Source organism: Vigna unguiculata, chromosome 6 (assembly GCF_037176805.1).
Source record: "Vigna unguiculata cultivar grain cowpea cultivar isolate G323 ecotype 2 chromosome 6, ASM3717680v1, whole genome shotgun sequence".
Classification (NCBI taxonomy): domain Eukaryota; kingdom Viridiplantae; phylum Streptophyta; class Magnoliopsida; order Fabales; family Fabaceae; genus Vigna; species Vigna unguiculata.
Window position 1 is genome coordinate 39,506,766 of NC_140797.1, and position 66,414 is coordinate 39,573,179.

General features: G+C 32.8%; 6 protein-coding genes across 10 annotated transcripts; 1 reads left to right on the plus strand and 5 right to left on the minus strand.

The window, feature by feature from the left end:
- The first annotated feature begins 20,609 nt into the window (after positions 1-20,609).
- On the plus strand, positions 20,610-39,836 carry LOC114186872 (myosin-11-like). 2 transcript variants are annotated; one of them, XM_085674580.1, is made up of 38 exons: positions 20,610-20,931; positions 21,468-21,596; positions 23,163-23,306; positions 23,396-23,541; positions 23,621-23,777; positions 23,914-23,972; positions 28,726-28,885; positions 28,960-29,109; positions 29,214-29,350; positions 29,444-29,590; positions 29,692-29,793; positions 30,121-30,178; positions 30,264-30,365; positions 30,842-30,879; positions 31,062-31,188; positions 31,270-31,440; positions 31,602-31,733; positions 31,867-31,976; positions 32,092-32,152; positions 32,403-32,580; positions 32,744-32,949; positions 33,030-33,149; positions 33,757-33,855; positions 33,945-34,166; positions 35,747-35,886; positions 36,219-36,330; positions 36,406-36,450; positions 36,544-36,798; positions 36,889-37,044; positions 37,133-37,333; positions 37,443-37,586; positions 38,314-38,384; positions 38,470-38,569; positions 38,655-38,711; positions 38,797-38,853; positions 38,928-39,008; positions 39,114-39,196; positions 39,346-39,836. In XM_085674580.1, the coding sequence occupies exons 1-38, from the start codon at positions 20,929-20,931 to the stop codon at positions 39,491-39,493; spliced, it is 4,608 nt and encodes a 1,535-aa protein (XP_085530706.1). In that variant the 5' UTR covers positions 20,610-20,928; the 3' UTR covers positions 39,494-39,836. The 2 variants fall into 2 exon arrangements, with proteins under 2 accessions (XP_085530706.1, XP_027930723.2); XM_028074922.2 differs by lacking the exon at positions 20,610-20,931 and having other exon boundaries at positions 21,441-21,596; positions 39,358-39,836.
- Positions 39,837-41,178: 1,342 nt separating this feature from the next.
- LOC114189257 (F-box protein At5g03970-like) lies at positions 41,179-43,347 on the minus strand. Of its 3 annotated transcripts, none has more exons than XM_028077984.2 (2): positions 43,198-43,347; positions 41,179-42,644 (listed from the first exon to the last, which is right to left on the minus strand). In XM_028077984.2, the coding sequence occupies exon 2, from the start codon at positions 42,621-42,623 to the stop codon at positions 41,415-41,417; it is 1,209 nt and encodes a 402-aa protein (XP_027933785.1). In that variant the 5' UTR covers positions 42,624-42,644; positions 43,198-43,347; the 3' UTR covers positions 41,179-41,414. The 3 variants fall into 3 exon arrangements, with proteins under 3 accessions (XP_027933785.1, XP_027933786.1, XP_085530540.1); XM_028077985.2 differs by having other exon boundaries at positions 41,179-42,658; positions 43,198-43,320; XM_085674414.1 differs by lacking the exon at positions 43,198-43,347 and adding an exon at positions 42,859-43,179.
- A 1,838-nt stretch (positions 43,348-45,185) lies between these two features.
- PGSIP6 (plant glycogenin-like starch initiation protein 6) lies at positions 45,186-49,562 on the minus strand. The gene is made up of 10 exons (XM_028077443.2): positions 49,069-49,562; positions 48,820-48,940; positions 48,226-48,411; positions 47,915-48,078; positions 46,987-47,094; positions 46,710-46,847; positions 46,483-46,617; positions 45,894-46,179; positions 45,666-45,789; positions 45,186-45,528 (listed from the first exon to the last, which is right to left on the minus strand). Exons 1-10 carry the CDS (start codon positions 49,318-49,320, stop codon positions 45,387-45,389), a joined length of 1,656 nt encoding a protein of 551 aa, XP_027933244.1. The 5' UTR covers positions 49,321-49,562; the 3' UTR covers positions 45,186-45,386.
- Positions 49,563-50,393: 831 nt separating this feature from the next.
- Positions 50,394-53,350, minus strand: LOC114187498 (Profilin family protein). Of its 2 annotated transcripts, none has more exons than XM_085675148.1 (6): positions 53,204-53,350; positions 53,000-53,073; positions 52,791-52,860; positions 51,302-51,411; positions 50,838-50,952; positions 50,394-50,758 (listed from the first exon to the last, which is right to left on the minus strand). In XM_085675148.1, the coding sequence occupies exons 2-6, from the start codon at positions 53,061-53,063 to the stop codon at positions 50,695-50,697; spliced, it is 423 nt and encodes a 140-aa protein (XP_085531274.1). In that variant the 5' UTR covers positions 53,064-53,073; positions 53,204-53,350; the 3' UTR covers positions 50,394-50,694. The 2 variants fall into 2 exon arrangements, with proteins under 2 accessions (XP_085531274.1, XP_027931559.1); XM_028075758.2 differs by having other exon boundaries at positions 50,394-50,750; positions 53,204-53,349.
- Positions 53,351-54,540: 1,190 nt separating this feature from the next.
- On the minus strand, positions 54,541-57,354 carry LOC114186608 (hypothetical protein At1g04090-like). Its single transcript, XM_028074562.2, has 2 exons — positions 56,833-57,354; positions 54,541-56,288 (listed from the first exon to the last, which is right to left on the minus strand). The coding sequence occupies exons 1-2, from the start codon at positions 56,945-56,947 to the stop codon at positions 54,712-54,714; spliced, it is 1,692 nt and encodes a 563-aa protein (XP_027930363.1). The 5' UTR covers positions 56,948-57,354; the 3' UTR covers positions 54,541-54,711.
- Positions 57,355-60,174: 2,820 nt separating this feature from the next.
- Positions 60,175-61,683, minus strand: LOC114188546 (uncharacterized). Its single transcript, XM_028077118.2, has one exon. It carries the CDS (start codon positions 61,608-61,610, stop codon positions 60,360-60,362), a length of 1,251 nt encoding a protein of 416 aa, XP_027932919.1. The 5' UTR covers positions 61,611-61,683; the 3' UTR covers positions 60,175-60,359.
- Positions 61,684-66,414: the final 4,731 nt, after the last annotated feature.

Sequence of the window (66,414 nt, forward strand, 5' to 3'; positions counted from 1 at the left end):
TTTTCTTGTTTGAATAAAATAATTTAATTTCTATTTTATACTTAACTCAAATTTATTTTTGAGTCTAACTTAACATAGTTCGATCTCAAACTCGGCACAACTATCTTAATTTGTGGTTCAATTGACCTTCAATCGACTTGACCTTTAACTTGGGTCGATCTGGCTCAACCTTCGACGCGAGCTAACTCGTCATGACCTTTTGCCCCGCCCACTTGATGTTTGACCTGAGTCAGCCTCACTTGACCTTCGGCCCAGGTGGCCTGCTCGACATTCGACCCACTGACTAACTCAACCTTTGGTCTCACACGGCTCGGTTAGACCTTAGACCCTGGATGACCTAATTCGACCTTCAACTCGGGCCAACTCGACCCTTGCCCGACCTAACTAGTGCTTCAGATCAGGATGGTCCAGGTCGACCTTTAACCCGAACCAACCAACTCGTCTTGACCTTCTGCCCTGCCCAACTAGACTTTTTGGATGTGTTAACGTTGTTTGTCCTAATCAATGAGTAATTTCACAATTTGGAAAATTTTAATTTCTTTTTTTTTAATGAATTTCAAATTATACTACTATAATTATTTAAAATATCTTCTTAAAATTTCTCAATTTTAATTTCTTTTTAATTTTCTCGTCTAAACAAAAAAATTCAAAATTTTCAAATAAATAAATGTTTAACTTCCCAATAACCAAATTCTCAGCCATAAATAATAAAGGATCTAATTGTGTAAATAAAATTTAGAAATATTTATTTTGTGTAATTTTTAAAAATAGATTTCTGGGGAAAAATTCAAACATAGCACGGTTGAGAAACATATTGCACAAACTTTCCAATATGACTGCTCGAAAATATCCGAGTAGATTTTTCTTTTCTATTTTTAGTACATTAATTTTCAGATCTAAATAAACTAAGTCCAGTTCTCTTTCAATATCATTAAATTAGTAATGTTAGGTATTCAATTCAACGTGTTTGAGAACACGTAAGATATTGGTTGAACGGGAGACTTCAAAGTAACTAATTAATAGTTGCTTTTGTTTTATCTTTTAAGCGATCTTGCATTAGAATTGGATATCGAATTCCACACTTTAATTGATTAGGATGAAATAGAAAGAAAACAACATAAATTGAATAGAGGACCAACCATTTCTATAACAAAATATTAAATATTAGTGTCGGTGAAATTTTCATGTTATTATAATTTGAATAGATTTCATGTACAAAATTAATATTTATTAATAAATAAATATTTCTCTTTATCCAAATGTTAAAAGTTAATTTTTTAAGAAAAAAAATGTAAAATTATTTTTAACTTTTTGATAAACAAAAATGTGTTAATGTCGAATTATTGTTGATTTACCAATTGTTTTTATCATGTCAACAATCTTATATTGTGTAAGAGTCGAATTTAAGACGATTTAAATACGTCTTTCTCTTTTCATCTTCTGAAATATCTTTTAAAGATAAAACCGTGACAGTCCAAAACAGATACAATACCTCAGATGCATGGTGATTGACAACAATTCTATCATCGGACTTAGAATCGGAACATTGACATGCACTCTATGAACGATAACGGAACCATCAGTTCCTTAAGCCCTCCATCGAGAATAATCTGTCATTCCTCTTAGATCTAGACTAGAGGACTTATGTTCCTACTGCACCCAATAATCTCACATAACTTAGAAGTTGAGGCTTAAAGCGGTTTAAATACTTCTTTCTCCTTTTATCTTTTGAGACATCTTATAAAGACAAAATCATGATAGAACATTAATAATACCTCATATGCGCATGGTGATTGACAATGATTCTATAAGGTGTCCACTATGAGACTCATAATGAGGTCAAAGATGGTTTAAATACTTTTTTCATCCTCTAAGATACCTTGTAAAAAAAAATCATGATTATACACCTAAAATTAATAAAGTTCATTTAAGTCAGAGACTAAAAGAATCTACTTAATAAATTTTAATCCGATGTAAAATATTATTTTTTTTATTTTTATATTTATTTAAGCTAGTATCGGTGAAGATGATGATACTTTATATGTTATGAATATTTACATTTTCACGAAAATGAATAACAACAATAAATTATTTTTAATTCAAGTACTCAAATTTAAATATTTCAAATTTTCTCGCTTAATTTTTTTATTTCAGTTTCTATATAAATCTTTTCGCACTCACTTTTTTTCAATTACATCTCCTTCATATCCGCACTTATTCCCTTCACCTTCATCCACACATATATTTTTTATCCACATTCATTTTCATTTATTTCTTTTATCCACTACAATTTTTTTCTATTTTTTCTTTTCGTATTTTATTTTGATGAACATGAAAACTCGAGAAACTTTTTTAAAATTAATGTCATTACCATTGGTCAAACTATGAACACTGACACTAAATTAAATATATTTTAAAAGGAAAATACATTAGCATCGACTCAAGTAACTTTAAATTATTTTAGTTAAAAAAATAGAGATGAATTAGTTGATATTAGTTAGAATACATCTTTGAAAACCGATGCCAACAAATTAGTGTCTATAGTTTTAGAGTTGCACACGTGTGATGCAAATCCATTTACTAACTATTAACGTTGAGTTTTGACCGATGCTAAAGGTCTATTTTGTGTTTTGGTAAATACAAAATATATGAACTCACGAAAAGTAATTCTTGCATAACATAAGAACAATAAATAAGAAAAGAATTCTGTAACATTTATTCAAATGCAAGAAGTTTTAAATTGCACTTGATTTTTGACCTGTCCGTTCTACAAGTGCAATATAGATCGTTCTATTCGGATCGCACACATTATAACTATTATAAGGAAACATAATAATCAGTAAAGAATCTCATATTTCCTTCAAAATCGTCCTAATTATTTTTATTTTGATCCCATCATTTGACAGCAAATATGTTATAAACAACATTATCTATATAAGGTTTGATGTACATGTCCAATTTCAAAGAAAAGAAAGATAAGAATGTCAAAGAGTGTACCTGAAAAAAAGATATCGTAGCAATACTTGAAATAGAAAGAATAAAGAAAGAAGACAAAATATACAACTTAGAAAAAATTAAGTCAGAATAGTTTTTACTAATATATATATATTGGTGATGGGAGTGTTAGAAAATAGTTTTATTTTATGATTAATTTTTAAGACAATGTTTTATATTTAATTCATGTTGCTTTTATATGTACAAGTTTTTATGTTTTTATGAATAAAATCCTCTATTTTATTTTTTTTTTTCTTTCTCTCCTCTTACAAAGTAATCTCTAATATTGATATTTATGTTTATATGAAGAATGAATATTGGCATTAACACCAATGATGAGGATCTGTGCCTTGCTGATAGTGCAACAACTCATACAATTCTCAAGAGTAATAAATTGTTCTCTACTTTGGTAATGCGAGAAGTCAATGTTAGTACTATTTCTGGTACTACAAATATAATTGAAGGCTCTGGAAGAGCTACAGTACTTCTGCCAAGAGGTACAAGATTGCATATTAAAAATGCATTTTATTCTCCTAAGTCCAATAGAAACTTATTAAGTTTCAAGGATATTCGTCTAAATGGATATCATATTGAGACAAATAATGAAGGAGATGTTGAATATCTTTATATCACTCAAATTGAGTCAAATAAAAAATGTGTATTGGAGAAATTATCAGCCTTCTCTTATGGCTTGTACTACACATATATTAATGCGATTGAGACGCATGTTATTGTAAGCCAGAAGCTTACAAATAAGAATGAATTTCTTGTTTGGCATGATCGGTTGGGTCATCCTGGATATATCATGATGCGAAAAATAGCTGAAAACTCATGTGGACATCCACTTAAAAGTCAAAAGCTTCTTCAGTCCAATGATTTCTCATGTACTGCATGTTCGCAGGGAAAATTGATAATAAGACCATCACCAGAAAAAAATTAGAAATGAGTCAATCTCATTTTTAGAACGAATACAAGGTGATATTTGTGGTCCAATACACCCACCATGTGGATCATTTAGATATTTCATGGTATTAATTGATGCGTCCACTAGATGGTCACATATTTGTTTACTATCAACTCGAAATCAAGCATTTGCTAAGTTATTAGCACAATTGATCAAGTTAAGAGCCCACTTCCCAGATTATCCAATTAAGAAAATTCGTCTTGATAATGCTGGTGAATTTACATCTCATGCTTTTAATGAGTATTGTATGTCAATTGGAATTGAAGTTGAACATCCAGTAGCACATGTTCATACTCAAAATGGACTTGCAGAATCATTGATAAAACGTCTAAAATTGATTGCACGACCTTTACTTATGAAAGCTAATCTTCCAATGACTACTTGGGGATATGCAATTCTGCATGCTGCAGTATTGATTCGCATCAGACCAACAAGTTATCACAAATACTCTCCTTTACAGTTGGTTTTTGGTCAACAACCAAATATTTCTCATTTAAGAATTTTTGGGTGTGCTGTATATGTCCCAATTTCCCCACCAAAAAGGACTATGATGGGTCCTCAAAGACGTTTGGGAATATATGTTGGATATGATTCTCCATCGATAATAAAATATCTTGAACCATCAACAGGTGACTTATTTACAGCTCGATTTGCTGATAGTCATTTTGATGAATCAATTTTTCCAACGTTAGGGGGAGAAAGAAAGAAACTGGAAAAAGATATTGGTTGGAATGAATTATCATTATCTCATCTTGATCCTCGTACAAAAGAGTGTGAACTAGAAGTTCAACGGATAATTCATTTACAAAAATTGGCCAACCAATTACCAGATGCTTTTACTGACACAAAAAGGGTAACTAAGTCGCATATACCCGCTGCTAATACTCCAATCAGAATTGATATTCCTGTTGGACAATCTAATATAGCAAATGAATCTCAAACACGCCTAAAGCGTGGTAGGCCTTTGGGTTCCAAAGATAAAAATCCTCGTGTGAGAAAAAGGGAAAAAAGGCAAGATGGCCTAATCGAGGGGGTAAAAGTCCCAAAAGATTCTTTTGACATAATCAATGATTCGGTTCCAGAAGAACCTCAGGTACCTGAAATTGTTGAAAATGATGAGATCTCAATAAATTATGTCATGAATCATAAAATATGGAATCGAAATAAAGTCAATATTGACGAGGTTTTTGCATATAATGTAGCAAAGGATGTCATAAGTGACAATGATGATCAAGAACCAATGACAATTGAAGATTGTCGGCAAAGAAATGATTGGCCAAAATGGAAAGATGCAATCCAAGCAGAATTAGATTCGCTTGCTAAACGAAAGGTTTTTGGACCTGTAGTTCGCACACCTGAGGGTGTAAAACCTATTGGGTACAGATGGGTTTTTGTACAAAAACGAAATGAGAATGGTGAAATTGTTAGATACAAAGCACGGTTAGTTGCTCAAGGTTTTTCACAAAGACCTGGTATTGATTTTGAGGAGACATATTCTCCAGTATTGGATGCAACAACATTTAGATATTTAATTAGCCTTGTTGCACAAGAAGGTTTGAATTTGCACCTCATGGATGTTGTTACAGCCTATTTGTATGGCTCTTTGGAAAATGATATTTATATGAAACTCCCTGAAGGATTTAATGTGCCCAACAAAGCAAATTCTAAAAAGGATTATTCAATAAAATTGAATAAGTCCCTTTATGGATTGAAACAATCAGGACGTATGTGGTATAACCGTCTAAGTGAGTACTTATTAAAGGAAGGGTATAAAAATGACCCTATTTGTCCTTGTATTTATATGAAAAGATCCGAGAATGAATTTGCCATAATTGCTGTTTATGTAGATGACATAAACATAGTTGGAACTCCTAATGAGCTCACAAAGGCAATTGATTGTTTAAAGAAAGAATTTGAGATGAAGGATCTTGGAAGGACAAAGTTTTGTTTGGGATTACAAATTGAGTATTTAAACAAAGGTGTTCTTGTACATCAAGAAGCTTATATAACGAAAGTGCTTAAAAAGTTCTATATGGACAAATCACATTCACTATGCACTCCAATGGTGGTGAGGTCATTAGATGTTGATAAAGACCCTTTTAGACCTCAAGAAAAAGATGAAGAACTACTTGGTCCTGAAGTACCATATCTTAGTGCTATAGGAGCACTAATGTATCTTGCTAATTATACTCGACCCGATATAGCATTTGCTGTAAATTTGTTAGCAAGATATAGTTCTTCACCTACAAGAAGACATTGGAATGGAGTAAAACAAATACTCCGTTACCTTAAAGGCACTATGAATATGGGCTTGTTTTACCCAAATGATTCAAAATTAGATCTAATGGGTTATGCAGATGCAGGTTATTTATCAGATCCTCATAATGGTCGATCACAAACAGGATATTTGTTCACATGTGGTGGCACAGCGATTTCATGGCGATCTGTGAAACAAACAATAACAGCAACATCGTCAAATCATGCAGAAATTTTAGCATTACATGAGGCAAGTCGTGAATGTGTTTGGTTAAGGTCTATAATTCAACATGTGCGACAAACTTGTGGTTTATCCTTGGGAAAAATGAAACCAACAACGATATATGAAGACAATAGTGCATGCATTGCTCAATTGAAAGAAGGATATATTAAAGGAGACAGAACAAAACATATTCTTCCAAAATTCTTTTTCACTCATGATCTTCAAAGAAATGGTGATGTAGAGATCCAAAAGATTCGCTCATGTGAAAATCTAGCAGATTTATTTACAAAGTCTTTGCCAAGGAGAACTTTTGAGCAATTGGTTCATAGGATTGGACTCCGCCATCTTAATGATGTAAGTTTACATGAGGGGGAGAAATTAGAAGATGCAAAGAACAATATTATATAGAATGATGTACTCTTTTTCCTTCACTAGGTTTTTATCCCAAAGGGTTTTTCCTAGTAAGGTTTTAACGAGGCACATTCTTTTATCAATGGACACCCAAGGGGGAGTGTTATGAATTAATGGTCGTCCATTGATTTATACAATTACTCATATGATTGATAATCATATTATTCATTACTCTTTATGATGTAATATTTTGTATTTACTATTTGATTTTATATCCTTTCTGGGTTACCATATTGTACCTATAAATAGGACTCGTCCTATCAGTAATGAGACACACATAAAAACAGAAGTTGCTCCCTACTCTCTCATTCTCTATTCTTCCTCTCCTTTGTCTCTCTTATTACCTTTATTTTATAACATGGCTAAATTTTTAACAAAATAGTGATCACATTATTATTTTTCTTCGTTTAAATTGGAGTATGCATTATTGTGAGATTGTCCAGCGATGCTTAAAATGAGCCATGAATGAACTAGACCTAAGAGAGTGTTTACTAAATTTATTGTGTTAAAATTACATTTTATATGACAAAGACCATTATTTAATATTATTTTTTAATTTTAAAAATGTTATTTTTGATACTTTTTAATACGTATTTAGATATTAAAATTTAAAATGAATAGATTCATATATATAATGAGTTCTGCTGAGAAAAAAAAATATTATTATGAGTTCACAAAATTATGAAGACGAACCTGGAATCATATAACTTAGGTTAACAATTATTTACTATAATACTCAACCTGATCAGGTGATTAGAAAGAATACTAAAAACATTTAATAAAAAAAAACTTAAGAAATATGTAATGAGATCAGAAAAGTGTATCATAAAATAATTAAAATTTTGAAATAGAATATGAATTTTCTGAGATAATTTTTTTTATACCTTATTAAAAATAATGAATATGAATTTTAGAACAGACATTATAAAATTCATTAGTAGGATTGATTCTAGTATCATATTAGAATGTTAGAAAATATATATTCTTATACCATGTCAGAAGAAAGTAACTTTAATTTAAATTTATTTTCACTTAAAATTGATTTGATTGTTTTAATTCTTACTTAGGATCTCCAAATAAAATATGCAATAATTCATCATTCACTCTCCTAAGGAATAACACTTTCAATAAGTTAAATCCATATTTTAAAATTGTTTTGGTTTGCTAATTATTTTGAAAGTTATAATCATTAAAATTTCTAGTTTGCAGAGTGCAGTTACAAGGAGAGAGCACACACAACACAATACAACTTCTGAAACGACTCAGTCGTGAAGAAGCACTTCACACAACATCTTCTGAATTTTCTGATTCTTCTTCATAATTCTTCTTCATACACATGCGTTAAACTTTACAAAATAGTGTTTTGGAAAGTAAATTGCAAAGAGCCATGTGGATCGAATACCTGTTACCAAAATGAGAGAGGAACTAAGAAAGGGTTGCTGCCATTGAAGACAGTAGCAATCAGTGTTTGATTATTACTTTACTTCCATACAATAAATACGTATTCATATACGTAATGAATACGTATATCATGCAAGTACACAGGGTGACGGCAGAACCGAGTGTGCAAGTTCTTTCCAGAAGTAATAATCTTCATCGAACTCCATTGATCTGTTGCTGTTGTAAATATGAAACTCGCCACCATCTTCACTTCCACGTACACTTTGCATGACCCTTTCACCAAGCATCATAGTAGAACCGTGTCCAACGTTGTCGGAGTCTTTGCCCGTGAGTTGTTGAACCAGTGATCGAAACTCAGAAGCATCGCAGGCCCTCACCAACACAGGGCTCGATATGTAGGTTATTTTCACTGTTTTCTTCGGAGTTTTATGCATCATCTTTATGCTGCTGCTGCACTCCTTGCTCTGCTGGTAGCAATTCGGATCGTATCTCAGTTTCCCCATCGTATAAATATACGTATATGTATAGGGTGAAGTGTTATGTTATTAACATAATGGTGGCTTTTATAGCCAACAACAATTTGAACTTGGCAATGATGAATAATGAGTGGTGGTGAGGCTTCCCAGAAGGAGGGTTATGTATTATTTAATGTTTGAGGAAAATGACAAAATTGGAAAAATGGTTGAATGAGTGTAGAAAAATGGTAATGTTAGTTACTTACTGCAACTTAGCTACTACGTACGTGTATGGTTGAAGGCTTCTCTTTCGTTTTCATTAGGTCACTCACTCTCTCTATTGTTCTAAAATGACGGCGTGCCATTTTCCTTCGTTTTATTTTATTAAAATTTGTTTGATTTTTTTACTATGTGGTCGTTTTCCAACCCTAGTACTCACTCTACAATATTATAATAATGATCTTGTTTCACGGTCTATGCATATTCCACTCCTTCTAGATTGAGCAAGAACTTTCGTTTCATGTTTTTATAAGATAAACCAGATCAGGTTGGTGCTTTTTTTTTTGTTTTAGTAGCGTGCTAGATGAAATAACATACGTAAGATTTCACACATCCACAAAAAAAGGTGAATGGTTTTAAAATATTTGAACTTGTTTGTTTTGATTAAATTGTTTCGACCAAAAGTGAGTTAAAACAAAGGTCAAGTGATGAAAGGCAAAGCTTTCAATGCATGTATTGATTATTGCATAAAAGCTTTCTTGAGGAACGAGGAAAACTAAGAATGTTCAATGTTCCTCTCTGACCAAGTTACAGGGTGACAGAGATATATGTGGGTCAATTCCTTAACAGGGTTAGCAAATTTTTAAACATTCAATTCATATTTAAGTGTCTTGGGTTAGCTGTGACAAATATTCAAACTCAGTCAAGAACTTGGATAAGGGGTTAATGTATGAAATAATATTTGCTTGTTGTCATTGTGACCAGAATTTGGATTTTTCTGCTGAAATTTCTATGTTATTTTTCTGTTTATATATCTTTAAAATATATTAATAATTACTGATTTTGAAATTTTAAAATATTTAAAAAAAATGAATTAAAATAACAATAAAGTGTATTACGAATTCTTAATTTTCAATTTAAAAAAAGCTCAAAAGTTCGTTGAGAAAATAACATTCTGTTTATTTTATTGATTTTTTTTCTAGAACAAAACGGAAATCATCTCTTAAAAGTAATATTCAAATTATTAAAACTTGAAATTTATGAATTTTATTTTTTTTACATGTTTCTCAATTTTTTTTCATTTATACTCGGTGTAACACTTTTAATATATGTAAGTTACTAACATATTACTTGTCATGAGATATAATAATTCTTAAATCTAATATTTATGGGTCAGGTCTTGTTTTTCATTTATATTACTAAATTTTTCCATTTTTATTCAATGTAAAATTTTCGCTTCTAATTTGGATTTCTAACATATATAATTTTTAGTTTAGCTTGCTTTTAAATTGAGTTATAATATAGTTTTTATCTTGAAAAGCAATGTTTTTGTTAAACTCAATTTGAAAAATGAATTTCATTTAATATATAAATTCTATTCCAAACATATCTTTGATCTTCTGTATCTTAAAATTATTCTGTAAGATTACAGAGAATAAATAAAGACTATTCCACATGGTTATACTGTTTTTACTATTTTGTAAGTAAAGTCAAGAGTCAAGGTTATTGAAGTTCACGGGAGAAAATGTTTCAGTAATATTAAATCATTCAATCATTCAAGCAAAGATGAATAAAAAAGTATTCAAATACAATTAAAGAACATGTTTTTATCAATAAAACCAAAAAATATATAGAATCCTATGACTGTCAGTTGAATATATAGACACAGAGTAGTGTTTGTTGTTTATGTTTCTCCTGTGAATAAACTCTTTCTAAGATGAGATTCATTTGAACTAATTTTGCACTTTGCAAATAGATTAAATATATATTACGTAGATGAATTTAATTGTATTTTGGATTGCTTGATTTAGTGTTCATATATTATTAAAAATTATAAATATTAAGAATAATTGCGTACTAATAATAAATTGTAATTAGTAAATGTATAACATTATATTATATTATATTTATAATGAAAACATTTTACTTTATGTTGTGGTGAATAATAAAATTTAAACTTATAATAAAGCCAAAAGAAAATTCATCCAACTCAATAAAATATGTATACCTATGTCATAACTTCGTATTTTAAAAACAATGTTCATATATTCAATAAAATGTCTCCATATATCTAATAATTGACATATTTATTTTAATATTTTAGATATAGTTATTTCACATCTTTTATTGATATTCATTTTTTTAAAATTTTTAATAAATAATTTTCTAAGTTTAAATGCTATTTAATATTTTTCATATTTACTCTTTGTTAGATTTGAAAGTATTGGTTTAAGGATATAGAGATTTCATGAACATCAATATGATATCTACCTTTTCCTTATACTATTTTTCATGCATTTGTTTGTTAAATTTAGTTACTTTATAGTCTATTAATTATATTGAAGCATTAACTACTTTAATTGACCATTTTAAAAGTGATTTTGAAACTCATTCTGGGCAATTTATCAATGAAAACTTCCCACCTCCGTTATTTGGGTAATGAATTAAATACTATATAACATATGAAGAAAAAAGTAATTTAAAATTTTGGTTGAGTTTTTGGTAGTACTTCTTTGTCATGCTAAACCTTTCAAATATACTATATATTAAAATAGTTTTTAATATATTTTAAAATATCAAAATTGATGTCCATTAATATATTATATTTTGAAAACTTAGTAAACGTTAATACAAAAAATCTCAAAAAAAAAGATTTAATAAAAATATCATTGTCTTAAGTTAAAAGTAACTTTTATTTTATTTGAATTATATTTTATTATTATTGTATTTTATAGGTAATATCATTAAAAGATTCATCACAAAACCATATAAAGTTGCGTTCGTGAATAAACTCTTAATTTTGTTCTCATTGATTATTCCCAAGGAATTACTAGCTTGTGTTTCCATAAAATTGTAATGTTTAGTAATTAAACTAATTGCAATTAAATTATTTTTACTTCTTAAATAATAAGTTTGAATGAAGTAATCAAAATATCTTAAATTTCAATTTTCTTGTTTGAATAAAATAATTTAATTTCTATTTTATACTTAACTCAAATTTATTTTTGAGTCTAACTTAACATAGTTCGATCTCAAACTCGGCACAACTATCTTAATTTGTGGTTCAATTGACCTTCAATCGACTTGACCTTTAACTTGGGTCGATCTGGCTCAACCTTCGACGCGAGCTAACTCGTCATGACCTTTTGCCCCGCCCACTTGATGTTTGACCTGAGTCAGCCTCACTTGACCTTCGGCCCAGGTGGCCTGCTCGACATTCGACCCACTGACTAACTCAACCTTTGGTCTCACACGGCTCGGTTAGACCTTAGACCCTGGATGACCTAATTCGACCTTCAACTCGGGCCAACTCGACCCTTGCCCGACCTAACTAGTGCTTCAGATCAGGATGGTCCAGGTCGACCTTTAACCCGAACCAACCAACTCGTCTTGACCTTCTGCCCTGCCCAACTAGACTTTTTGGATGTGTTAACGTTGTTTGTCCTAATCAATGAGTAATTTCACAATTTGGAAAATTTTAATTTCTTTTTTTTTAATGAATTTCAAATTATACTACTATAATTATTTAAAATATCTTCTTAAAATTTCTCAATTTTAATTTCTTTTTAATTTTCTCGTCTAAACAAAAAAATTCAAAATTTTCAAATAAATAAATGTTTAACTTCCCAATAACCAAATTCTCAGCCATAAATAATAAAGGATCTAATTGTGTAAATAAAATTTAGAAATATTTATTTTGTGTAATTTTTAAAAATAGATTTCTGGGGAAAAATTCAAACATAGCACGGTTGAGAAACATATTGCACAAACTTTCCAATATGACTGCTCGAAAATATCCGAGTAGATTTTTCTTTTCTATTTTTAGTACATTAATTTTCAGATCTAAATAAACTAAGTCCAGTTCTCTTTCAATATCATTAAATTAGTAATGTTAGGTATTCAATTCAACGTGTTTGAGAACACGTAAGATATTGGTTGAACGGGAGACTTCAAAGTAACTAATTAATAGTTGCTTTTGTTTTATCTTTTAAGCGATCTTGCATTAGAATTGGATATCGAATTCCACACTTTAATTGATTAGGATGAAATAGAAAGAAAACAACATAAATTGAATAGAGGACCAACCATTTCTATAACAAAATATTAAATATTAGTGTCGGTGAAATTTTCATGTTATTATAATTTGAATAGATTTCATGTACAAAATTAATATTTATTAATAAATAAATATTTCTCTTTATCCAAATGTTAAAAGTTAATTTTTTAAGAAAAAAAATGTAAAATTATTTTTAACTTTTTGATAAACAAAAATGTGTTAATGTCGAATTATTGTTGATTTACCAATTGTTTTTATCATGTCAACAATCTTATATTGTGTAAGAGTCGAATTTAAGACGATTTAAATACGTCTTTCTCTTTTCATCTTCTGAAATATCTTTTAAAGATAAAACCGTGACAGTCCAAAACAGATACAATACCTCAGATGCATGGTGATTGACAACAATTCTATCATCGGACTTAGAATCGGAACATTGACATGCACTCTATGAACGATAACGGAACCATCAGTTCCTTAAGCCCTCCATCGAGAATAATCTGTCATTCCTCTTAGATCTAGACTAGAGGACTTATGTTCCTACTGCACCCAATAATCTCACATAACTTAGAAGTTGAGGCTTAAAGCGGTTTAAATACTTCTTTCTCCTTTTATCTTTTGAGACATCTTATAAAGACAAAATCATGATAGAACATTAATAATACCTCATATGCGCATGGTGATTGACAATGATTCTATAAGGTGTCCACTATGAGACTCATAATGAGGTCAAAGATGGTTTAAATACTTTTTTCATCCTCTAAGATACCTTGTAAAAAAAAATCATGATTATACACCTAAAATTAATAAAGTTCATTTAAGTCAGAGACTAAAAGAATCTACTTAATAAATTTTAATCCGATGTAAAATATTATTTTTTTTATTTTTATATTTATTTAAGCTAGTATCGGTGAAGATGATGATACTTTATATGTTATGAATATTTACATTTTCACGAAAATGAATAACAACAATAAATTATTTTTAATTCAAGTACTCAAATTTAAATATTTCAAATTTTCTCGCTTAATTTTTTTATTTCAGTTTCTATATAAATCTTTTCGCACTCACTTTTTTTCAATTACATCTCCTTCATATCCGCACTTATTCCCTTCACCTTCATCCACACATATATTTTTTATCCACATTCATTTTCATTTATTTCTTTTATCCACTACAATTTTTTTCTATTTTTTCTTTTCGTATTTTATTTTGATGAACATGAAAACTCGAGAAACTTTTTTAAAATTAATGTCATTACCATTGGTCAAACTATGAACACTGACACTAAATTAAATATATTTTAAAAGGAAAATACATTAGCATCGACTCAAGTAACTTTAAATTATTTTAGTTAAAAAAATAGAGATGAATTAGTTGATATTAGTTAGAATACATCTTTGAAAACCGATGCCAACAAATTAGTGTCTATAGTTTTAGAGTTGCACACGTGTGATGCAAATCCATTTACTAACTATTAACGTTGAGTTTTGACCGATGCTAAAGGTCTATTTTGTGTTTTGGTAAATACAAAATATATGAACTCACGAAAAGTAATTCTTGCATAACATAAGAACAATAAATAAGAAAAGAATTCTGTAACATTTATTCAAATGCAAGAAGTTTTAAATTGCACTTGATTTTTGACCTGTCCGTTCTACAAGTGCAATATAGATCGTTCTATTCGGATCGCACACATTATAACTATTATAAGGAAACATAATAATCAGTAAAGAATCTCATATTTCCTTCAAAATCGTCCTAATTATTTTTATTTTGATCCCATCATTTGACAGCAAATATGTTATAAACAACATTATCTATATAAGGTTTGATGTACATGTCCAATTTCAAAGAAAAGAAAGATAAGAATGTCAAAGAGTGTACCTGAAAAAAAGATATCGTAGCAATACTTGAAATAGAAAGAATAAAGAAAGAAGACAAAATATACAACTTAGAAAAAATTAAGTCAGAATAGTTTTTACTAATATATATATATATATATATATATATATATATATATATATATATATATATATATGATGATGATATTTTTGTGAATTAAAGTTTAACGGGTACGGGTATCCACGGATACAAATACTATGATATTTGTACCTGCCTGTTAACATGCGGAATACCCGTATTTGCGGGTAACATGTATTCATTTTTAATATCCGCTTTCTACTTGTTATAAATTTTATCTGCGTATATCTATGAGTACGAATTTTTTTATGTTATTTTTTATAGACGTATTTAAGATTTATTTTTCTCAGGACTATGTTCCACATAGTATGAATTGATTATAAATTTCGGCAGTCAACAACCGACAATAAGTTACTTTTTTAAGAAAATTAAACGATCCGATATGTAGGTCTTTATTTGGGGGTGATGTTACTGGATCTTGGGATCATGCATGAATAACGTAACAGATAATTAGTCAAAGAAGGTTTTTAGAATGTTTGTACTAATTAAAACAAACTCTTAATCTATGTCTTAAAAGTTGAAAACAACTTGGTTACCAACTTGCTTTAATACTACATTTTTCAATTCAATACATTCATTACGAATTCGTCACTAAAGATATTATTAAAAAGTATCCAATATTATTATTAAACACCCTCAATTGTACATTAATAAATAATAAATGATATTCTACAACTCTAAGGGCCTTTTCAACATGCAAAAGGTTAATACTTTGTTTGTGTGAAGATAACGACTTTATCCACTCTCTTTATCATTACGTAGGGGTGTCAAAACAGGCCAGCCCGGCCTGTTTTGGCCCGGCCCGTTTTTGGCCCGTTTTAAATGGGCCGGACTGGCCCGACAAGGTAAAATGGATTGTTTTTTTGGGTCCGGCCCGCCATCCTTTTCCTGATATGTTCATTTTGTGGCCCAAAATCAAATTTTAAATCTTTTCATTTCAAATTTAGTTGACTACATGCAAATATGCTTACATTAACATACTGCATATGCATTAATACAACAATAGTCCATCATCACAAAGTCCAAACAAATTGAAATGATTAAAACAAAATGTAAATGACGTCTGCCTCTTTCATAGTCATCATGAAGATCACGGTTGCAGTTCCAAAGTGCAAGCTACATAAAAAAAAAAATAGAAGCATTATTTATCACAATGAATATACAAACTATGTTATTACAGTGAATATACTAAGTATCTGTAATTTATATTAACTATGTTACTCACCTTCAATTTTCATCAATATCCAATTCAGTGCCAGGGTTATTAGATGCAGCCTTAGAAGTACTACTCTCAACTATTCCATTGTCATCATCATCATCATCTTAAAAAAATACATGGAATTATTATTGAAAATATTATTGAAAATATTTAAGTCAGAATTAAAAATTCAAAAGTTACCATATTCACGAAATCCATGCATCCAGCTGCTAGTACAAATAATTGCTTTAACATGTTTTGACAATAGACGACTTCTATACTTATTCAAGATCCTTGAACCAATGCTGAAAGCAGATTCAGATGCAACAGTAGTGATTGGAATGCTCAGCAAGTCCCTAGCCATGATTGACAAATCTGAGAAACGTTGACTATTACTCTTCCACCATTCAAGAACATCCATACTTTTAGTAATATCAGCATCCAATGTTGGCTCATCCAAGTATATGTCAAGTTGGTTCTTCCCCGTATTAACAGAAGCTTGAATCTTGCGTTGTTTTAATTCCTAACATAAAAACAATAATCATAGTTTAATCAATAAGTTTATGCATAGTAATTTATGTACTAGAAAGTAATTTATGTACTAGAAAGTAATATGACTTACATGAAGTGCATTGGACTTAATAGAATCAATTGAGGATGATGTTGTTGACATATGCATATCCATATGCTTACTCTTTAGGGGATTGGAAGTGTCATTCTTGGAGCAATATTCAGAGAACAACTTGTACAATTTTTCTTTAATCTTCTCTAACTTTGCTTCCCAAGTTAGAGGATCTATCTTCTCAAAGCAATAGCCCAATGTTTCTTTGATAGCTCAAAGCCAGTGTGAGGTGGTGGGAAGTGGCAAAAGTTCAAAATTTTAGAGCACAATTTCCAATTTGTGTTAACATAATGTGCTGTCAGAACAATATATCCCTCACCAGTTATAGAAGTCCACAAATCGGATGTCAAACAAATCCTATTTCTGATTTTCCTGAACTCCTCCTTTAGAATTTTTTTTTCTTTCATATGTATTTTCATGACATCATTCTTTATTGTATTTCTAGAAACTAAACATGCATCAGGATTGATATAGCTTATCCAAATTCTAAGAGCTTCATACTCAACAAAGTTGAAAGGTAAACCGTGTTGGATAATTAAATTGGCACACAACTGACGGCAAACCATTGGATCTATTCTTCTAGCTTTTAACTTTCCTTGCCCATCCACTATCATTTGCCTAACATCTTCAAATTTAAGTTTAGTACATTTCTCTATGTGACGCTTCAGATGAGATGTGCCACTTTGACTACCAATAACATATTTTTTGTTGCACCCATTACACTTTGCCCTCTCTTTTCCATCATCACCAGCCCCAATCCTTGTAAAATATTTCCATACATCAGAAGTTCTTGACTTTTCAGTTTTCTTACTACTAGAGGATTCTCTAAGTTTTACACTATCATCCATATCCTCTTCAACCGCATCAACATTCTTAGACTCATACTCATTACACACAGTTTCAGTTTCATGATCTTTACTTGGAGGAGGACTACTATTAGACTCATGCTCATCCATGATATTAAATCTGGTTCACTAAATCCTAACAACAAGATGATAAAACAAAAATGAGTATACTGACTCTTCTACAAAGTTACATCAAACTTACAGCAAAATGAGTATACTTACATCAAAATTAGAAATTCCCCCACCGTATAGCATCCAAATGGGGACTGTCTTCTTTTCAACCTTTCGCAAACGTGAAAATTAAGTGGCCAAATCGTTAAGAACCTGTAACATCAGGTCAAACACAGTTTAGTACAACTTATTTAAACAAAGGATTGGGGGAATTTCAGATATCATAACAAAATCCAAATATCAGAACAAAGTTGAAAATTGAAGGATTGGGGGAAAATTGAAGGATGAACAACGAAATTGAAATTGGGGGAAATCATACCAAATTGAAATTGGGGGAAAATTGAAGAGGTTACAAAATCTAGGGTTACGAAATCATGAATTTAGCTTACAAATCGGGAGAAAGAGAACCACAACGGAAATTACAAACAAACCTGTGTTGGCGGTGGTCGTGGCGGTCGGAATCGTCCGCCAATCGCAGTGTTTGACGGTGGCTCTGCGTTCTCCGTGCACGGAGCTGTTTTCTCGCTTCTGGCAGCCACGTGGTGGCCAGCGTCGACGTGGTGATCAAATAGGTCACGTAACTGTTGCTTCCCGGAACAATCGAATTCGAGGTTTCTTGCTCCTTGACGGGGTTCGAAACGGTTATATTCAAATACTCAGAGCTCGAAGACGGAGATCGAGAGACGGAGAGGGAAAGTCACGGCGACGGAGCGTCGACGCCGTTTGTTTCGCCATCAAAGGACGTGAAAACGACTTCAGCATAGGAAGGAGGGTCGAGGTAAGAGGAAGCGTCAAGGGAGTTAGGGTTTGGAAAGTACTGCGGCGGGGAGAGAAGGGGATCGGAGTCTGCCGGGGTGGAGACAATCGGCGGCGAGAGCGGGTGGTGGTGGAGAAGCGACACTGTGTGTGTGTGGCGCAGAGGTGAGAAGAAGAGTCGCGTTGTGGTTTGGTGGTGGGGTGGGGGGTGCGCGCAGTAGGAAAGGGTGGCAAAGGAATAGGAATAACAAAAATGGGTTTGATTTGATGTTTGCACGGGGAATAACAAAAAGGGTGGCAAAGGAATAGGAAAAAATTAAGAAAAGAAGAAAAACGAATTGTGGGTATGTGTGTGCGCAGTGTCCTCCACCTGTTTTTGTCTTACGGGCCGCGGGCTGGCCCGTTTTGACCCGTGGGCTGGCCCGACGGGCCAGCGGGCTTGACGGGTCGGGCTGTCATGGGCTGGCGGGCTGAAATTCGTGGCCTGACCCATACTTTTTCAGCCGGGTTGGCGGGCCGGTCCATCGGGCCGGGCCCATTTTGCCATCTCTATCATTACGAAGACCAAAATTATTTTTCGAGAACGATACATAGTTAATTAAAAATATCTCTATTTTGTATAATATGCATTATAAGATTAAGAACTGAATTATAACATTCAAATCTGAATCTTATAAAATATTATTTTAAATTTTTTTATTAAATTATGTTGATATGATATAAAAAAAATAAAAATATAGATTAGAAGCGTGCGCACACATGTTCCATAACGTATTTTTTCTTATTAGAAGATTTTGTTTGATGCATTTGCACACATCCATCCTCTCCTCAAATTGGTGGTACTCTTAAGTTTTACATGAAAGAAGAAAAATCAGGAAAAATATTTTTATATTCTAAATTTGGGTTTGAGAAGGTATTTTCGAATATGAAAATGTTTTTCCTAATTTTTTCTTCTTATATGTCCAATTCATGAGCTCTACTCCTCTTCTTTACTAATTTGGGGTGAATGTGCTCACATGTATAGAACAAAATCTAACAATAAAGAAAAAAATATGTTTCGAAACGATGAATCCAGAATAGGTCAAGGGGAGGTGTGGTACAAAAGAAAATGTTGTATGTAAAGGAACAGGGAATGAGCTAAGGGTAGAGGTAGAAATGACAACGGGTCAAGTCGGACACGAATAATACTGATCTGCAATCTGATCTGTATAAAAATTTGTCTACTACTCGCTCCGCTACTTGCGCGGATACCCATTTTAAAAATACCTGTGAGTATTTTAAAATCCGCAGATATCCGTGGATACCCGTAAATATTTAAAAAATATATTTTATAAATATTTAAAATTAAATTTAAATAAAATTACAAAAAATAAAATAAAATAAATATAAATATAATTTAATCTAATAAAATACAAATTATTTTTTACGAGTAACAAATATCTATATGTACAATAGTTCCATCCAAACTATTTATAAACTAGTATTAAAAAACCTACTTGTTATTTGCATGTAGCAAATACTTGCGAGTATCTGTTATAAATTTCATCTGTCCATAAACATGAGTACTTATGTGATCCCTAGGTAGAGGGAGAGAGGTGCGGTGAAAATGAGGATTTCAAATTAGAGATGATCTAAACATTGTCTGAAGGATAAAATAGGATATTCAAATTTAGGGGGTGCAGACAGATATGGGTGTAGGAAGCAGTAGCCTCAACTTTAAATACTTCACCTTTTCCCACCTTGTCATTTAATTGATTCATAGAATTGATCATTTTGCAAATACTTTTTATATCATATTGGAGTGAAAATATATATCATAAACATTAATTATATCTTATTTTATAACACTAAATTTCTTTAAATATTAAACTATAACAAAAATATTAATTTTATAAATAAAAGTAAAAAAGTTAAACTGTTTAGATTAAACAAAAACACGTGAAAATGAAAAAAAAATCAGTAGAAAATTAAGACTTTTCCCAATATTAATTGAAATTAAGGAAAATTGTTTTGTAATATTTTGACATTATAGGAATGAAAGTATAGAGAAGAGAAGAGAAGAGAAGGGACCGAGTGCGGTAAAAGTGGGAGAGAGGAGAGTTGAATGCGCGAAAGCAGAGGGAAGAAGAAGAAGGTGGCGAAGTTACAGGAGGAGGTGTTGAACAATGGCGCGTCCTTTCCAACAACCATTCGATCCTCATTCCACTTCTCACTTCGACCTCCACCTCCACCACCTTCACCACCTTCACCTCACGCACTCTTCCATCTTCTCCTTCCTTCTCCTCACGCCTCAACCACGCCATCGCCATTCCCTTCTATACTTCTCTTTATGCGTCCTAAGCTCTCCGACACTCCCCGCTTTGCACCTCAATAATGGTACGTCGCACTCCTTCACCTTAACCTACCTGCATTTCTATTTTCTGCACCATTCCATTACTCTCAATCCTTTCTCAATTTATAATTCGCACAATTAATTCGTTAAAATCTTGCATCACTATAACTGTTTGCTATTTGCTATTTGTCATTCACTTGCTTGTTAGCTTGATATGCTGCTGCTGTTTTGTGCGCAAAACTATATGCTATGTTTCATTTGGATGCTTGTGTTGATGCACCGATAGTTCAATTTCAATTTGTGTTACATTTTCTATTTAACACGTTTTCGTATCCGTTATTATATATTGTAACACTGCGAGGAAGAAGCTTGCATCGATTCAACGTCTTTTTTGGGTTGAATTCAGTAATTGTTCTGGATGTGTATTCGAAGGACGGATAATGTGTAAACATTGCCTCGGATAGTTTAAAAGTTTGCGTCGAAGAACTTTATTGGATTTGTTTGACTCCATCATAGATTGCATGTGTTCTGTGGTGGTTTTTGTATTGATAAGATGATGATTTCTTATCTCCATCTGCAGGGGACTCCAGTGAATATTTCTGTGGGTTCTCATGTCTGGGTTGAAGATCCAGATGTATCTTGGATTGATGGACAGGTATCAAATATCAAGGGAAAGGATGCTGAAATTGATACAACCAATGGAAAGAAGGTTTGTGCTTATTTTGCATTCTTGAATAAGTTCCATAGGTACTAAATAGCCAGACAGTTCACTTCGTTTCTTCTATCACCCCCTAGTTGATATAAAAGAGCGAATAGCAGTGATGAGAATGGTTAACTTCTCTGTTGTGCTCATTCTATGTTAATGGTACTGTCAGTCTGTAGTTGAATTTGCACTACAATTGCATGCAGAAACAAAAAAGAAAGTGAAACCACTAAACCTTAAGGAAGAGATCCAGCAATGAATATTCTTTATTTGTTCTGACCTTCCCATTTTTGTATTTTTTTTTGTCAGCAAGCAAACTCCATGTTTTAGACTTTGTACAAGGAGCACCGATCCTTTAACACGAGGAAAAAGAAAGGAATCCATAAAATTTACAAGAGCTTGCAACAACCTGTAATAACATAGATCCTAGAAAGACAAAATATGCCCTTAGATTCTTCCTTAACTGCCCAATGTCATCTCTCGTTGCACAAAACCTCAAGAACAACATAAGCATACATATATATATAACCACAGTACCTTATGTAGGGATGACAAATGAACCTCTCTTGCAGATATTGTTCGATCTCGTTCCAACTTTGACAAAGAATCTTTGCATTGACGGGTACAAATATGGGTATGAGTAATGTCCGACTTTTTAAATTGGATACGAGAACGGGGACAAGCATGTCCTGGGATATCTTCCCCATCTGTGGAATATCCCTGTCCCCATACTAATACCAGTGCTAGTCCTCACACCCGTTCTTGCTTTAAAATGCCAAAACCTCTTTAATTTATTTGTAATATGAAAAACTTTTAACTTATTTTTGGTCCTTGGTTTCATAACTTATTTTTAAGATACACATTTAATTATTTTTACTCTTTTTTTTAATTATTTGACATTTATCCTATTGTTACTTAATACTCTTATTTGATATTTATATAATTATAATTTCTTTATGGGTATTTGACATTGGAGAAAAGAAAATATGTAATCTCTTAACATTAAATACTGAATGATGTTTCCTTTGTTGTGATTTTTATTTTTTGTAAAAAAGTTATTTAATTAATATTTGGAACAATAAAGAAATTGGTATGGGCACGGGAACAAGTAGACCTATTTCTTGATAGGATGAGATAAAAATTTCATATTTGTTGAGTACGAGGATGATGATGAATTTTTCTTCAAAGATGAAGTTGGGATAGTCAAACCCACACCCACCGAGTCCCATTGCCATCCCTTATATCCTTTGAAGACATGTTCGAGGGTCTGTGGAATGTTGTTAATGTTTAACTTCCTGAAAATATTATAAAAGCTGTTGAGCTTGTAAGCTAAATTATGGCCATGTCTCTTGTTTTCTTATCTTTTTTTCTACTTTGTTTGGGTTATCACCATTTGGGATTCTCTTCTGAAGTTAGACAAATAATTGTTTATTATACTCGTCCATTATTTTTTTATGCATTCCTTTGTGGAGAAATTGTCTTTCTATTGCCTGTTTTTGATTTGTAAAAGGTGCACAATATTGTAGTAAGGCAATGAATCATTACCCATGTTTTTATTTTGATTTTTTCTAGGTGGTCACAAAGTTATCAAAACTATATCCCAAAGATATGGAAGCTCCTGCAGGTGGAGTGGATGATATGACTAAGCTTTCATATTTGCATGAGCCCGGAGTCCTGCAGAACTTAAAAATTAGATATGAATTGAATGAAATATATGTATGTCTCTCTTCCCTTTAATATGATATAATCCAGCACTATTTATTAGTCCAACAAGTTGTTACCTATTTTACTAATTACCGTTGCAGACATATACTGGTAATATTCTGATTGCAATAAATCCATTCCAAAGGCTACCTCATATTTATGATTCCCACATGATGCTACAATACAAGGGAGCACCATTTGGAGAGTTAAGTCCTCATGTATTTGCCATTGCTGATGTTGCATATAGGTAATCTAAACTCTTCTATTTATCTACGTTCGGATTCTTTCACTGACCAAATTTAGACTGATGATTTCATTAATACTAGGGCAATGATTCACGAAGGAAAAAGCAATTCAATTTTGGTCAGTGGGGAAAGTGGAGCTGGTAAAACTGAAACTACAAAAATGCTTATGAGATATCTTGCCTTCTTAGGTGGTAGGGCTGCCACTGAAGGTCGAACTGTTGAGCAACAAGTTCTTGAAGTATGATTGAACAAATTACCCTTTTTTAAGTCTAATAAGTGTTTATCCTTTTATTTCAAGCTATGATATTCTCCCCTTCTTTTTGTCTTAAACTTTGACACATTTAAGACTTCTGTGTTAAATGATCTGAGTGCAGTCAAATCCAGTTCTGGAAGCATTTGGCAATGCTAAAACTGTCAGGAATAACAATTCCAGGCAAGTCTTACAGCTGGGAAGTAAATAAACCCTTGTTTTACTTCTCCGAGAACCCTGATGTATAGATTATTTTTGTTGTGTTTGTGACATGTGGGCAATAACGGATTGTTTGTGTTTCACTCTCCTCCATAACCTGATCTGATATAGTCTCCATTTTGTCTCATTTCAATCCCCCAGTTCTATATAATACTGCCAGAATATAATATGTTAATAACAACAATTAACTTATTTTCTGTTCATCAATTTTTCTTTTCAAATTGAAACATTGACTGCTACGTGATGCGTATTTAAGTTCAACTTCTTGAAACGGGTTTCTTATGTTTAAGTTTTATCAATTTAATAAATCCCTGATCTGTAGGGATATTTTCCTTTGTTTTAGGCATAATAGTGGTTCCTATTTTGTAGGCATAACTGACTATACGTTATGCAGAGTTTGTTTCTGTTTTTGCTATTTAATAGCCTGAGTTTAATGAAATTATCATCCAGTTATTGCACCAATATATTCTATACACTTTCAAATTGGTATCAGAGCTCTACAAGGCCTGATACGCAAGCTGCAGTTTTTGTGAGAACGTGTGAGAACAACAAGATTCAATCATGCAAAGTGAAAAATTGTCCACCAAAATTCCCCACTTCGATGGTCAACACTATGATCATTGGAGTGAGTTAATGGAGAATCTCCTACGTGCCAAGTGGCTTTGGGATCTTGTCAAAATTGGTGTTGAAGAACCAGATGAGGGTGTTGCTCTGACTGACGAACAACTGGAGAACACTAGACTCGATGATCATAAGGTAAAACATTACCTTTTCCGAGCTATTGATCGGACTGTTTTTGAGCAAATCTTAGACAGACGCAAGTCCAAGATTGTGTGGAACTCACTAAAACGAAAGTTTGGAGGTAATGCACGCGTTAAGAAATCCTTGCTCAATGCATTGAGACGGGAGTTCGAGGTGCTTGAAATGGCAGTAGCGAATAAGATGCGCAGCAATGGTGAAACAATGCCCGACTCCAAGGTGGTTGAAAAAATACTCCGCACTTTGACAAATCGTTTCACTTACGTAGTAGTTTCTATTGAAGAATCGCATGACACAGAGACCATGTCTGTTGATGAACTACAAAGCACTTTTGTGGTTCATGAACAAAAATTCAAACGAATTAACCGACATGACGAATGAGTATTAACATCAGAAAGCATTCGTGGTAGAGGTCGAGGTAGAGGTAGAGTGCCCAACCGAAGTCGTGGACGTGGGAGAGGAAGACAATCTTTCTCTAAGGCTACTGTAGAGTGTTTCAAGTGCCACAAATTGGGTCATTTCCAGTATGAATGTCCCCAATGGAATAAGGAAGCCAATTATGCCGAACTAGATGACACTGAAGAGCTGATTTTGATGGCCACTATTGATGAACCAATCAATAAAAAAGTTGCATGGTTCTTGGATTCTGGGTGTTCTAACCACATGTGTGGTGATAAGAGTGCTTTCGTGGAGTTGATTAATGAAGGAAAACACTTTGTCAAATGTGGCAATGATTCTCGCATGACGGTTGTTGGCACAGGAAGTGTCAGATTAGCCTTTAATGGTACAACTTTTCTGATACGAAATGTTTACTATGTCCCTGAACTTCACAAAAATTTGTTGAGTATTGGGCAACTGCAGGAACGAGGGCTTTCCATTCTCATACAAAATGGAAAGTGTAGTATTTATCACCAATCTAAAGGTTTGATTGTTCAAACAAACATGACCTCAAATCGCATGTTCATTCTATTTGATGAAAGCTACACCACACCATCTCCCACTGATGACTGCTTACATATTACCGCTGATATCACTAACCTTTGGCATCAAAGGTTTGGTCATCTACACTACAAAGGCCTGAAGACACTACAAACACTTAATATGGTGCATGGTCTACCCACACTTGACTTCACGGCTATTGCTTGCTCTGATTGTTTCACTGGCAAACAGCATCGCACTCCAATTCCTAAGACAAGCAAATGGCATGCAAGCACCATCTTAGAGCTCATACATGCAGATATTTGTGGACCCATAGAACCCATCTCTAATAGTGGAAAAAGGTATTTCTTTAGCCTTATTGATGACTATAGTCGTAAAGGTTGGGTATATTTGCTAGTTGAGAAATCTGAAGCTTTCGAACATTTCAAGTCATATAAAAACATGGTTGAAAAGGAGGTGGGAGCACCTATCAAGTGTCTTCGAACAGATAAGGAGGGGAGTTTAATTCCCTTGCTTTCAGATCATTCTATGATGAAAATGGTATCAAATGGCAGCTTACCACAACCTATACGCCACAACAAAACAGGAGTAGCTGAACGTAAAAACAGGACCATTATGAATATGGTGCGATGTATGTTATCTACAAGAAGTGTTCCTAAAACTTTTTGGCCTGAAGCTGTCAATTGGGCCGTCTATTTGCTGAATCGTTGTCCCACACATGCGGTCAAAAATGTCACACCACAAGAAGCTTGGAGTGGGATCAAACCTTGTATTAAACACCTTCGGGTTTGGGGATGCTTATCTCACGTTCACATACCAGATGCAACACGAGGTAAACTTGATGATAAAAGTTTTCCTTGTATCATGCTAGGTGTTAGTGATGAATCCAAAGTTTACCAGTTGTTTGATCCTAAAACCAAGAGAATTGTGATTAGCAAAGATGTCATGTTTGAAGAAGAAAAAAGTTGGAACTGAATTGGTGTGGAGTGATGATGAGCTCCGTAGTGATGAAGGTGAACAACAACACAATGATGAAGTTGAAGAAAACACAGAACTCGACGATGATGGTGAAACTGGTGCAATTCTAAGAAGAGAGCGACAGCAACCAACTTGGATGCAAGATTATGTCAGTGGTGCAGGTTTAAGTGAAGAAAAAGGAGAAGAGGCAACAACCTACATGGTCCAAAATGTCACCAATGATGATCCAGTGTTGTTTGAAGATGCAATCAAGCATGAAAAATGGAGAAAAGCCATGGATAGTGAAATCCAATCAATTGAAAAGAATCACACTTGGGAATTGATGGATCTACCGGTTGGAGCAAAAACAATTGGAGTGAAGTGGATTTACAAAACCAAACTGAACGAAATGGGAGAAGTTGATAAATATAAAGCAAGGTTAGTAGCCAAAGGTTATTCACAACAACATGGAATTGATTTCTCTGAAGTTTTTGCACCCGTTATACGATTGGACACAGTACGGTTGATCGTGGCTCTTGCAACATGCAAAGGGTGGGACATTTTTCAACTAGATGTTAAATCTGCCTTCTTGTATGGGGAGTTGAATGAAGACGTGTATGTAGATCAACCAAAGGGATATATGAAAAAGGGTAAGGAGCACATGGTTTAAAAACTACACAAAGCTTTGTATGGTCTAAAACAAGCTCCAAGAGCTTGGTTTAGCCGTATAGAAGCACACTTCTTGTAGAATGGCTTTCAAAAATGTCCCAGTGAACAAACCTTATTCATCAAAAAGGGCGTTGAGAAGAACTTATTAATTGTCAGCATCTACGTTGATGACTTGATATATACCGATAATGATGTGAGTATGATGATTAATTTTAAGAAGTGTATGACACATACTTTTGATATGACAAATTTAGGGAAGATGAGGTTCTTCCTTGGAATTGAAGTCTTACAAAAACCAGAAGGAATATTTTTGTGTCAGCAAAAATATGCCAATGATGTCCTGAAAAAGTTTGCAATGTTTGAAAGCAAACCTGTGAAGAGTCCAATTGTCCCAGGCAGCAAGGTCAACAAAGATGTTAATGGCATACTTGTGGATGACATTTACTTTAAACAAATTGTGGGTAGCTTAATGTACTTAACGGCTACTCGACCAAATATCATGTTCAGTGTAAGCTTAATTAGCAGATACATGTCCAAGCCAACTGAATTACACATGCAAGCTGCCAGGAGAATTTGCGCTACCTAAAAGGGACTACTAGCTATGGAATATTCTATAGAAAGGGAGAGGAAGCAAATCTACTTGCTTTCATAGATTCTGATTATGTAGGTGACGAGGATGATTCTAAGAGTACATCTGGTTATGTATTCTTATTCAGTTCAAGAGCATATCATGAATATCAAAGAAGCAACCAATTGTTACTCTTTCGAGCACAGAGGCAGAATTTGTCGCTGCTGCTAGTTGTGCATGTCAAGCCATATGGACAAAAAGAGTTTTAAGGTTCTTAACTAAATCTCAAAACAGCACCAGAATTATGTGTGATAATAACCATTAAGCTCTCAAAAAATCCTGTTATGCATGGAAGAAGCAAGCATATCAGAGTGCGATTTCATTTCTTGCGGGATCTCGTGAAAGACAAAGAAGTTGAGATGGTGTAGTGTGAAAGTCAGGAACAAGTTGCAGACCTAATGACTAAAGCCTTGAACTTTGAGGCTTTCCATAAACATAGGAAGAATATGGGAATGTTTGACTTTGCTGAAATAAACTGATTGCATACTGCAGTCAGTTTAAGGGAGAGAATGAAATGGGTTTATTATGTTTAAGTTTTATCAGTTTAATAAATCCTTGATCTGTAGGGATATTTTCCTTTGTTTTAGGCATAATAGTGGTTCCTATTTTGTAGGCATAACTGAGTATACATTATGCATCTGTTTTTGCTATTTAATAGCCTGAGTTTAATGAAATTATCATCTAGTTATTGCACCAATATATTCTATACACTTTCACTTCTTACCGATAAATTAGTTTCAAATTCTCCTTTTCTTAATTTTGCAGTCGTTTTGGTAAATTTGTTGAGATCCAATTTGACAAGAGTGGTAGAATCTCGGGAGCAGCCATTCGAACATACCTTCTGGAGAGATCTCGGGTCTGCCAGATTAATGATCCTGAACGCAACTATCACTGCTTTTATTTTCTTTGTGCTGCACCACAGGAGGTTACTTGCTGCATAATCTACTTTTTGAGGAATTTGTTTTAATTATGTAAACTCATTGCAATGTTTGCTAACAGGAAATTGATAAATACAAATTAGGAAGTCCTGCAACGTTTCATTACCTTAACCAGTCAAAATGCTATGACCTGGCTGATATAAGTGATGCTCGCGAGTATCTTGCTACCAGGAGAGCTATGGATATTGTTGGAATAAGCCAAAAGGAGCAGGTATTTCTTTTGCATGAGCATGAATTCAGCTTCTTTTTGGCTAGAAAATACAAAATTTATCCTCGCGGTTCTTACCTCTCTACTTCTTGCCGTTTTTCTGTAAGGAAGCAATTTTCAGAGTTGTTGCTGCGATTCTTCATATTGGGAATATTGAGTTTGCAAAAGGCAAGGATGTTGATTCATCAGTTCCAAAAGATGATAAAGCCAAGTTCCACTTAAAAACAACTGCCGAGCTTCTTATGTATGAATTCCTCTGTATTGCTACTCCCCATACCCATATGATTTTGATCTGCCTTTAAGATGATTATCATCATTGGATTTCCCACTTTATTAGGTGCGATGCTGGTTCCTTGGAAGATGCATTATGTAAGCGTGTCATGATCACCCCTGAGGAAGTTATAAAACGAAGCCTTGATCCCCAAAGTGCAGCAGTCAGCAGAGATGGCTTGGCAAAAACAATTTATTCTAGGCTCTTTGACTGGTAAGATGCTGAAAATGGGAAATGAACGCACAAAATACAGCAAGGTAAAGGATCTAGGATTCTGGTTTTGATATTGGGTTCATTTATGTGGTGGTTAACAGGTTGGTGAACAAGATTAATAATTCAATTGGACAGGACGCCAGTTCTAAATCTTTGATTGGGGTGCTTGATATCTATGGTTTTGAAAGCTTTAAATCTAACAGGTAATATGTAATTCAGAAGAAGAAGCATGCGCATCTATACAAGTACTTCACATTGTTGAAAAGAGAAATGCTAGCAACACTATTATTTATTAAGATTTATTGGAAATCACAACTTTTGGTGGGTTCTACTTTTCATAAAAGGAGTCTCTCTCCAGATTTTGGAGTGGGACCATCTAAGACTGTGATTTTCAATCAATTCAACCCAATAATAAGGAGAGTGTTCGAAAGAGTGTTGCCAACACTCCTCGTAGTGAAAATATTGAAAGCAACTACCTTTGCTTGTTTTCAGTCCTTTGCAACTTATTTTCAGCCTATCATGCTCTGCAGTTTTGAGCAGTTCTGCATTAATTTCACAAATGAGAAGCTGCAGCAACATTTCAATCAGGCAACATCTCAGACCGTGATAAGCACTTATGTTTTCTTATGACCATCTTTTCCCTGCTTAAAATACTTTTTATGATGAATTCCAGCACGTGTTTAAGATGGAGCAAGAAGAATACACGAAGGAGCAGATCAATTGGAGCTACATTGAATTTGTTGACAACCAAGATGTCTTGGACCTTATTGAAAAGGTCCCATCCTTTTTTTTTTCTTCTCACTATGAATTTTTAGTTTGAAAGTAGTCAACTTCTATGTTCCGAAACTTAATGAAATAGAAAGATCTTGCTACTACGCGTTTGATACGCTTATTGTCTTATTAAATCCCATTCCACAATCTATTCTGTGGGACAATGCATTTCCTCTAAATAATGAAATTCTGCTAATCCCAATCGCCATATATCAACTAAAGATTTACATCACAACTGGCAACATTTGTAAAGGAGGAGAAGCAAGAGAAGGGGTGTGAGTAAGAGTGAACATGAACACAAGAGCCCTATTGTGTATCGCATGCAATCTCTTAAATTAACCGCTGTGACTGATTGGTCTTTCACTTGGTTGTAATTTGGGTTATTTTGCAGTCTGCCTAAATTCAATCCCTTTTTCAGGTTATCATTCCAGTTGTCTTTCTTTTTGTACTAATCTCTTACATTGTTTTTCATTTTTACAGAAACCTGGAGGAGTAATTGCACTCCTTGATGAGGCTTGGTAAAATATTTTTTCTCCCCTGAATTTCTTCATTAAAGGATGGAGATTTATACCTTGCTAGTTAAATTGTATCCCTTTCCTTGTGGCGACATGAACCAGCTTTTGTCGTATTGTTTTAAAACGTCTTTGATACAAAGATATTGATAACTCCTTCGTTCTAACTTCCCCCTCTTTTCTTGCAGTATGTTTCCAAAGTCCACACATGAAACATTTTCAAACAAACTTTATCAAACATTTAAGACTCACAAACGCTTTATTAAGCCAAAATTATCTCGAACAGATTTCATTATTTCTCATTATGCTGGCGAGGTATTATTTGATCTCAGCACCAACTTCAGCAAAAAAATGAGAAATCTTTGTATACTCATTTCTACTGTCATAAATTTGCAGGTGCACTACCAGTCTGATCAGTTTTTAGACAAAAACAAAGATTATGTGGTTGCTGAGCATCAAGATTTATTGAGTGCTTCCAATTGTCCATTTGTAGCAGGCCTTTTTCCTCCACTTCCAGAGGAGACATCTAAATCCTCTAAATTTTCTTCAATTGGTTCTCGATTTAAGGTGTCATTCTTTTCTTGGTCTTCATTGTTATACGTATGGATTTAGTCAACAAAAATAAAAGAGCATCATGCATCAACATGTACCCACGTCAGGGCTTACAAATTGAACTGTAATATTTTAATCATGTAGCTAACCGTGCTTTCTTATCCTAAATGGTGCAGCTGCAACTACAGCAATTAATGGAAACACTAAGCTCTACAGAGCCTCATTACGTTAGATGTGTGAAACCAAACAACCTCCTCAAGCCTGCAATTTTTGAGAATTCCAATGTCATGCAGCAACTTCGCTGTGGTGTGAGTATGGTTTGAAAATATAACTTGATATTCCTCCTTTACTTCAATCTGTGTGATGGCTTGTACAAAAGTATGATCCTGGTATAGTCACATTTTCAACCTTTCTTCGGTGGTCTCTAATGCTTGCATACAGGGTGTTTTAGAGGCAATCAGAATCAGTTGTGCTGGCTACCCTACCCGCCGCGCTTTCTTTGAATTTATAAACCGATTTTCCCTTCTTGCTCCAGAGATCACAGAAGCACAGTAAGAACTCTTGTATTTCCATTGTACAAAAGGAGAAGGATTTTGGTCTTTACAACCAACATTTTGGTTCCAAATTTTTTGAGTGCTAAACTGCTGTTTTTTCACCTATGGGCAGTCATGATGAGAAGACTGTTTGCCAAAAGATTTTGGAAAAAGCAGGGCTTAAAGGATATCAGGTACTTCAAAATGTTACACCTTATTATTTCACTCTTCTCATTTTTAAATATCATTGAAGCTTGTATGACCTTAGCAACAACTAGAATTCATGGATATGGTATCATTAATATATAATACCTCTTTTTGACTATAATTAAATAATGCCAACAATGGTATTGTGCATTTACATAACATTTATATATGTATATTGTTATGCTCCACTCGCATTCAATGGCACAAAGTTCATTTGATTAGCTATCAATTGTGTAGATTGGACAAACAAAGGTTTTCCTAAGAGCAGGCCAGATGGCTGAACTAGATGCACGGAGAGCTCAAATGCTTGGTACCGCAGCAAAAACTATTCAACGGCGTATACGAACCCATCAAGCTCGTAAACATTATCTTGCACTACGCAAGAACACTACAATTCTGCAGTCTCTTTGGAGAGGTGAAATATAATAAAAGGCACAACCGAAATAATTTTTTAGGATAGGTTAATATTGTATGGACTTCCCTAAATAGAATGGTGTGCTTCAGTTATCTAGGACATCTTGCTGCTTAATCGGTCTCCGTTCTGTACAGGCTTTTCACATTCATAATATGTTTTGCAGGAAGACTTGCATTCAAATTCTATAACAAATTGAGGAAGGATGCAGCTGCAGTGAAAATTCAGAAGAATATACGTAGATATCAATCTATGAAATCCTATACTAAACTCAAAGCATCAGTACTTTCTGTGCAAACGGCTTTAAGGGCAATTGCTTCCCTCAAGGAGTTCAGATTTAGGAAACAGGCTAAGGCTTCCATCATTATTCAGGTCATAGCTGACTGCTATATGATTAGAAACATTGACAAGGGTTGTCAGTATTAAATATTTAAACTTTTGAAAAATTGCAGGCTCAGTGGCGGTGCCACAAAGCTGCTTCATATTATAAGAAGCTCAAGAAAGTTTCAATTGTCACACAATGCCGATGGAGGGGTCACATGGCCAGGAGAGAACTTAGGAAACTGAAAATGGTAAGTTTCTTATTTTCCATTGCCTTTTTAACCATCCCATCTAAATCCTGAGAAACAGGACAATGAAAGTACAAATGCATCCAACCTATATAATTGAAGTCACAGAAGGAAAAATATAATATCTGATGTTTTGTGTTACAAAAGCAAGTTTCATAATAACAGAAAGGTTTATAGTTTTATACAACGTTCATATATTTGTTTATCATCATTATTATCATGATAAAGGGAAAACAAGATAAAAATTGTCCTCTATACAAAATAGAAATTGGATTTTACCTTCATTTCTTATTATAGGAGCCAAAAATTTCATTTTCATTCTATTTTCTATTTTAACTACTTCTGTTAATCATATCTTTAATATGAAATGTGGTAGACGTAAAATAAATCTTCTACAGAACAGAGGAAAAAATATCCCATCACGTGACACGTACAATCCTTTTTCTTTTTGGTAGTTTTATGAATGATAGAATGAAACCAATTAAGCTGCTCCTATATGACTCGTTTTTTAATGTTAAAGTAGCACAAAGCCACAAACCACACTTTATTATTCCTAATTCTTTGATATCTCTCTTTCTACTCCCTGTTAACATTCCTGTCCATTTTCTAGGCTGCAAGAGAAACCGGTGCACTTAAAGAGGCAAAGGACAAACTTGAAAAAAGAGTGGAGGAACTCACTTGGCGTCTTCAACTAGAGAAAAGTTTAAGGGTGAGATATACACTTTGCAGATACATAAATTTTGGAAGATCAATTTCAGCATAAGACAGCCCTAAAGAAAACTATTTGGAATCCTGTAGAGCAACCTAGAAGAATCCAAAGCACAAGAGATAGCAAAACTGCAGAATTCACTGCAGGAGTTGCAGAACAAAGCTGATGAAACCAATGCATTGCTTATAAAGGAGCGAGAGGCTGCAAAGAAAGCTATTGAAGAAGCACCCCCTGTTGTTCAAGAAACACAGGTTATTGTTGAAGACACCGAGAAGATTGAATCACTAACAGTGGAAATTGAGAATCTAAAGGTAAGAAAAATTGATTTTACAGCACTTAATCTCTGTTTCAACCATGTTTGTATTTCTGCAGAAAATGCTTCTTAGTAATAATTAAATATTGTGTAGACAATATATGCTTCAACACACACTTGTATCATTCGTGGAGTGGTTCATCAATTCTTTTGCCTCTCTTACTACCTTTCATTGGTTGATTTGCACGAATTTCAACAAAGTATAAGGAATGTGCATATTTTAGCTACGGCTAGAAAAAAATTGCAATGGTTTGATTATTCAGTGGGAAGATGCACTAAAACTAACTATACAAAATATCTAGGGTACTTGGAAAGAAAAACAACATTAAAAAGATGGACTGCACATAAGATGCTCTTATTTCCTAGAATGCCCCTAATTCGTAGTGACATTTTATAGACCAACTAGTACACAGCTAAATTATGCATCTCATTAAAGACCTTTGCAGTGCACTTCAGAGTTCAGCGTATTCATTCATATGAGAATGAAAGTAGTTTCACTGGATCTTCAGTATAAAGGGGAGAAACAATATTTGTTCCCATTTGTTAGCTATGACAAACAAAAGGTAAGTTGATATCATTGTGCGATCTATTCAAATAAGTACTTGACATTGACGAAATAGATTCATAATTGATGAACATCAGATGGTTAATGTAAAAAACTAATCATCTTAAAGTTCATAATATGTAAGAAAAGTATTAACTTAAATGTGTGTTTAGACCACTCATGATTCTTTATTTATAATCAATAATGGAACCATTAAGGGAACAAATAAGGAGTCTAGTTCCTGATTTTCATCGATACAATATTTTCGTATATCTTTGCAACACATTCCTTCAAGACCCCTTTGAACTTCAAATGTAGACAATGCAGGCCAACTTCACTTATTGATCGTGGAAGGTTTTATACTGTATTGAAGCCCAATCATCCTAAAAGCTTTGGTTGTTAGAGTCATGTAAATATTTTAATTGACATATTACTAGACCAAGGAATATAAATTTTGGAAGTGTGTGTTTTAGGCCTAACTTGGCTTTGATACTAATAGGTATCAAAAAATACAGAAAAGTAATGAAAGGGAACCCCTTGTATTATTTCTTCAACGAAAAAAAAAAGTAACAAAGACAACGTCGGTCCTATTTCCAAATCCCAACACAAAATACTACCCTTGTACTTCCTATTCTCTCGCCAAAACGTAAAAGTTTCCCTACATTCCCTTCCCCTGCCACGTAAGCAATTCTGTTATCAGGAAAATCAGTGTGTGTGCATGTGGTCCCCATGAAATGGGTTTTCACTTCTTCCTCTCAAACATTTTGAATCTTACTAATATGCCCTTCCAACTTTATGTTCGTATCAGATACCATCCCAGAAATTGTGAGTTTTAAATCTAATTTAATTTTACAAAACTAATTTGTAATGTGAGGTTTGTATTCATTTATATATTATAATTTGGTCATATCTTTAGTTGGTATGCAATCTCCAATAATAAGAATGATTAAATGTTTATGCCTAAGGAGCATACTTTCTTTTTAAGTTCTTCTTTTATAATGGTTATCTCATCTAAATTGGATTTATCTTCTCAGACCTCCCTTGAGTCAGAGAAACAGAAAGCTGATGACTTTGAAATGAAATATAAAGAGTCCCAAGCTTATTGTGAAGAAAAGAGTAAATTATTGGAAGACACAGAGAAGAAGGTTCGTCAGCTACAAGAATCCTTGACCAGGTAATATAAATAATAAAAATTAAACTTAATGTCACCGTTTTCCCATGCTAATCAACAAGGAAAACATTGGATTAGAGTGTACCTAATTCTTTCTGGAGTTTCTTTTTCACGAGAAGTATGATAATATTATTGGTAAAGTGATCAAACATTATTCTTTCTATCTCTCTCTCTTCCTATTTGAGTAAAATTAGTTATTATTAATGTTGTTATTCTATTCGGATAAATTTATAACTGATTTTTTAAAATCTTATCTTGAAAAGTAATATATGGATGGTATGTATCTACACTTAGTTTGGTGAGATGAATGACCAAAATCTCATTTCTTTGATTAGGCTAGAAGAGAAAGTTGCTAATTCAGAATCAGAAAATCAAGTTCTACGTCAACAAGCTGTGTCGATGACACCCAATAAGTTCCTCTCAGGACGCTCTAGATCAGTTATACAGGTACTCTTTGAAATGAATCTCATAAACTTGATAAAATGTAAAAAGCGGGTATGACATTTTCTTGTCTGTTTACAGCGACCAGATGGCGGACATATTGGAACGGAAGCAAAGTCAACTTTGGTAACTATTTTTTTTTTTTAAATCTGTTACTTTTTCTTGGATATGTATATGAGTATTTGACTTATTTTCTTTCTCACTTTATAAACTAATCAGGATATGCATAGCACATCAATGAACCATAGGGAACATCCTGAAGTGGAGGATAAACCACAGAAGTCACTTAATGAGAAACAACAGGAGAATCAAGAGTTACTCATTAGATGCATACAACAAAACCTGGGGTTTTCTGGGAACAGACCAGTTGCTACTTGTATCGTTTACAAATGCCTCTTGCATTGGAGATCATTTGAAGTGGACCGTACTAGCGTTTTTGATCGTCTAATCCAAACAATTGGTCACGCAGTTGAGGTGTAAAATGCTAAACTGGTGTAATAGTTCTCTCCTTTTTTTCCTCCTTTAGCATGTTTATTGTCACTAATAAGTTTTATTTGACATCAGACGCAGGATAATAATGAGGTCTTGGCTTATTGGTTATCCAATGCCTCTACACTTGTCTTGTTACTACAGCGCACACTAAAGGCAAGTGGTGCAGCTGGAATGGCTCCTCAACGTCGTCGATCTTCATCAGGGAGTCTGTTCGGGAGGGTGACACATGTAAATTCAACTACTTATTTAAACGGATTAAGTCCAGTTCAAAACTTTCCATCTTTAGACAACTAAAGTTTTGTGACCTTTGTTTCAGAGTTTCCGTGGAACTCCAGCAGGAGTCACTCTTCCCCTAATCAATGGTAGCATGAGCGGTGTAGATACGTTAAAAGTTGAAGCCAAGTACCCTGCTCTTCTTTTCAAACAGCAGCTTACAGCTTATGTGGAAAAGATATATGGAATGATTCGAGATAACTTGAAGAAAGAAATTTCTCCCTTGCTTGGATTATGCATCCAGGTATAACAATTTCGCCATTACTACCAAGTAAATTTATAAGTCTTTTCCATTCTACATTGCCTTTTAAATTCACTGATTCAATGTGTACCGTTTGGACATGATGAGATAGGCACCTAGAACATCCAGAGCGAGCTTGGTGAAGGGATCATCACGTTCAGTTGCAAACACTGAAGCCCAGAAAGCTTTGATTGCTCACTGGCAGGGGATAGTTAAGAGCCTTGGGAACTTCTTGACTACTTTGAAAGCAAATCATGTTAGTCCAACATCGTTTGACTTTATCCCCTTATCTTCTTTTTTAACCGGTGCTTTCTCACAACAAATTTTGCTAGCAATGGAGTTCTGGCTCTGCGCATAGATAAACGAACGTCATACTAAATACATTATTATAATTTATAATGAAATCATAGGCTTTATAATGAAATACACAATCTCCATTTGTCTCCTAAATTAGTCATTTTGTTTTCTCATTTCCAATAGGCTTAACAATGTTTATTTAATGTAAAATAAGTAAGCTTTAATTTTGATCTCTATAAAATAGTCTTTGATCTTTTTTTTTTTAATTTAAACTTACTATTCTTTATTCCTCATATTGATATTAAGGTAAATAACATTTATTTTAGAGATTTTGCAAAACTTTTCAAAGCTTCGCATGTCAACATTATATCATATGCCAAGGGTCACTTAGATGATCACTTGACTTTTCAATAAACACATAACAACACTAGGGAAAAAAACATTTGTTTTTTTAATTTTACAGTGATATTTTTGTCTTTGAAATGTTATATAAAATGGAGCTAGTATATATCGGAATTGTGCTACATGATTTTGTGATACTCGAGGAGGTAAATGTATTTTATCTATTTCCATCATTTTGTGTTCATTTTTTCTTTGGTGAGCTATTATTATTCATGTATTATTTAGTGTTGTTGGAGTAAAATATGTTTGTTCGGCTTTATCTAACCTCTGCTTCATTTTGGCAGGTTCCCCCATATTTGGTTCGTAAGGTGTTCACTCAAATTTTTTCTTTCATCAACGTCCAACTTTTTAACAGGTTAGTCTTTTCGACTTCCGTTGTATCGGGGTTCTGGAAATCTAATTCTCATTTTTATAATCTCGCTTCTTCATTTTTTTTATAGTCTTCTTCTAAGACGGGAGTGCTGCTCATTTAGTAATGGAGAATATGTGAGATCTGGTTTGAGTGAATTGGAGGATTGGTGCTGTAGCGCCACAGATGAGGTGCATTACTTTACAGTGCTGTTATGCTTTGCAATTCTCTTTTAATACTAACCTCACCCCTCTCCCTTCTCTCTCGGGGATGCAGTACTGTGGTTCGGCATGGGATGAGCTCAGACATATAAGACAGGCTATTGGATTTTTGGTATCTATCTTGCCTGTATCCATCTGCATGGTACTTGTTCTAATGGTCAGATAGTAAATTTTAAAAACTGGTGTTCCCAATTTAGGTCATACATCAGAAACCAAGGAAAACGCTGCAAGAAATAAGTCATGACCTGTGCCCAGTAAGTTAAACCATCTTTCATTTCTACTTTAAAATTCACTTTCCCGAATACCTAATATTCTTCACTACTCACAGGTCCTCAGCATACAGCAGCTATATCGGATAGGCACCATGTACTGGGATGACAAATATGGCACACATAGCGTATCCCCTGATGTATGTCTTCAAACTATCACTCAAACTATGCCTGAAAGCCATGATAACTTCATATCGAAGACGTACACTTATGCTGAGCTTTTGCGTATCTTTGTTTTCTTCCAGGTTATATCCAATATGAGAGTGTTGATGACTGAAGATTCTAATAATGCAGTCAGTAATTCTTTCCTGTTGGATGATGATTCAAGGTAAGAACCATGAAATACAAGTTGTTCAGATTTTCATCTTGTTTTTAAAACTCTTATTAATGTTTTATTTGACTCACATTTAATGTTCCATGAATGACCAATAATTCTCATACTTAGTTTATTTGACATTGTTATTTACCGCGTGTAAGCATATTTTGCAGCATTCCGTTTTCTGTCGATGATTTGGCGAAGTCGAAGGAACTGATAGATGTCTCTGATTTAGACCCCCCACAACTATTACGTGAAAACACTGGCTTTAGTTTTCTCTTGCCACGCCCTGACGGACAGATTTCGTAGCAGAATTCACCCAATGCCACTCACCATTGTCCAGACATTAAATCATTTTTAGTTAGGTTTTATAACGGGGAAACTGATTTTTTTTTCTGCATTGATTTCCACAAAGAATATTGTATTCATTAGAAATTTACCTTTCTTTGAGAAGGGGATGTCATAGTAGACCTAGCTTTTTGGGTGGGAGTCAAAAGGATACAAGTCCTTTTCCCTACAAATTTCCCCGTCCTTTTTCTCCACATTTGTCACTCATTGGTACCTTCTTTTTCATAGGATGATAAGATTTTGTACCTAGAAAGATAGGAATTTCACCAATACCTCTATCAACAAAAGACATTGTTCATGGACATTACGGCTTTACTTGCTTTTTCGGTTTATTTTATTACTTTCGAGTTCTATTTTAACCTGTTACTAAACAAAATGAATTTTGATATATTCTTTTACTAAGGGAAGGGCCCAGATTAGTTCATGACATTACAGGTATCCATGATTTTATTTCATATGATTTTTTAATGTTCGCTTAGACTTTGAAAACTCATTAACTATAACTTTTATGATAAAAAAATGAACGAGTTTGCCAAACTGAGTAATCGATTAATACTTGCAATTTTATAATAATCTAAAGAGGTAACTCTATTTATCTATCTGTCACATCTAACAATATCTTCTTATTCTTATTAAGAATTAGGCCTCTTCCATTTTATTCCCTTTATATTTTTTTTCATTTCTTTACTTAAAAAAAGGCATGAATTAAGAAATGTAATTAATGTTTGAACTTTCTAATATGATAGACATTAGCTATTGTTTCTAATATGTTAAGTTTTAAAGTAAGCATAAATGAGAGCATGATTAAAAAACTAAAATTGAAACTTTCTTAATTATGGTAGAACATGGTATTATAATAAATTGAAAACAAATGGGAGAACATGGTATTATGATAAGTGCTGTAAGTTTGAAAGCTTCCACTAATTCATTAATTATGGTAGATTGTTATGCAATTTGGTCAGCCGTTGACTTAAAGAGTAGAGATAAGAAAAAGTAAAATAAAACAGCATTTAAAGAAACAGCAACTTAAAAAAAAAAAAAAACAGCATTTAAAAACCTTTAAAAACAACATTATCAGTACTGCTATTCAGTTCGACAACGAGTAATATTCGGACACATTTGAAGAATCCCGTTATCTTTAACACAACAGCAATTTAAATAAATAAATAAAAATAGCGTTTGAAAACCTTATATATCTCCTCATCCCCTAGACTTTTTACTACTCAATCATATTCTTTCTTACATTTATATATAATGATAAAAACTTCTATATCTTGTAATTTTTTTTATTTTTTTTTTTCTATTCTTTACACTGCTCCAACTAGATAAAATTACTTATTTTTTACTCTTGCGTTTTTGTCCATCCAAACAAGCTTTCTATTTTACTTTCTTTGTTTACTATAATTTATATCCTTATACTTTACTTCTCTATTTCCCTCTTAAAACAAACAAAGTATTACCTTAAAGTACTCAGATTAAATATTGTTTTATAAAATAGTTTTCAAAACAAAAATAAAATAAAAAAGAAAATCCAAAACAATCTTGCTTTCATACTTAGTTAGCACTAAAGGACCCAAAAATGATTAGGGCTTTTACCCGTATTCATACTAGAAGTTCCACAAGATCCCTAATATGCACCAGAAACATTCCTACAAATTTATATTCATTTCTTCTAGGGAAAGACCTAAAAAACATGAGCAAAAAGGTAATATTTTTCATTGTTTGACAAAACACCAACCTACCGGCATGTACACCACCGAATCTATAAGAGAAGTGAAGGTCCTACTACTATGAGCATATGTGTTAAAAGCAAGACCCTAAAATTCTCTGTTCCATCAAAATAGAAGTAAATAAGTCCCTAAAATTCCCTTGTTTCATGTCATCACGAGGCACAGGATGCGTGTGGCCAAGATGGTAGAAAGTAAGGAACTATTTTGCTAGATTCCCAAGAAATGGAACCTCCTCGACCCTGATAATTAACAATTTCCACCGTTTTGGTCTGTAAATCACACAGCAAAATGTTCCACCCTGATCTTACGAACACAGACGTTGAATTCCGTGGAAGGAATGACAGTAACTGGGTTTCTTTAGAATGTGTGCTCAAAGATGGCATCTGCTTCCACAATACCTTAAAATTTAATCTCCATCTCAGCACCCACTTGTACTTCATCCGAGTACAGTTGCAGTAAACAGATGAATCCTTATCTTCTGGTTCCTTCTCAAGCATCCATATCTCCACACCAAGGTTATTGCTCTGACCATACTGCAAAACCCCATTTGATGACTCCCCAAGAACAGATTCCTCATGCTCACGTGTTAACACAGCTGTTGGTAGTCTAATCAATGCTATATACCTATCTCCAAGACGAGGATCATAAATGGCAAGTTTCCCCCACATTGCAAACCAGTGTACAACCCCTCCAACCACCATAGCTGCGGTTCTCGGGCGCAATGCAAAAGATGTTGAGCACATCAGAGTCGATTGCTTCCATTTTCCAGTGTTTGATGAATAAGTCTCAATTGACACACTGTTGCGTTCCTTAAGCTTGCATTCACACCTTGCTCGGATCACTTTGTAGCATGTGTCACCATCAAGGGATTCCTCAACAATCAATGCCATGCACAGAACTTTATAGAACTGCTGAGGTTCTGGGAGTTGATGCTTTTGCTTGGAGACAGCGTTGTACACATAATATGTCTTTGGATGGAAACCAGAAAGAACAATGCCTTTGCAACTATCAATGAAATACCCGAGACGTTTGAGGATTCCAGAGTGTTTCAAATCATCACCCTCTCTACAAGTGGACAAGAACGGAAGTGCAGGCTCCCAACGAGGGCGACGGTACCCATCTCGAGGTCTTCCAAGATACAAAAAGTTGCATACAAAAAACCCCACAAGTCTGAAACTTTGCCCCCATCGTTTCGTGTAGCCTTGACGAAAAGAAGAACTGCATATTACTCGCAGCCATATTTTTGATACAACAATTAATTTGGTGATGGTTGATGGTGGTATTCGAAGTAGGATCTCATGCAGGATATCATCGCAGTTAAGTGCAGAGCCATTGACATTGATTCTTTTCATCCTCTCCATTCTTGTCAAGCAAGTTATATCCTGCTAAGCACAAACTAACAGCATTTTCAGAAGAAACAAAGAGAAACACAGATATCTGTTAACTGATAATGGGATGCATAAGTTCATTCATTGATTGTATAATGATAAACAAAACAAATCAAATAACACTATGTTCACCACTGGTCTAGATTTTGCAACAAATGTACAAATTAAAACCCATTTCATTCAGGGTTCAAGAAATCAGAGGAAAAACCTGAGGTCAAGTTGTTTATACACCATTTTTATATGAATTGACATCGTTTTTTGTTTCCTGAAAAGGGGTTGAATGTGGCTTTCTCAGTTAAAAGTGAAACGTATTAATGATATTAAACTCGTTTTTCTACTTTTCTGAGGATGATAAGAAGTTACCAACACGACTTGCAGGAGGCCATTTCTTAATCAACAAGAACTAATGAATCCCGATTGCATTTAGTTAAAAAAATTTGAACAAATTAATCCCTTCTGTGAATAAATAAACGGAAACTGAATATCGCAGGATAATTGCATGCAAAGATTGTTTGAATTTAGAAGAAACGGAAATGGATTCACTCACTCATGGAAATTGGGGTTTCAGAGGAGAGTGGTTGCGGTGCATGCTTGCCCTTGTCGATTGATTCGATCGATGAAGCTAAGACAAACGAAGAACATTTTTTGACACAAGAAACGCTTCGACTGCTTGGGCTTTTATTCTTAATGGGTTGGATTAAATTGTGGATCAGGCTCTATCGACAATTTCTTCTGGCATTTATATAAATTTTTATATTTTTTTGATGGGTAATCTAAAATATATTTTTATATTTTGTATTTTAAATGATATAATAAAATATATTTTTTATCTCAAAAAACAGAATTTAAAACATACAAATTATATAATTCAAAATATATGTTTTATTTATTCCAAATTATTCATTGTAAAATATAAAAATCAATGCAAATGCAGGTTAAAATTATAGAGGTGCAAAAAGAAATAACTCATTGGTCAAGACGACTTTCAACCCAAACTTTTCTCATTGTACATACATAGCTATTTTCTCTATTTTTATTTGCCCATTATTTTTTACATTCAGAAACCAAGAAAATCGAAGGGAGTGAAGGTACAAAAGTATATTTTTTCTTTTTCATAGATGAGCAAAATTAAATATATGGATAATAACTCCATTAGACTTAAACATGATGGTGTCTATTATGGAAGAAATATGTGATTTATATTTTAAAAATTAACTTGTAGAGAAACCTTTGTACATAATTTGAATTTGGCTTTATTTTAATGTCAATAGTTTTTGTATAAATTAAAGGGTTAAATATGTTTTTGACTCCTCCCTCAAGTTTCAGTAAAATTTGAAATTTATCTCTTTGAAACTTTTGACCAATTTAGTCTTTCATCTTTCGAAATATATAGATTTAGTTCTTTTAATCAGATTTTGTAATTTAGTCTTTCATCTTTCGAAATATATAGATTAGTTCTTTTAACCAGATTTTGTTAAGTTTATCTGACGTTTCAAACGTATTTCATGATAGTATTTGAATTGTTTACATAGTTTGACCCATTTTCGCTTAAATGCTAACTCAAATATTATCATCAAACGCGTTTGAAACATCATATAAACTATAAACTGAACAAAATTTGATTAAAAGGACAATTTACGCATTTTTAAAGATAAAAGACTAAATTTCAAAAGTTTCAAAAAGACTAATTCTAAATTTTACTGAAACTTGAGGGACAAAAACATATTTAACCATAACTTTAGTTTTTACATTGTGTTAATGTATACTTAATGTTATCAATGAATTGTAAATTTTTATATTTGACTTTTAAAAATTAAAAAGCTAACCCCTTATTCATACATGATAATATTAATATGATTGGTGATAAATGTCATTTTTATGCTTTATCAGTTGCTTATAGCACAATAAAATTTACGTTAAATTTACCGAAGATAAATAAATTCAAACTCGAATCCACACGATTACGTGGGCGATCCACGTATTTATACTCGTCTCTAACTTTTTAATTACATTATATATAATAAATACCTTTTCTCATTTTGTTTTTGTTTTTATGCGTAGATAAAAGTGTATGTCACCATGTTAGTTAAGTGTGTATTAAACATTTTTCTTGATTCACTCGTTTTCCCGTTATAATTTAACAGAATCCTTACCCAATTGGGTAATAGTATATTTCTTTCGACAATAAACATATAATATAAAATATGTTTGAAACACAAAGTCATTGAAATCAAAAAAATTCATTATTAAATTGACAGGCTCTATAAAAAAAACTACATTTAATATAGTCCAACTAAATGCAAAATAAATATAAAATTGTATTATATTTCCGTGCGAAATCTGTTTTTAAAATTTTAATTGTTTAATTAATGTTTCTAATTTAAAAGATTAAAATAATTATCTTCTGATATTAAATTATTTCATTGTAATTAATAATTAAAATTTAATTTTACTTTTATTTTTATTTTAAAAAAACGGACTGATAAGTCACCCAGTCCGTTTTGCCATTGTACCACCCACGTTAACTCAATGAAGTTTAACCACGTAAAACTGTTCGGAGATTCTATTACGTGTGATTTCAATATAAGGTCATCATCTAAAAAAACCAATAATATTACAACAAAACCTCGACAAAATAAAATTACAATGCTAGAAGATAGACAAAAATTCCCTACATACATTTTTCACAAAAACAAGGTTACTTATGTAATTTGAAAAAGGGAATGGGTTATGGAATCAACATGGGAAACACAAGTTGCTGTTTCGAGCAATGTCACGTTCATCAAAGCCTTTAAGAAATGATTGGTTAGCAAGATGTTCAGAAGCATATGTCATGAAAGAAGCCAATATTATGCCACCAACAACCATCAAACCTAACCTGTTGAAAATAAATATGTAAAGGTAAATTCAAGGAAATTTTTCATAATAATTCTGATCTTTTAGTTCCAAAACTACTTCTACATCCACTTCAAAATTAGAAAAAACTTTTTAGATGTATTTTGGAAAACAAGTTACCTTGCAAACAATGCAGTTATTCCAAAAAGACAAGGCAATGATGGAGCTGCAATGGCCAACAAAGCCATGCCTAAACCATAGTACCATGTAGCAACGTCACAAGATGACAACGATCGTTGATGACCTGTAATAAAGAGAGCATATAGGTTCAATAAAAATATTATAGCAGAAAAAAGTATCTCAGTATCTGAATTCAATGAAAAACAGCTTCACTCTTGAAGAACATACGTTTTTCAGAATCATGATCGGATGACCCAGGATCTGACAAGGAGGATGCTACTCGTGATCCCACCATTTTTCCCCACTGATAAATCAAACGGAGATAACCTCCAAATAGTATAAAGAAAATTGTGTATGTCCACTCATACATCAAAAGCAATCCAGTCCATGGCATCACTTGCCGAGGAACAATCAAGAGGGATAATCCCAGAGACACCACTGCAACCATAAAGCAGACACAGACAGAAACACCACCCAAATAAGCAGGAACCTTGTTCTGAGGGCCATTAAAGAGCTGCATGACACCATAGAAATAAATCTTAGTATGTTCAAAACACATATAAATCTAAGCATTAAGTTCAACCAATTAGAGGATAAGCATCCTATCATTCAAAGCCATAACATGATCAGGTCATTTGATGATATGGATAGTCAGTCACATAGACAAAGTTTCCTGGGCCGGAAAGAATGTTGGAGTTGGTGCCAGGGATTTGGGAGGAATCCCCACAGGAAGTTTTTCATCAAATGATTTCATCATGTGAGGTCCTTGAATGGTAAGATCCAAATCCCCACCCAGAAGACAGAAGAGAAAACAAACCTGATGGATTGAATTAGTCGTTGATGTTGAAATACTAGTATAAGAAAGTGGCCCGTTTGATCTAATCTTATAATAAAGGTGTCTAACTTGATCAAATATCGAGCTTCTACAAACTGAACTGAAGTGCCCAGGATTCTACAAATAATACAATGTTATGAGACTTACATAAAGCTGAGGGAGTTTAATGCTAAGAGATTAGACAAGAATATGAATCCATTGTAGCTTACCTTCATAAATGAACGATAGCATAAGAAGAGTAAGGCACATAGAGGTAGCAAAAAGAGAAATTTCACAAGAAAACTGTCTTTAGGATTTTGCCCCTCTCCAGTTCCAGGAAGGGATTCCTCAAGCTGTTCTCTTACATCCTAAAGCAAACCACCAAGATTAGAACACACAAGTCAGTAATCTTCATATAACAAATGTGGTCTTTGTGAATATGACAATGAGAAAATCTTTTATAATACAACATCACAACGAAAAATGATAATTGACTTCCAAAATTACCTGCCACACATCAACTGGTTTCAAAAGCCAAGAAGTCCACCAGTCCCAAGGCTTAAGGGGGCCCAGTGTATAGTGAATCACACGCAGTTCATTTTCGTCTACCATCCACTGGATTGATCAACATGAAAGTTGGAATGTTAGGTAATAGGATTGAAAGATGAAAGGCTCCTTACCATATGAAGATATGGGGGAGGGTCATTGAACATAGTTCTAAAATAGGATTTAAATCTTAACAAGAAACTACTGATTTCTAAATGAAATAATTTCCACACACCTACCACTAGTTTTAAAAATAGGGAGAACATTTCAGAATTTATTGCAAGCAAAAGTTTCTACAAACCACACATGCCTAAAAAGCAAGCTTCAAATACCAGACAATAAGAAAATGCTAAGATGATGACAAACCGATCAACACAGAGTCCTTGATTCATTAATAAGCTCAGATTAACATGTGATGATTCTTACATTGGTTTTCCATTGGGAAAGAGCCTAACGTATGTTTGCCTACAATCAATTAGTTATTACTTCATTGATTGCTTGCATGAGAATTTGTGCTGGTGGAAAAAAAAAAACTGTAAAGCTGCTACATAGCCTACAGTGAATTTTTTATTCTATAGAAGCACTAAATAAATCCTTGGTCAACATTAATAGAGGTCACTTGAATGCTATAATTTATTCCAATGATCACAAAAATTATCTGATGAAAAGACAGCACACATAAAACAAATCACATTTGGACAGGCATCAAAGTGTAGTACTATATCAGACAGGATAATCATTCATTTGTGCAACCAAACCTAGTGCATCTTCCATCTCAACTGAACTCGAATGAGCAGATCCAGCATGATTAAGCTAAAATGGGGAATATATCTCTCATGCCTCACTGACTCTAATTACTCATTACCCCTTGTTACCTATATTTTAGTACCTTATTAGCGAGCATGTAAAGACCGACATCAGCATTGTACAGTGTGGATAGTCGCTCCATTTCAGGAACTGGTCTGGACTTCAACACCTCAGGACTCAAATTCGGCTCAAAAACATGTGCATTGGGAAATTCAGAGAAATATGAATTCAGAAAACCCTGATCGCCTGTCAAAAGAAGACAAAACAGATGAAAACCATTGTTAAAAAGCTACCCAGTTTAAATTATATCTAGCAATATAGCAATTAAAACAAAAAGAAAACTTCATAAGAACAAAGTAATTGAATATAAAACTACCCAGAAATTGTTTTTACCTCCTGTGTAAGATGCAGTAGTTTTTATTTTGCTTATCATGTCATTAAAAACAGTTTCAGATGGCTCCACCACCATGACTCCCGAGTTCAACCTCTCAGAATGCTTTAAATTTGCACAGAATTTCACACACTTGAAAAGATCGTCAATATTTTTAACCACAATAGTGTCCGCGTCAAGGTAAACAACTGCACATTCACATTCAGAACATTCAGAACATTCAGCATATAAACAGCCAATAAGCCACACATTGGACCCCTTATAAGAAAGAAAGCTTAAAGTCAAAACCCTAAATTGTCTCTTTAAATTTCAATTGATCCAAAAGCAACTACCAACTAACTGAACATATAAGAAGCCTTTAACTAAGTGCAAGAGCATATCACATGCTCTAATTTCAAAAGCAAGAATTTAATTAGAACAGCAGCTTTAAAAATCATACTTAAAATGATTTTTCATTGATTGATAGCGTAGAAGTCTTTATTCAGGGACAGCATGAAAATTAAACTCGCAACATATATGAGAATTATAAGTCCATCCTCATATCTACACTAAGATCATATATATACACACATAAAAGGCCCAAAGAAAAATGCTACCTTTCTTGTAGTCAGTCATGTTAAATATTTTTAGTTTTGTATAGACACCCCAAAATCTCTTTGGACGCACTCGATTAGGATTCGCCAGTAAACTAATCAACTCCACTATCCACCCGTCAGCCTTCAACAAATCCACCAATCAACAGTTAATACACAAACCACACAAAAAGTAAGGTGTCAGCAGAAAGATAAAGTTGAAAATTTCAAATCTTGTGGAAGACCCATTAAAAAGACGGTGCTGATGATTACCCGGAGAAGGTTTTTGGCATAATCAGAGACACCATCGGAGACCAACACGACCATATCCTTGCTGGATCCAGTGTTGCGTATTGATTTTCCCAGAACTCGAACACCCAACAAGAATTCGTCTCCGTACAAAAGAGTGACGTAAGCTTCATCCGTTCTCTTGGTCTTGGATCCCACACACCCTTGAAATTGAACACAAACTAAAAGTATGCAAATGATCGAACATAGCCACCAAGTAACACTGTTTGGTTTCATTATAACTCGATTCCGATTCGCCACCACCTTCTCCTTTTTTCAGTTGGGCTCTGACTTGAATTTATCGTGGCGGGTTACACAATAGTTGAAAGTTGAATTGAATTTTCCAGCTTTGCTTTTCTCCGTCGTCTCTGACCAGAACTCTGGCTGTCTTCTCTGGCTGCGTGCTTGCGACTTCTAATTTGCTGCGGTGACTTCCACGGTATAACGCTGCCTCCCACTCTATCATTTTTCGAGGAAACCGAGAATAAATCGCAATAATTATCAAAAGCCTTTTTTTTCTATTCTTTAAGCTTTTCTTTGTTCTAATGTGTATTAGGTACGAGAAAAAAAATTTGAGTCCTTTTAAATTTTTGTTTTTCAAAATTAAGTCCTTTTATTTTCTTTAGAAAATATAGCAAGAAAACTATTAAAAAAATGAGTTATTATAGGCATTTATTCATTTACATTTTTTTTAGAAGTCTAATTCAGTTTAGCAGTGTCAACTCTTATAAATTCTCTAACCTACGTTTAGTTCCTACCTGTGAAAAAAAAAATAGTAAAATTTCATTTTACATACAAGAAATTTCCAGCTCAATTCTTCCAGAGTGGAATATGCGGCAAAACCTTCATAAGTTTTCGAAAGCTTGATTCCAATTGTGAAATATCTCTGGATAAATCACAGTACAATTGATACTTCTAGTGGATTTTGAGTTGTGATTAAGTAATTTTCTTATCCAAGAAGGTTTATTTTCAGTTTGAAGTTTCTTAATTTTCAGTTAGAAGTGATTTGTTTATTTTCAATGTGTGTGTGTTTGAGCTTACTAATTTGATTTTAGCAATTGGACCAATCCATTAGCCTATCATACCAGTCTCTGATTAAGTGACCGTATAAAAAATTATTTAGTTTGCAACTTATTTAAATAAGCACTGGAATAATTATTTATATTTATAAATCATTATTGTCATAATTGATTATAAAAATGAGATTTCTATTTGAATACATTATGTGAAAAATGGTTTTCAGGTATTTTATTTTGATTTGTTTGACCTGTGAACAAAAATACTTTTTACGCAAGATTACAAAACCAGCATGAAATCAATTATAGCAACCATTTGATATTTAAAATAATTTTGTTCATGTTTATATCAACATGAATATTCGTTGTTCTGAATTTAATATTAATGGTTGAGATGAACCAATAATACACATAACAAGGGTTAAGACCTGTCTCTCGTACACTGTCATCTATGTGGTTCTGTCATCACCAAGATACATGGCTGCAACCATCTGAACAAAAATTGGAGTGAAAACAGAAATGATTAGCCTTGTGGTTAGTGGATGCTACAGATCTGCAGGACCATTTTAAAGATTTTTTCGCCCTAATTGCCAAGTTAACTGATCAGCAGCTGCCATAGCACGAGATGCTGGACCGATGGAACCTTCATACCTGTGAAACTGAATGATGAGAATACGCAGACTGAATAGTGCATTGATGATCCATGATAAACATGCTGAATTTGAATTATATGCTTACAGAGCAACCAAGATGTATGCTGCTGTTTGTATAACAATAACACCTTCACCAGCGGGCTTTGACGTGTTTATACACCTTGCACTAAACCAGTTCTCATGAATTGATGTGACCAAGTCTGTCATTCAAATTTCCATTAGTAAAGTATCAGAAGATAAACTACAATGCACCACGGTAGTAGATAAAGTTACAGAGTTCATAACTCTACGTGTACGAGTAGAACACAGTTTATTATCCCTCAACAGTATACAGTCTAAAACAATTATCAATACCATACATGCTCCAAGAGTTATTGTACCATAGCCCAAATATCTAAGAGTCGTAAACTCATATTACCTAGATGTGTTGTAGTCTTCGGTTTCAGAAATTTCATATGTCCTTATGGTAGAGGACATAAAAGAAGTTGAAAAACAGAAAGCCGCAACTAATTATATAGGCAAACTAAAGACAGCTGAGTTTGAGCTTACACTGATTGGATCCAATAACGAAGAGCTCTGTCTGGAGTTTATTTTGTTTGATGAAGTCCATAAAGTTACTCAATTCAATGGGATTAGCTTTTATTCCTTCTTGTGCAGCACTGCCAGCATCAAATAGCTCAATGAGAAATCCAATATTTCTAGAAATAAAAAAGAAAATCCCACCTAAAGAAGTGCCACACAAAGCAAGTATGAAGTTTAGGAGGCAATGTGCACAAACTTTTCAGAAACAAATACTTAAATCTCCTCAACCACATACAGTATTAAAAAAAAAAAAAAAAAAAGAGATTTTCAAACAAAAACACAAAACAACTTACAATGTCACAACTACTTTTGCTCTTGGATTAAAACATATAATGTAACAGTAGCAGCTCTGCTGAATCGATACAGTGATATTAACCTGGCAGGACATTGCATTTGATCCTAAGGAATGAACCTGCTATAAACTATTGAAGTGGAAGGAGAAAAAAAGAATCTGTGCGGCTTACATAGCACCGAGTCATTACAACATGGCTTATGTTTAAAATATTTGACACTAGGACATCCATATATACATATAATCAAATGAAACTAAATACAAACATGAAAAAAGATGTAATTGCTAATCAAGATTTAAAATGAAGCACTTTGTCTCTCAATGAATAATCCCAGAAACAAGAAAATTAATTATATATCAGCAAAGGTATATTTATCTTCTCAAGACAAAATAACTTTCTGAGTTTTACACCTTCCTTAAGATAATGAGTCGTGATCAGAACAGTAAAAAGGGCAATTACTTTATTTTATATTATATTCTGAAAGAGCTTTTTAAATGTTTAAAAATTTATTAGTTTGACAATGTTCATCTCTTTGACGACTATAGTTATATGCAGATATCAGCTCAAGTGTCTGAGCCAGCAAAAAATATAGAACTAGTGCTCATACAGGTGTCAAGGAGGAGTCGATTTTGAAAACGTGTTTGATACTCTTGACACCTTAAGTAAAAGGGGTATCCATACTTCGTGGAGCTAGTTTGGGGTACTTGATGAAGCCTTCATTCAAGCACGGTTTCAGGCAACAACAGTGGCCCTTGTTTTGTTGTTTCAAGTAGTTCAGGTTCTTGGAGCAATAACAATGACAAAATCTTACTTACTAGGTGTACCTTTATCAGAGCACAATCAGAATATACAGTATTCCATCAAAAAGAGTTAAATAAACACTGGTACCAATGAAAATTTGTATGATCAACATAAAATGGTATTATCATGGAATTCTAAGACAAGTTAGTAGATTCAGAACTCGCTTAAGTTCAATATGAATAAAAATTCACCCAAACAGCAAGATGGAAGCTTCAATTATTTATAACCTAGACTGTAGGCAACAGAATTACATTGTTTACTCATTCCATGTACTTTTCTATCATAAAGAAAAAATCACACCAGATAAAAACAATAAAATAAAATAAAATTCATAACAAGAATCAAACACAAATCCTTCTTACATGGTAGATAACAATCGAGATGGTCCAGTGGGGTCATGATTGATTAGCAAAGCAGCTTTTAACGGATGACCTAGAAGTAGTAGGATGATAAAAATATGAGATTAATATCACCGAATTACATAATTCACAAAAATTAATTTTCCAAAGGGTGATATAACAAAAAAACATGTGTGCATATGAATGTGGCTCGAAAGCAAAATCTTGCTAACCAGAATAACCAACATTGGTAGAAGCCCACTTATCCCACGTTTTATGCACGAACGCCCAATCCATTGTGTCGCGTCTGATAAAGACAGTAAAAAAAGTAAACAAACAGTTCAGGAATTAGATTAGACTAACCTTCTTTGCAATTTAACTCGAATAAAACAGGATAATTAATCAGAAATAGTAAAATAGACGCATTGAGTGAAAACCTAGATAGATGGATGGAGGAAGTAGAAACAGAGAGAAAGACTGAGTCTTGGAGTTCGCCGAGTGACTGAGGATGGTTTCTTTCTAACCTGAACTATTTGTGTTTTTGTTTGTTCAATCAAGAGTAGTCTTATATGTTACAATTACAATTTATCTTGTAAATTTTCCTATTATTTTATAAAATAAAAAAATTGTTGTTTTGGAATATATTTAATTAAGTTTTAGGTAAATATATATATATATATATATATATATATATATATATATATATTTTATTAAGTTTTAAATTTTTTATATTTTGTAATTAAGTTTGATTATTCTTTTAGTTTCTTTTTTTTAATCGGTTATCTTGATTTTTCCTCTTTCTTAACTTGTTTATTTGTTTTTATCTATTAAAACAATTATGTAAGAATTATGTAATTAATATAAAAATCTTAAATTTATTTTTAGTAATAAAATTTTAATATTAAATTGGAAGTTGGTTCTTATTTCAAATTTTGATAAATGTTAATCTCTAAATTTAAAAAGTAATTGATATATTATTTTTAATCTATTAATTACATTAATTTTTTTTTATTAACATGTGAGGATACATATTTGACATATCAAAATAATTTATGTATTATTATTTATTTTGAAAATTCTGAAAATTATAATATATTAAAATTTTAGATAAAGATAAATTTTAGTTTGATATTAAAATTATGGAACTAAAAACATATTTATCTATTTTTTTAATTAATATAAAGTACCAAGTAACATATTTATCCTATTTTATAAAAGAAACAAAAGTGGTGAGGTTTGAATTATTTTTTTGTTTTGGAGAGTGTAAATATATTTTGTGTCAAAAGATATGAAAAAGTGATATATGTGTTGGATAAATTTTTATATATCGTTATCCTCTCATTTTTATTAGACAACGATTATACTTATAGTTTTATGAGAGTATTGACATCCTATTAATGTTGTATCCTTCTCTTTATATTATTTATTTATTTATCTGTTAGCATGATTCTTGAGTTAAAATTAATAATACTTTTAATATTCTTCATTGATATTTTCCACAGAGACATCTTTATAATTTAATATCTAAGTATAGAAGGCATTTTCAATTAAAAGAGTTTTATCTTAAGTGAAGGAAGGATTATTCTATATTAATAGTAAAACATGTGTCTCTTAACATGTAAAAACAATTAAGTTGTCTCTAATTCACAATTTCATTTTACTTCGTGCGGAAATTACACAGGACTCATGTATTTCATCACCGAACTATATAATTGATCATGGAGTGTTAATGTTGTTTTCAACGTCTCTCATGTTTCTAATGCATCAAACACCGTTTCTCATGTATATCTGTTCATATAGTTCTCTCCTCTCTATTTTTTAACCCGTTACTTTTCACCTCTTCTGCTAAAAGATAAATGTTTACGAGAAACAAGGCAATGGTGGTAGCATACATGATATAGCAGAGAATGAAAAAAATAGAAAAACTGATGAAGAAGAGAGTGAACTAGTAGCACTTTTCATCTCCTTCCCAATTAGCCTTTCCCTTTGGACCAATTGGCCCCTCTTCACCATAAAGCTCAGTAGGAAACAATTCAAACAAATTCTCCACAGATAATCTGACATACACAGGAAGCAGATCTATCAACTTGTCTATTTCAGAACGTGAGTCATAAACAATAGCAGGACCCCATTCTCTCATATACTGCAACCAACATGGTTCTGCAATAGCTCCTTCACCAAGATACTCAGCAGCAACAACCTTGTATCTGCTGCTAGAATCCACTTTAAGTTTACTTCTACCTGTTTCATTCCTTGCTCCTATTCCAAGTTTGGATGCTCCCTGAAGGTAGCTCCCAGGATGAGGAAAACTTGCATGGCCATGCCTTGATGAATAAACAACTGCTTTATTTCCTTCAATATACTCCAAGTTGAATGCATTCACCCACTCTCCTCCACTGTGCTGTGAAAAAAACACAGACCATAGTTCTCCTGTGAAGTTGCTCACACGAAGAGTGAAATGCTCCCAGTCACCAACATGTTCACCAATCTTGTTCATCTCAATCTTCACCAACCCCACTTGAAGTATCCCAGGTCCATTGAAGGGGCAAAACACCCACATAGCAATATCAGTAAATGTTCCTCCTAAAGCTGGTTTTACATGAACATAGAGTTCTGCACTCTCTAAATCTCCCTTCTTTACATTATTTCTAGCCTCACTATCACTAGGCAAATCTATCCAAAAAGCACCATCATTTGTTCCTCCACTTGGTAAGTTTGATCCCTCGTTATCTATTGCTTTACCCTTCTCACTGCCTCTTGAACACAAAAGTGCTCCGTTTTTGAAAAACCATTGCACTGATGATGGCAGGTATATCTCATCAGGGTGGAAGTACACAGTGGGGCCATAGTGATTAATGAGTGCATGAACTTGTTCTATGTTTGGCATGGCATGTAAAGTGGAGTCAAGATTCTTCAAGCAAGCAATATCTGTCCCTTGTTTATTGTCAGAATAGGTGCTGCAGAAGAATGTGCCAACTGATACACCTCTACTCCACATCCCTCTTTTACATGGCCTTGTGTTCCAAACCTTGAATGAAATTTTTGAAAACTTTGAGTTCATAGATAGTAATAGATCACAGGTCTCACAAGTTTCTGTCAGATCTTCTCGCACGCATCTAACTTTTTCAACTTCAGGTTCATCTGGTTTGTTGGTAACCACTATGCCCATTGCTTTGTATCCCAATGGAGGATTTGGCAACCAAAAATACCCACTTCCATCGTGTGGTGAATCAGCACTCCATATCAAAGTGTAGTTGATTGGTTTTTTGAGAGCTGGAGATTCAGCTTTGAGTTCAGAAGAAGTTTCGCGAGCCACAAGAACATGTCCTCTCAATGGCTGATCATTGGACTGGCAATAGTGACCAAGGCAGAAAAAATCATCTGGAATCTCCACAGGTTTGTAGAATACAAAACCCTGAGATTTACCATGTGAGCTTTTACTGCTCCAAACCCTCTCAAACTTACTTATTTTCAAAACTTCTAGGCTTCCAAGGCTTATCCTTCCTCCAGCAAAAGCACCACCTGATACCATACCATTCACAAACATTTGATATTAAGGTAATAATTAATGATAAGGCAATTAATCATGTTTAACCCCAAAGTTAACAGAGTGACACATAAATAGTTTCGAATCTCTTCCTTAATCTAAGCTAAAAAGCTGTTAAATATTGCACCATCAGGAGCTCTAAGCTAAAAAAACTGTTAAATATTGCACCATCAGGAACTCTAGCTCATGAAAACATCCACACAATTATTAAACCAAGAAGGGTTATTCATAACTATCAATTTGGAACAACACAAGAATAGCTGAAAGCATCACAGGAAAAACGAACATGGTCTAAATCTTCGTGTAGCATATCCCATCCTAAAAAAGTAAACTAATTATGGGATTGATTTGAGGTTTGAAAATGTAAATATCCAAGCTTCAGCTTCAATATTGTATATGCCAAAAGGAACGCAGCTGTTATAATCCAACACATACTAAGTTACTAACATTTGTTGGATATAAACCGATTCTGAGAAAAAGCAGAGAACAGCCATTAAAGATACACAAAAAAGCACACACCTTGTGGCCACTGTGGAAGAGGTGCTGGCAGAGAGAAGGGCTCTGGCTCAGAAGGGTAGGATTCAGGAACACTGTTCCACCAAAAACAGTCACAGCTAAACATCTCTGACACCATCACCAGCAAAGAAAGTGGCAGAGATGGTTTATTATTCTTCAGAGTCCTCTCTCCACAACCAAACGCTGGAAGAGAGAGGAGAAAGATTTTTAATTTGTTGTTGATGGAAAACAAGAAAATGCTTGAACTATTCTCCTCTCCTTTATATCTTCGTTGACCAGTGACAACAACGAAAGAGGAAAACCATGGCCCATTTAATTTTCTTTCACTCTTCTTCTCTCTTCACATAACCTTTCTACGCATTCTTGCTTATTCACCATCTTCATATATATCTCTGTCTTGCTTAACATAAACTTTCCCCCACCCACCCACCAAAAAAAAAATCAATTTTGTTGCATTTCACTTCTCAAAAATATTCTTCTCTCAATTGGGCATAGTTTTACAACAGAAAAGGAATATTAAATTTAAGAATTAGAGTACATATTTACTAACTTTTTCTTAATCCAGTTATTTACGTGTAGTGAAAAATTCCTATGACCTTGGAGCAGAACGAAGTGGATAATAATGGACGCGACAAGAAAAAGGGAAATGAAGTGGTTGAAGCAAAAACAAAACAACAAAGAAGAAAAATGCGATTTGTGGGTTACAGTTGTGAAGCGATTGAGGATGTCAGTGTCAATTTGGATACGTGTCCCTGTCCCATGTTGCGTCTCAGAAAAAGCATAAATCGTAAATAACACGTTGCTTTTCACCATTAATGTACTTCAACTACTATGATCAAGCTTATGTTCTATTGACTGCAATTTCAATGGACAATCGTTGAAAGGAATGAAGAGTAATGAGATAAACATGCTTAGCACAAAAGTTGAGATTATTGTCTCAATCAACTAACATGAAGGAGCTCATTTCATCTTGCATATTAGTCAAATAAGATATACATAATAAATTTTAAAGAAAATACCATAATTAAGTATGCTTATTGTATAAGTATATTATATTACAGTGTGTATTTTTATAATAATAATTATTTACTTTATGATTATTAATGTTGTATAATTAAATTAAAAATATTACTAACAAAAACGTGTATAAATATTTTTGGCAAATCTAAGTTTATTTTCTATTTTTTATTTGTGTATTGTCTGCGATGGATTATTCCAATGTAATTTATAGGAAATATAAACATTATTATAATTTTATTTTATTTCATGAGAGAATTTATTTTCTTGTTAAATCCTATTTTTGTAGTATTTAAATTGTTTATAGCCTTTTACTATTAATTATGTTTTTAGTTCAGTAATTATTAACGTTTTTTCTTCAATTTCTATTAAATTTTGGTGAATCTTAATTCCTTTCAATTTTTTAGTTCATATTTTTTATCTTCGTAATTTACTTGGTGCGTGAGGTTGATTACTTGTATAATGTAAGGTCTATGTGATGATATACTATTTTTTAAAGTGTTTTAATTTATTTATTTTTCTTTTGATTTCTCAACTACCAAAAATAAATAAATTATGAAAAATGATTTACTATGTAAGTCTTCATTCTCTCACAAAATGTTTTAGTCCACAGTATTTCGGGAAAAAAAATATATTTAGAATGATGGAGACATTTTTTTTAAGTGAAATGAAAAAAATCTTTTAAATTTAACAAGAGGATAAACTTATCATCTGAAAACAGTGGTGTGACCTTTTACAATAGCATTTATAGATGGAGAAGTTTTCATGCACACCTCTCAATCTTCATATCCTTTTCCAACACCAATTTTTATTTTTTACTTTCTACGTTAATTCATTTCAAATTATTTTATGTTTTAAAATAAAAATATCATTCTATTGACATTAGGTAGGTGTTGAATAGAAAAATGGATAGATTTAACAGCAATAATATCAACAACTTTCTTTCAATCAATCATGGAATGAATGATAAACGTAAAATGTTTCTCAAAAGTAGAATATGCATGAAACTGATAGTGGCATCTTGTATGATAAAAGTCAATCGTCCCAAATTAATAATACATTTTTGTAAAAAACATTAAACATACAAACAGTAGTGGTGTTCAAACAATAGCTTGGAAATATTTAAATAAATTTACAACATTTTTTAAGGTGCCAAACAAAATAAAATCCACTAAAATTAAAATAATTATTTGTATTTGCATATTCATTTTATATATGAAAAAAAATGGTAGGTCAAGACTTCCCTCACCAAAACTTAAGTTCTGCCACTGTATATAAAGAGTGTATCGTAAATTATCGTATCTATAACAATATAAAAAAAAATAAAAATCCAACTTATTAGTTTCAAAAAAAAAATTAAAAGGAACTAAATCTATTTTAAAATACGTGTCTTAGGATAAGAAAAGACGATTACCTTATTTCAATTGTCCTATTTTATGATCACCCATTATAATATCTATCTTGCATAATTTATAGATACTATAAGTATTACTTATAATTTTAAACTTGTGTATACATTTTTATAATATAAAATATAATGTTGGTTGAAGTCCATTTGTGACTAACAATTAATAGTTGATCTATAAGAGAGAATCGCGTAAAGACTCAAAAATATTTTATATCGATCGTTCGTTTATTTTGTTGGAGTCGAAAACTTCGATCAAAGGAATAAACACCAATTAAGCTTAAAAGGTAATCCTTTGATTACCTTCATAAACATGGTTATTATTGGGTTGTGATTAAGTCTTTAAAAAGATAAAAGTCCACTAAAAACACTATAAATAAAGAATATAGGTAAAATAATTGGAACTTTTTTTATCTTTAAATAATTGGAACTTAACTAAAACTAATTACTTACTTAAACGTCGAAATTCCATTTGCAAGTAACCCAGTCATTCAATTAGTTGAAAATCAACTGTCTAAAGTCAACGACAAAAATAAATTCAATTAGTTAAAAAACGAACGATCAAAAATTAATAAACAAGGAGAAAAACCTGATGAAGTAACGTAAGAGTTTTAAACACAATTTATATTATATCATCCCTATAATTTTTGAATGAAAAATATATTTTATCTACTAAATTTTAATAATTTTTTCTTATAATATAAAATATTATTTTATGAATAATTTTAAAATATTAAAAATAAAATATTATTTTATGAATAATTTTAAAATATTAAAAGTAATAAAATAGAAAACTAATAAATCACTTAGAAAATATCGCGTAAAATTATAACGTAAAGTTGTTAAAAGTTATTTTCCTTTTCTATACACGTAATTTATCATGGCATGTTCTCTTATTTTTATTATATTTTATTCGTCGAACCTTATGAAAAGCATAGCATATTTATTTTTAATAATGAAAAAAATAAAAAACATTTAGATAAATAATTACAAATGATGATAATGAATTAAAAAATACATTCATGTAGGAAAACAAAAGGCCTTTTGGTTGCATTCAAGAGGTTGTCTGAGTATAGTGTGGCATGCATTAGTTCCTTTCCTTAATTCCTCAAATAAAGGATTCATCGTAAGTCAGTTCCGACGACGACGCCTCAGTTAGACGACTCTTTTCATCTCCGTTCTTCTTCTGCCGGTTCCCCTTCGTGCAAGTAATCGTAATCTCACACCCAAACACTGTTCCAAAGCACGAGAACGGCTCGCCGCGTCTCACGCCACGCCTAGGCGTCTGTCCCACGCGCTGCGGAGTCTGTCCCACTCGCTGCGGTGTATGTCCCACTCGTTGCGGCGTCTTTCCTACGCGCTGCGGCGTCTTCCCCACGCGATGCGGCGTCTGCCCCACACGATGCGGTGTCTGCCCCACGCGGTGCGGCGTCTGCCCCACGCGATGCGGCGTCTGTCTCGGGTTCCTCTGCTCCTCGCCGTAATCCTCAAATGCCGGAGAAAGCTCCGCCCTCCACTTCTCCATCTTCTTCACCACAGCTTCATTTCCGCTATTCATCGACCACCCGTCAATCATCGAACTTTCGGCCGTACGCGGCGGCGGCATGGGGTACAATCCCTTCGCGATCGCCGCAGCCACCACCGATGGCGACGGCCCCACGTCGGAAATGAGCGAGTTTTCGTTGAAGACGCCGCCTTTCCGCACACCCACGTCCAAATCCTGCTCATCGTAGCCGTAACGTTGCGCAGTCCCGCGGTAGGCGCAGTCATTGATGGTGGAATCGTTTTCCTCGCTCTGACAACGTTGTAGGGTGAAAACACTAGCAGTTTCCAAAGGCGAGTGCTTTTCACGGTCCTCCTCGGTAATTACTTTTTTGTTTTTCCTAGTTTCTAGTTGGTCATCGTTTCCGGAGAAACTTAGTTCGGAATATAGTGGCATGTTCTGCATGGCGCTGTCGAGGAGGGTGATACCGATGTTGAGGTTTCCCCGGGGGCGACCGGAGGGGCGGAGAATCTGGAGCTCCACGAAGCGGGTCTTGGATTTTCTTTTTTTGTGGAGGAGGTTGGTGACGTGAACGGCGACGGTGCCGATGAGGACGGGGCTGAGCCATGTCTGAGCGTAGATTTCCATCATGATGATTGCGTTGTCGGAATTGAGGAAGTGGTCGTCAACGCGGAACACGAACTTCTCGTTCCACATGGGGTTGGTGTTACCCTCATGGTCAACTTGGGTGGTGAGTCTGCGGTCTGGGTGGACCCAGCCCACAGCGTAGGCCCGAACCGGTTTGGAGACCTGGGGCAGATCTTGGGCCGAAATCACGTTGATTTCTAGGAGCTGGTATGGTTCAATCTGGGCCATGGTTTTGGAAGCTTCGACAGAACGGAACGGGGAAGATGGTGCTGCTACGGTGATCACACCACCACTCACTCGCTCTCTGCGTCGATGAAAAACTCTCTCTCATCGCTTGTTCTTATATACCTTTGTCTCGTGAGCGCGTGGCTGTCATTCCAGACACACGCAAAGGTTACTTGTTTGTAAAACTTACTGGATCATGTCACAATACAGGTGTTTCTTCTTTCATGCGCTGGGAAGAGGGAACGGAAAAAACAAATTTTTAATAGTGTTAATTGTAAAATTAGGTTGCCTTCGATCATTTTTAGCCAAAGCTTCTCTTATTAAATTATTTTGTTATCAAAATTTAACTAGTTTTAATTATTTTTATTTAAGAAAAATCTCAACTATATGCTATTTCATTTCCAATAATTGTTTCAAAGGTTTGGGGTTCCGATATAGGTTTTCGAATAAGGTCTTTTGAAGAGCACTAATTTAGTGTAAAAGTTTTTATTTGTGAATGTTTGCGAAAATTAATACTTGTGATTGATTCATATTAAAATTAAAATACATTATACAATGGATCCTTCTAATATTTACTAGTTACTTTTTTATAATAAAAAATAAAAATTTATTATTATGGAAATAAATATAAATAATTTTTTTAATTTTATTACAAATGAATTTTATTTATTTTGTAGGTAATTCTTTTATTTTAGATAAATCATAAAAAAAAAAAATTTAACAAGACTGTAATTTAAAAGGTGAAATGGATAAGATAATCATTTAAAATTTAAAATATAGTTATTTGAAAAGTAAAACTTAAAAAAAAAAAATGTATGTGAAAATTCCCTTTATATATGCATATGCTCATTGTTAGATGATCCACTTGTTTGTTCATGAAAAAGTCTAAGAATTTATTCAGTCCCCTTTTAAAACAATATATTCCAACAAACTTATCTAAAAAAAGTTTGTAAATGTTGTTTGTGAACTCTATAAATGTAATTGGAACATTAATTACTAAAGCAAGCATAACATATTCAAAATGTTCATATTTGGATCTAAATATTGTCATTAGATGTATTAACCAAATTTGGATAAATAAGTCAATCAGATCTAGCTCATGTTTTTGTTGTGCAAAAATATGTTAATATAACCTTTGCTATACTAATAATATAATCAATTAACCAAGTAATGTATGAGTGATTAACAAAAGTAATGTAATGTAATAGTGACCAAGTATAAAGTTAAGTCCACTAAAATATTCAGTGACTTTGATTATTATTTCCACCTTCTCCAATTGATACATAAACAACTTCAATATTGGCAAAATATATAACTTACTAATTTCTTCACATTGTTATATGTTGTGCTTGTACGGTTTTCATCTCACTACTATGATGAGAAAAAAAAATCTTTCTTATAACTATAGTCACTATAACAAAAATGATTTTAAACAACACTACATGATATCACGAGTATAAAAATATGGTCTAAATATAATAAAGGTAACTTTTTTTAGATGTTACTTAAAAATTTTCTTAAGCAACATTTATATAAATGTTACTTGTAAAAAAATGTGGGTTAATCCATAAAAATGTGGTTTAAAATACATTAAAAATTAAAGCTTTATATTAAAAATATTCTCTTTCTCCTTTATATTAAAAATATTCTCTTTCTCCTTTTTTGACTGGAAATGAAAAACTTAGTTTCAAAAACACACAAAATTGAATTTCTTCCCTCTCTTTGATTTTAAATTGAAAACGTCAAGAGCTCACAGTGTTGAAAATGTGAAGTTTGGAAGACTATGTATATCAAAACCGTTGTCTTTTATGAGAATTTTAAGTAACGATTTTAAAATTATTGCAGTACTGAAAATCGTGGCTTATTACCTACATCTACGCTTCTCTAGGCTATGCCTAAAAAATTGTTGTCTAAACATTAGTCCATAGTTTTTATGGTTTAACTCATAATTTTGTGTTCTTAAGTAAAGTAATTATTGTTGTAGTGGATTTTAAAGAATGTAATTAATAAATAATTAATTATAAGATAATATCATATTCACTTTGGTTTTGTATTTATTTATAACAACCCAACAACCATACAATTAAAGAGGTGTAAAATGGATTAACTAAAAAGGTAACCTTTTGATAAACAATTAAAGGTTGAGATACAAACACATTGACATGAAGGAGTGTTCACATTACAAACAAATTTCCAATATAAAGTGTGATACAATATGTTCATAGTTATTCAAAATATACCTTCAATTGTATTCTAAATTTAAGAGTTAAGATAAAAAATCATCATGATTTAATTTCGAATATGCACTCTTATAACCTTATAACATTATTTCCTTTCCTAGTACTTATTTTCACCCAAAAATACAATTGTAATTTCAAACACGTAATCAATTACCACATATAATATAATATAATATAATATATCCACAATAATTAAAGTTATTAATATTAAAATATTTACATACTAAGTCAAGGTATAATTACCTAATTAGAAGATGTAGATGTATAGAAAATAAAAGGTTAACATAATATATTAAGCTTTTAAATATTTTCCAAATTCATATCACTAACCTAAAATACATTATACTCGTATAAAAAAAAAAGTGGCAGTAGAAATCCAGCAATTACACAAAAGAATTACCTTTTTTTTTTAACATACAGTATAATCATATTCATCTCAAACTGAACACATTTTATTTTGACTATTTTCATGCATTATAGATGAACCTATATATAAATGTACACACAAAGAGCGGCAAATATAGATATTTCAAAATACTAATATTAAACATAACCTACACTGATATTAAACATAATCTATCATCTAACTCAACTTAAATGAAGGTGATTTCTTGAAAAAAAAATTATACATTAATGACATGCTTCAAAGAATGTAGTAATTCTCTTTGAGCGTCTTACCATCACATGGTATCTTAAATTATATAAAGTAGCGTTAAAGTAAAAATATCCTTCATCTTAATAATAAAGCAAACTATATATTATCCCACATACACATATAATAGAGTGTTATATATTATCCCACAAAATGTCTAGGCCGGCCGGTCTGCAAGAAAAAAAAGACGATTGGGTTAAAATTTCTAACCCACTAATTCACTATAGTCCGGTATGTTTAGCATGCTTAATCCATTAACTATTTTTTTTTTTAAGTTTTTGTGTTTAAAAATTAAAAATAATAAAAATAAATATTTTTTATATTATATAAACATATATATATATAATTTATAAACAAAATAAAAAAAATAAGTGGTGGATTAGCTCGTCATCCTGTCTTGAGACAGGACAGATTGAATTATCCAACTCATTTTTTAGTAATGGGCCAACCTAACCCAAGCAATATTTGGCAAGCCAAAGGCGGGACTGGTTAAAACAGGCCAGACTAACCCATTTTGTCACCCCTAACTAACACAGTGTAGTTTTAATACTCAGTAGAAAATAACATTCAAAGAACCAGTAGAAAATATAGAAGATTCACTAAAAAACAAATTATCTCAATTTCAAAATACATGAATTAATATATTGATTATTAATGCCTTAATTAAGACATGTATAATAATTAATGAATAAGATGTCTAGAACAATAATTTGTAAACAAGATATATATTTTTTAAAATTTAACATATTTATTCATTTTATATTTAATTATATTTTAATACATAAAACATACAATAAATATTAACCACTAATCTGCAAGAGAAATCAAGGAAAAAAAGTGTAATATTAACAACAAATAGGTAAAATAAACTGCCATGTACTTTTAAAAAACAAATACACACTCTAATTTATAATAATGTATTTTATTTTACAAAATATAAAATTAAAATTAGTAAAACATCATATGTTAACTGGTTAAACTAAGATAACAAGTAAGAAAATAGACACATAAAGGCACTACAATATTTATGTTTTGTTAATAGCGGTCATAATTATTATAACAGCATTGATGATGTTGTTTTTTTATAATAATTGATAATCAATGAATGATATTTGATTAATTGGTTAATGATATGATTTTAGGACGACAATCGAGTGGAACGGACAAGTTTTAGCATCTGTGTCTGTTTGAAAGAAAAAAATTATCCTAATCTCTTGGTGATATAATACTTTTATTTCGAATGAATATATATTTATACACACTTACTTTTTATTATTTTAATATCAATTAATTAACTTTTATAAAATAAATATGACAAAATTCTAATAATTAAATAAAAAGTTATCAAAATAAAAAATAATAATAAAAATAATAAAAATAAGTAAAAATAATCTGTGTCTTACAAACAATTTGATATATTATTTAATTAAATTATAATATATATATATATATATATAGAGTATATTATTAAAGGTGAAATAAAATAAACTTTTTGTTATAAAATTAATTCAACTATTTAAAGATAATGAAAATTATTTTAACAAAACAAAAATACTCAAATGAAACATAAATTAACAATCAAATAGAATAAATAAATAAGTTTTTAATATTGCTTACTAAATAAATTTATGCAATTGAATATTAAAAATTAAGAGTCAACTTTTTATATAAAAAATATATTAAAAAAGTGTTAAAATATTGAAATTGAGACATAAAAATTATCTGGTTAACTATAATCTATCATTGGAGGTTATGATAATAGAAAAAAAAAACCTTAAAAATGTGAAAAAATTTCAGAATAAAACAAACCAAAGAAATAGAAGAGTAAAAAAAGAATAGAACGAAAGAAAAAATAAGGATTATAAAATTAAATATATATATATATATATATATATATATGTATGTATTATTCATT

Excerpts from the sequence above, each read along its gene's own strand:
- LOC114186872 (XM_028074922.2), top strand. The coding sequence starts at position 21,441 with ATGATGATTTCTTATCTCCATCTGCAGGGGACTCCAGTGAATATTTCT. Across the intron at positions 32,153-32,402 it reads CAGGGCTTAAAGGATATCAG|ATTGGACAAACAAAGGTTTT; the intron begins GTACTTCAAAAT and ends TCAATTGTGTAG. Across the intron at positions 38,385-38,469 it reads AACGTCCAACTTTTTAACAG|TCTTCTTCTAAGACGGGAGT; the intron begins GTTAGTCTTTTC and ends TTTTTTTTATAG.
- LOC114189257 (XM_028077984.2), bottom strand. The coding sequence starts at position 42,623 with ATGGAGAGGATGAAAAGAATCAATGTCAATGGCTCTGCACTTAACTGC.
- PGSIP6 (XM_028077443.2), bottom strand. The coding sequence starts at position 49,320 with ATGAAACCAAACAGTGTTACTTGGTGGCTATGTTCGATCATTTGCATA. Across the intron at positions 48,412-48,819 it reads CATGACTGACTACAAGAAAG|TTGTTTACCTTGACGCGGAC; the intron begins GTAGCATTTTTC and ends GTGAATGTGCAG. Across the intron at positions 45,529-45,665 it reads ATAACTGCATTGTTTGCAAG|GTTAGGTTTGATGGTTGTTG; the intron begins GTAACTTGTTTT and ends TATTTTCAACAG.
- LOC114187498 (XM_028075758.2), bottom strand. The coding sequence starts at position 53,063 with ATGGATTGGGCGTTCGTGCATAAAACGTGGGATAAGTGGGCTTCTACC. Across the intron at positions 51,412-52,790 it reads TCTCGATTGTTATCTACCAT|TGCTGCACAAGAAGGAATAA; the intron begins GTAAGAAGGATT and ends TGATGCTGGCAG. Across the intron at positions 50,953-51,301 it reads CGTTATTGGATCCAATCAGT|ACTTGGTCACATCAATTCAT; the intron begins GTAAGCTCAAAC and ends TTTGAATGACAG.
- LOC114186608 (XM_028074562.2), bottom strand. The coding sequence starts at position 56,947 with ATGGTGTCAGAGATGTTTAGCTGTGACTGTTTTTGGTGGAACAGTGTT. Across the intron at positions 56,289-56,832 it reads TCTTCCACAGTGGCCACAAG|GTGGTGCTTTTGCTGGAGGA; the intron begins GTGTGTGCTTTT and ends GTATGGTATCAG.
- LOC114188546 (XM_028077118.2), bottom strand. The coding sequence starts at position 61,610 with ATGGCCCAGATTGAACCATACCAGCTCCTAGAAATCAACGTGATTTCG.